Here is a 72,089-nt window from a genome sequence, read left to right on the forward strand (position 1 = left end):
CAATGTTGAAACATATAAGTCTCAAAAAGCAGATATTGTTACAGTCACGATTGGTTTATTTCAAGTAATACGATCTTTCACGATCTGGTTTCCCGTTCAAATAGCATTGCCCCGATTGAATCCACGATTGGTACTGATCTAATACGATAATTACGATCTGGATCCGGATCAGGTACAATCATTTGTCCCATATTGCAGGGCCGGCGCACTGTTTTCAAAAGTGTGGGGGCCCACTTCCGGGTTTCATGAGCTAACAAGCAAAAAAAAAAAAAAAAAAAAAAAAAAATCCGGGTTTCACGCAAAAAAAAAAAGGTCCTCAGCTCATTCTCTCCCCTCCCATTGTAGTGCCTCTTACGTACTTCCGGGTTGAAAAAAAGTGTGGGGGCCCAAAGTGATGACACCTTATATATTCCTTTGTATGGTGCACAAAAAGTGTGGGGGCCCGAGCCCCCACGGCCCCCACGGCTGCGCCGCCCCTGTATCGTACAAGCTCTGCTTCTTAGTAGGACCCTCCACTTCCATCCTCATCCTTAGTTGACTTGCATTATACGCTTTATGTATATATTAACAAAGATGTAATCGCATCTACTTCTCATTTTCATATTTATGTACCTTGTCAAATTATGTTCTGCAAGTATTACAAATATCCTGTACATATGCAATGTATATAATTTCTTTGTTTATTTCATGGAAGTGAAAATAAAGTTGAATAAAAAAAGTTGAATATTTATGTTCTCATAGGTTCCTATACGACTATTGCGAACAGACTGTATTATCATGTTATTAATATTTTTTAACCATTCACGCTGACTGTGTGTCTCCTCAACTCATGTCCTGTATGTTTATATCCACAGAGATTTGGCTTGAAGGGTCTTAAAAAGACGATTTGGTGATTCCGTAGTAGCGGATGCAGTTCGACGATTGAAGAACTCCCTTAATCCTTAAAGTGATGGGCTGAAAGTATACCTGACACAATTTCAGGTTGTTTGTCGAAAAAAAAAAATAAGCACAGCTAGACCAAAGATGGCTTCGTACTTTAAAAAACCTGATGCCAGAGTTGCATCATCGAAGAAGACGACACAATTTTCTAAAGAGAAGATAAAACACAATCCTCTCACTGTACTGGAATTGCGTAAGCTCCTCGGTTTATCAGAAAAGCTTCCCGCCGAACTGCGTGCCAGGAAAATTCCGCTGAAACAACTTCTTGACAAAGATGACATTCCGAAAGATACATTTAGGAGTCTCATACAAGTTTTGGCGATGGCATGTACCTTGGACAACGAAGACACTGAGAATGTCTTCATGTTCTTGGCGAAACACAAATTCCTCGAAGTCCATGTCCTTCAGTACATAATGAGTGTGAGAAGCCGGGACATTTTGACAGAGAGTCATACCGTCAGCGGGATCGTTATTCTCTTGAAGTCTTTTCTTAGGTACGATCCAAACACAAGGCTCACTGTGTTTTCAATTGCGAAGGTGTTACAGGATATTCCCGCGCGCAGCCCCAAGATCCAAGAACTACAACTTCAGCTGGAATCCCTAAAGAGCCATAAGACCGATCAGCCAACCAAATCAGCATCCAGTAACAGGTGTAGTGTCAAATGCTTCCCAACAACTGGAGAAGTTGTCGACTGCGACCCGTTGGTATCGATTTCTGTTGCAGCGCAAGGAAACTATCAGGCGCAAGATTTCATACAGATTCAGCAGCAGCTCATCAGACAGGAAATCGTTGAGCCACTGCGCCATCAAATATCTGAGTACCACCAATGGAAGAGGAATAACGGTGTTAATCGCGCTATGAGGGAGTGTTTCATGTTCTCCCATGTGAACGTCGTTAAAATCATCTCTACTCATACGGCACGGGGTGTGACAATCCGGGTCAAGTTTGGGTCAAGGCCTGATGATCTTTCAGGATTCCTTACCTTCGGAACTCTTTTGTGTCTCTCTTCCAGTGATTTTCATGACATGATTTTTGCTTCTGTGGCAAAACGAGACGAAACATGGGTCCAAAAGGGCTACTTTGAGCTACGACTTCTCCGCGAAGGTGACTCTGCTAAGATTTTGACGACGAGAGATTTAATCATGCTGGATGCCAAAATCTATGCTGCAGAGTATCACTCCATCTATGTGGCATTGGAGCAAATCTGTGGAAGCAAATCTTGCATGGCATTCCAAGACTACATGATCTCTGCCTCCGCTGCAAGAATTCAAAAGAAGCCTCCGAAGTTCCTGCAAGACAACCCGGAAGCAAGATTCGATCCTGGTCCCCTACTCAAGACTGATTCGTGTGCGCAGGGTTTACAGTCGGCGCGACGTGTCATGAAACTGGAGGACTGGCCGAGGTTGGAGCAGTGTGAACCTGACGAGTACCAAATGAGAGCTATTCAATCAGCGCTTACCAATGAGGTCACCGTCATCACTGGGCATCCCGGCACAGGCAAAACGTACGTTTGCAATAAGATCGTTCGCCTGATGATCCTTAAAGACCGCCTGTCACACTACGCACCTGACTCTGACACTCGCCATCATGACCTGAAACTCTTCATATGTTATTCCCGAGCAACTCTTGATGAGTTCATACGAGGGATACTACGCTTTCAAACAACAGCCATTGTCCGTTGTGGGGAGCACACTTCTGATGCTGAACTTGCAAAGTTTAGTCTGGATAAACAGCGGGAGAATCGTAAGTCAGAAATTTCAGCGTGTGACAGCCAATACAAGGCTGAGCTCGGTGAACTAGGTAAACGCCTAGATGCGTTGCACGAAAATTCCTGCTTACTTGACACAGCTATACTATCTCTAAACACTCTGCAAGCTGTCATGACAGAAGAACAGCTCCGGTGTTTCCCGAATGCTGAGCGTGGGGAAATACTAAAGTGGCTCCTTCTTGACCAAATTCCAGACCAGGATCTTCGCTGGCTGCAGAGTAGGGCACCTCCTCCCCAAGGACGACTTCCCGGAGATTTGTGGATAGAACAGATGATGTCACTTGATTTCAAGCCAGACAGGGAAAATCCTTCGTCACCTCTTGCCAAACACATTGCAAAACGCCACCGAGACGGCAAACTTTCTTCCAAAACACCAGAAAGACAAAGGTCGCTGTGGAACCTTGGGGTAAGTGATCGCTGGGTTGTCTACCGTACTTGGGTTGATATAGCACAGGCAAAAATCAGAGAAAGAATTGGACACATCTATGGGCAGATGGAAAGCATTCGGCGTATGTCACAGAGAGCACATGATGACGTAGATTTCAGCATATTGGAAACTGCGTCTGTGGTAGCTACGACTTGCTCCGCGGCAGTCAAAATACAGCGCGTTCTTATGCGCCTCTCTCCAAGGATCGTGATCATAGAGGAGGCTGGAGAGATGCTACAGGCTGTCACAACAACCATCATCCCTCCTCAATCCCAGCAACTCGTCTTGATCGGTGATAAGAACGCGAGAATCAACCAGTATACGCATGCGAAGAAACTTGCGGAGGGAAGCGGTGTCAAAACATCACTCCTTCAACATATCGTGGACAGTGGATACCCAGTACACACACTATCGATGCAACACCGCATGAGTCCGTCAGTTTCTAGGCTCAGCAGGAAAATGAAGGCGTGTGATGACCTCAAACACGCTGCCTCAGTCGTGAAGTACCTGCAGGTTCCTGGCATTACAGAGTGCGTAAACTTCATCTCGCATAACAACAGTAAAAATCCTGCCAACCACGAAGCCTCTTTCCTTTGGGGTCTATTCACTTATCTGTTGGGAAGCGGTTTCCAGAAGCAGCAAATCTCGATTCTCAGAACATATCCTGCTCAGTCCAACCTCTTCCATAAGGAGTTGGGCAGCCAATTGGAAACAGTCGACGGCTTTCGAGGAGAGAACGACATCATCCTCTTCCTTTCGAATGCTTGCGAGAGAAAGAGCATGCAAGGTCGTTTAAACAGCGATGAACGCCTCATGACAGTTTTGACAGCAGCTCGCAGAGCACTGTTCGTCATCGGTAACTTTGATCACTTGAGTAAAGAAAGTAAAGTATGGGCTCGCGTCATCTCGGAAGCACGTCGACTTGACCTTGTTCACAGTGGTCTTAGAATCGTATGCCCTCGGCATCCCAAAGCAACGTCCACGATTGCGTCAAATCTCGAAGACTTCACTCAGTATCAGAAGACAGGCTGCACGCTCCTTTGTAAATCGCGTCTGACATGTGGACACACGTGCAGGGAACCATGCCATGATCACCGTCATGATGCCCGGAACGTCTGCAGGCAACCATGTGACAAGGTGATATGCACTAATGGTCGCAAGTGCAAAGAGAGATGTGGCGATAGGTGCCAGACAACTTGTCAAGAGTTAGTAGAGAAAGAGCTCCTATGCGGACACTTACAACGTGTAAAGTGTCATTTGCCAGTAGGAAATGTTGTTTGTCAGGATCGGTGTGAACGGCTGCTTGCTTGTGGTCACCGGTGTTCCGGCGTATGTGGCCAGCCCTGCACTGATGTGTGTTTGGCTGAAACAACGAAATCTAACTGGCCGTGCCACCACACTGTAAAAGTGAAGTGTTGTGATGGCCCCAGCGTATGCCCTTGGCCGTGTGGGGCAGTGTTGGCTTGTGGTCACAAATGCTCCGGAACTTGTGGCCGATGCCGTCGCGGCAGGCTCCATATTCCGTGCGAGCAAACCTGTGGTCGAATTCTCGTTTGCGGGCATGCCTGCGGAGAGAGGTGCTCGCCAGAGTGTCCACCATGTTCGAAGCCCTGCGAGAACAAATGCCAACATAGCCACTGCATGTTCCCTTGTGGCGCCGGATGTGTACCTTGCCGAGAGACCTGCCTGTGGCGCTGCGCTCACATTTCATGTCCTAAGTTGTGCGGGCAGCCCTGTGATCGTAAACCATGCAACGAGCCGTGCAAGAAGATTCTGCCCTGTGGACATCCCTGCATTGGCCTATGTGGCGAGAAGTGTCCCAGCAAGTGTCGTGTCTGTGACGAGGAAGAGGTGACTGAAATCTTCTTAGGCAGTGAGGATGATGACAATGCTAGGTGAGTCCAGTGCTACGCAGTCATTACTTCTTTGCATCATTTCCCCTTTCTCCCTCCATTTCTCTTCTTTAATATAGTTCATCGCTATTGGTGACTTATACTTTTGATCTCGTGACTCTCCCTCCTCATCCTTGATGATCTAATTTCAGTATACAGTAATTCACTCTCCTGAGTTTTCCTAGGTAATCTCTTCTTGCCCGTATTATTTTGGGATCTTTCCAAACTCCGCTTTGAATCATAAAAAAATCATTTCAGTTAGGGTTGCATTTTCATATGCATGAATGTTCTGCGTTATTGGTGACTGAGCTCTTTGACTACTGACTACCAAAACATTTCTCTTTAGAAGAATAGGTATTGGTATATAGATAGAGTGGCGTATAGATAGAGTTGGGGGCTTAATCCCTTGCTCTGGGGGAAGTCGTAAAAAAAGATGAGGGTATGAATGGGGTGCGATATGAAAATATGATGGTAGTGAAAGGGGAAAAATATACGGGTAATGGAGTAACGTGTCAGGTGTATGAGAAAGAGTTGATGGTTGTGATTGTTGGCAAACTGTGAAATTATATCAGTATTTTATTGGTCAAGTTGAAGTTTGACATATTTGTTCACATCGTTTATAGCGTGTTGTGTGAAATGTGGGAGAGCAAGGAAATACGTGAAGAATGATGGTAGTTACGTTTAAAGATAGAATTGATTATGATGGAAGGGGGAAGCTGTGGTTGTAAAGTGTATGAATAACTTGGGTGATGTGGAGGGAGAAAACATCAGAACTACAGGTATAATGTATTGCATTTTTGAGACGACAATTTTGACAGTGATTATTTTTTATTAAGGAATTTTCAGTTGGTGATAGCAGACAGCGATAAAAAATATTTGCTGTCCATGGTGTGTGGGATCAGTGCTTTGGATGAGGAATAAGAGTATTTTCCAAAATTTAAGACAAATTACTACGAACAAGGATGATAGCATGGCAGCTTTGCCATATGAGAGCATGAGTGCGGACTCAAGGAAGCAGAACAAAAGAAAAAAAAGCATGCATACAATTTACAGAGGCGATGTAATGGAATTTACATTGGTACATTTCTGAAATATGTGAGCTTCTATATATGTCAGTATCCTTGTTGAGTGATATATATTTTTTTCAGAGTAGCGGTATTTCGGCTCAAGCACGACAATAGATTTACAAAATAATCTAGACATGAAGCTGTCGATTTATATACTACATGTTATGACATTATGAAAATTGTATGGGCTTCCTCTTTAAACACAGTCTAAGCTGGCCCAGAAGATCGTGAGCACGCGATATTTGAGAGAGTCATGAAGAGCACTTTGATTTGACTTTAAGAAATAAACGCTTTGATGTTTAGGTTTGTTTTTTGTGCATTGTGAATGGTCTGGTACGACAAAAGATATTGCTGAAGTGTAAATTTACATGCCGTTTATGCAAGCAAGACTGAAGAATGTCCATCGAACTGACGAAATGATTGCACAACAGTAACAGAAACGCACACAAACAACACGTCTGTGGCGAGTTTTTTTTGTTTGTTTTTGTTTGTTTGTTTGTTTGTTTTGTTTTGTTATTGTTGTTTTTTGTAGACGTAACAAATTCGACTGGCACGAATATCAATGTAAATATTGCTGAAGTGTAAATTTTCATGCCGTTTATATGCAAGACTGAAGAATGTCCATCGAACTGAAGAATGTCCATCGAACTGACGAAATGATTGCACAGCAGTAACAGAAACGCACACAACACGTCTGTGGCGATTTTTTTTTTGTTTATTTGTTTGTTTCTTGTTTCGTTTTGATTTTTGTTTTGTTTTGTTGTTGTTGTTTTTTGTAGACGTAACAAATTCGACTGGCACGATTATAAATGCTACATAAAAAAGTCTGATATGTTCGCAGTGTACGATAAATACGGTAAATTGCAAGACGCAGTTGGTCCGAGCAAGTTTATATTTTGACTTCGAGTGTACTCAAAGCACTGGCCAACAGGAACCAAATTATTGCATCGCACAAAAGTCATACAGCGAACGTTGCGACTGTGATTTGGAGAGGGAGTGTCAAATATTACGCGGTGATGAAAGAAAAAAATATATTTTCAGAAGACAACGCTGACGAGTTTTGCAAGGGGCTGTTTGGTGATGAATCGAAAGTCGATTTTAGTGCACAGTTTAAACGCTACGGCGGGTTATTTGTTTAAAAGTATATATGAGGAATCTGTATAGCGCCAAATCTTATTTCTATCGGTAAAAAGATCGTGCCAATGTTTGTGTGTGTTTTTTTTTTTTTATTAAATTTAATTAATTTTAATTCGTCGACTCTACAATATTTTTGCCTTTGCCTCTGGCTGATAAGAATACCAAACACATTTGTGCTGTTAGAGCTGAAACAAAAGATATTCTTGTATATGTGCATTGTTTTTGTTGTTTTTGTTGTTGTTGTTGTTTTGACACGAAAGGAAAAAGGGAATACAAAGATCCAATGTCTACCATAACAGATATATACAATTTAAAAGTTTTGAGTGTCAGAACCCAGGCATATTTGTCCATTTTTTTTTTTAAATCGGTATAGGCCCTAGCAGAGAGGTTGCTTTCGGCAAGCAAAGTTGTTATGGGAGGTGGATTTAGGTTATCAGTGACTTAGATATTTTGTGTCACTGCTGCTTGCGATTTAGATCTCTCGTTATTGACATTACTACGAGATTCCGACGATATTGCCATACATACCCTTACAAAATGCTTCACTATAGCTGCAGCGTGTTATTTGGTGTAAACACGCAATCCAAAAAAGAATATGGGTTTGCTCCTACCTGTGGGTAACGCCTTCGAGATATTCAGACGGGAAGCCAGTCATGGAGTGGTTTCAATACATCAAGAAAATGGAGAACATGCACACAGGGTATGCGAAAAACCAAGATGAGATGGAAAAAAGGTGAGGGTATGAGAAAACAGAGAGATAAAAGTGTGGTGGTAGTGAATGTGGGAAAGATATAGGTAAACGTCAGGTGTACGAGATAGATATGATGGTAGTGATTGTTGGTGAATGGTGAAAATGTGACGGTATTTCATAGGCAAAATTGAAATTTGACAATCTTGTTCACATCGTTTATAATGCGTCGGGTGAAGGGGAGAGCAGGGAGGTGTTACAGAGATGGAGTGGCAACTCTTCGTAATTCATGCAAACACATGTTTGGGTTCAAGGCGTTACAATGGGATGTCTAGCATTCCATTACGCTTTGAAGTCATGCTCGGCACCGCTCTAATTGCAAGACGAAGTTCGGAGACGAAGAACGCATTTCACCTTTCGTTGAATTACAAGCTTTATTTCACCGCAAAATTTCAAATGAAATACTCGAATTGATTTAGAATAGTTTAGGAAAGAATTCAATATTATCAACATGTATTTCTAGTTTCTTCGTAATTCGCAAATCGAAAGGAAATGAACATTAGGCCCTCTTAAAAACCTAATTTTTTCTATAATGCGCACATTTCCGCATGTTAATTTTCTATCTGTTAATAAGGGGATATTTTGATCTTTCAAATAAAGTACTCCGTTAAAGCGTGTTCCAGCGTGTTTCTAAACTATTTGCTGTTAAAATTGTGAGTTTTACACTGCATTCTGATTCGCTGCTCCTTTATTCAATGTACACAAATTCATTGTTGCCATCACATTGAAAGAGAGAGCGAATTGCAGTAGGAACAAATATTTCTAGATGTGAGAGCGCTAGTCCCGATTATTGATGCTCTCTTTTGTCAAAGCACATGGGTAACACCTGTAGTTGAACGCATAACTTCTCGGCGGTGCCGCGCATGACTTCAAAGGAGAGCTTTAGTTGCCTCTCCTTCTCTAGCACCTCCCTGGGGAGAGAGCATCGACTGGTGTGATTGTTGCTGAGTTAGGAAATACGTGAAGAATGATGATAGTCACGTTGAAAGATATCGTTGATTACGATGTTAGGGTAAAACATGTGTGTGGAAGGGTATAAAATAACTTGATAGTGAGTAGGAGAATTGTTCAGAACTACATGCAATTGCTGTAGAGGCTCCTACAATTCGACATTATCACTTCGTCACCGATGAACATGGCGGTTTCTTCAACTTCGTCATACACAGGTACTCATCGTGTAGCAGTTTTTTTTTAGAAAATCGTGCGTGTCAGTTGGCAGAAAATGTTTTTAAGGTAAGATGCTGAAAGCAATTTTGCTGTTTGTATTGTGGATATCATGTCGTAATGATCGAGTGTTGGCAATATTTTTGATGATGTCCGTATAACGTTAAATTTGATATTGAAAGCATAATCATGATGTTGAGTTGAGTAATGATGATTGTGACACATGATAATGCAGTTTAGGTAAAATACGTAGTATCTGAATATGTCCATACGGTGGCAATGTTTTGAAGTTCAGAAAAAAAAAATTGTCAATGCCTGAATTTATTTTTGTAGATATTGTTTTTAATGTATTTTAGTGGTAGCAAGTCGAAATAAGTTTGATTTTACAAAATGAATAAAAAAGCAGACACACAAGGAACAAGAACATTGACTTTAGAACTAGAATGTAAAGTCCAAAAATAGTGGATGAATTGTGGGAGAGGGGTAGATTTGAAGCGTTCTGAGAAAAACCCCAGAATAACTGAAGGTGGTGTGGAATTAGTGTACTTACGGTTGCTTTCTTCGCCATGCATTATCACGAACTGCTTTATAACAGGATTCTCACACAAAAGTGAAAGCGAAAAATCATCGTCAAGAAAGACCAACCTGGGCTATTGAGATGGGTAAGACGATGAAGGTACTTGTTTGACAGATATAGGCTGAGCAGAGGCAAGCACGACAGCAAAATCGCAAGTCATGTTTTCGATGTGGAATGGAGGAAGACTGGAAGAGGGAATGCCCAGTTAGACTGAGAAACAAGAACACGCAGGTACGAAATTTGATAAACAGTGTCTCTGTCAGACCAGTTAGGTTTCACAAAATCGTGTGCAACAAGAGAATCATAACGCGCGATTTCAAAACTGTACCGTATTGTCAAACCTGGAAATCAATCGAGTTTCTTGCATTACATTTTTTGGATTACATACTTTCGGTGAATTTCAATTTGCATATTGCGATGATGGAGACTTTAATGTAGATATCTTACAAGGGACAGAAGAGTATATCGTAGTGAAATCATTTTCTGTGAATATCGTTAGTTTTATTACAATAAGCCTGTCACATTAAGGCAGGCAGTGGCGTATCTTTGACAAGATTTTGCGATGATTGTTTTTTTGTCGGTTTTCGTAAACTTATTTTATGCAAACTAAGAGAAATATGCTAGTTACGTTACCTTCGTGTATTCTTTGCAACTGTACAGTTTAACTATGCCTGTCTCCATTTCAGTTTAAGAGTTACTGTAAGGCTCTTTTGTGCAACGCCCCCCTTTTTTAAACAAATGTGATGTAATGGAAACGAATTTGATGAATTGCACATTTATAAATGGCGTAGAGAATGCTTTCGTGTTGATATCGAATCTGTGATTGTTTTGAACACCAATTTTTTTGTCCAATATGACAACAATCAGTTGTAACTAATGGATGAGATGTCGGTACATTTTGTTGAAGTTTGGCAAAACTCTGCTTGATGTAGTCTTATTTTTTTGTTTGTTTGATTTTCAATCTGTCAGGATGGCTGGATAGCCTATATTTAGCTGTACTAGAACTAGCAATTCGCCTAATTTTTCTATGACAAGATTGATTAGGCTTATTATACGGGTATTTTGTAGAAAAAAAAACCCAAAACTAAATGTGTCCAAAGTTGACTTAAATCTCTCTAATGTTAGTATGATGAAAAGCCGAAATACAGGAGAAATAGTAATGTCCTATGATAACATTCTCGTCTATGGTGTGTGACGATTTTTTTTTTAACACTGTATTGGTTTACAGTTGTACGGTTGTTTGTCACGAGCATCACGTTCACTAACGTTTCTTAACGATAAAGATATTTAATAAGTCATCAGAATGCGTTGGTACTTGGAGAATCAATTTGATAGTTGATATGTGTGTCACAGCATACCTCTGTGTTGTGAATGTTTGAATATGCATTCATTAAAGCGTGCAATGTGTATAATTATGAAGTGACAACAGAAAATGAACCACTTTGAAAAAAAAAATAACATTCAAACGTGATTCATTCATCGTTCATTAAACATAATTATTGTATACATAAGAATTACGATCTGAAAAAAAAAAATGTCTTCTCCTTCTGACTGATATGATAACCTCATGGTGCATGTACAGTGTATGTGTGTGTGTGTGTGTGTGTGTTTGTGTGGTGCGTGACTTATCTTACACAAGGTGTTTGTGTGCGAGAGGTGTTTGCAGCATTCTATCATGATTGTTATACTGACGTAAATTACGATATAAACTGAACGTTTGCAGTAACGTTTAGACACGTTACAAATTTCTCGTCACATATTTTCTATGTACGTACATAAAAGATTTAGATGCAATCGATACAGGCTTAAAATAATTTACAATCATAAACAAACACAGATGCGCATAAATACATGTTGCGGTAATTTTGCAGTTAGAAGTGAGCTGTGAATGTTGCCTGAAAGAAATTGGAATTAATATATGAATGCGCTCTGTGCCTGACTCTGTGCGAATATTGTGTGTACGACTAGCATGGTTGGAAAAAAAAAAAAACAGTTATTACTCATCCTTTAGACTTAACTTTGTACCCGTCAATACTTTTCAAAAATTGCGAGTGAAAGAGACATGTATGTGGAGAAGAAGTGCGTTGTGTTTCCGATTAAACCAATCGTTGACTTTTTGTTGTTGTTTTGTCGATGAAATGAATCGTTGATCTTTTTTTTTTTTTTGGTCGTCACTCTTAAAACAAACCCGTTCAAAAAAAAAAAACAACAATTCATTCTTCGTGCTATTTCGTGAAGAAAGTTTGACAAGATTAAACGACATATCAAATAAAAACTTCAAATATCAAACACACTGTAACAACGTACGAAATATTTTGATCGTTAAAAAAAAATTGTTAGTGAACGCGATGGTCGCGACAAACAACCATACAGACTGTAAATTAAGCTAGGCCTATGAATATTCGTCCTTTGATGTTTTCTATGGACGTACATCAAAGATTGAGATGCAATCGATACAAGCATTAAATAATTTACAATAATAAACAAACACATGTGCGCATAAATACATGCTGCCGTAATTTTGCAGATAGAAGCGTGCTGTAAATTTTGCCTGAATGAAATCTGAGTAAGATAAACGAATGCGCTCTGTGCCTGACTCTGTACAAATATTGTTTGAACAACTAGCGTAGTTGCAAAAAAAAAAGAACAAAAACACAAAACAAAACAGTTATTACTGATCCCTTAGACTTACTTCGTATATACTCGTCAATACATTTCGAAAATTGTCTGAGAGTGAAAGAGACATGTGTATGTCGAGTAGAAATGCATTGTGTTTCCATTTCAACCAATCGTCGACTTTTCGTTGTTGTTTTGCCGATTAAATCAATGGTTGAATTTTTTTGTTGTCACTCTTGAAGCCCGTTCCAAACAAAACCAATTCATATTTCATGCTATTGCCTAAAGAACGTTTGACAAGATTAAACGTAATATCAAATAAAAACTTCAAATATCTAACAAATTGTAATAACTGACAATTTTTTTGATCGTTAAAAAAGTGTTAGTGAACGTGATGTTCGCGACAAACAACCATGCAAACTGTTATAAGAATATTCGTCTTTTCCATGGTTGACGATTATTCTTATAATATTTTGCATGGTTGTTTGTCGCGAACATCACGTTCACTAACACTTTTTTAACGATCAAAAAAAAATTGTCAGTTATTACAATTTGTTAGATATTTGAAGTTTTTATTTGATATTACGTTTAATCTTGTCAAACGTTCTTTAGGCAATAGCATGAAATATGAATTGGTTTTGTTTGGAACGGGCTTCAAGAGTGACAACAAAAAAATTCAACCATTGATTTAATCGGCAAAACAACAACGAAAAGTCGACGATTGGTTGAAATGGAAACACAATGCATTTCTACTCGACATACACATGTCTCTTTCACTCTCAGACAATTTTCGAAATGTATTGACGAGTATATACGAAGTAAGTCTAAGGGATCAGTAATAACTGTTTTGTTTTGTGTTTTTGTTCTTTTTTTTTTTGCAACTACGCTAGTTGTTCAAACAATATTTGTACAGAGTCAGGCACAGAGCGCATTCGTTTATCTTACTCAGATTTCATTCAGGCAAAATTTACAGCACGCTTCTATCTGCAAAATTACGGCAGCATGTATTTATGCGCACATGTGTTTGTTTATTATTGTAAATTATTTAATGCTTGTATCGATTGCATCTCAATCTTTGATGTACGTCCATAGAAAACATCAAAGGACGAATATTCATAGGCCTAGCTTAATTTACAGTCTGTATGGTTGTTTGTCGCGACCATCGCGTTCACTAACAATTTTTTTTTAACGATCAAAATATTTCGTACGTTGTTACAGTGTGTTTGATATTTGAAGTTTTTATTTGATATGTCGTTTAATCTTGTCAAACTTTCTTCACGAAATAGCACGAAGAATGAATTGTTGTTGTTTTTTTTTGAACGGGTTTGTTTTAAGAGTGACGACCAAAAAAAAAAAAAGATCAACGATTCATTTCATCGACAAAACAACAACAAAAAGTCAACGATTGGTTTAATCGGAAACACAACGCACTTCTTCTCCACATACATGTCTCTTTCACTCGCAATTTTTGAAAAGTATTGACGGGTACAAAGTTAAGTCTAAAGGATGAGTAATAACTGTTTTTTTTTTTTCCAACCATGCTAGTCGTACACACAATATTCGCACAGAGTCAGGCACAGAGCGCATTCATATATTAATTCCAATTTCTTTCAGGCAACATTCACAGCTCACTTCTAACTGCAAAATTACCGCAACATGTATTTATGCGCATCTGTGTTTGTTTATGATTGTAAATTATTTTAAGCCTGTATCGATTGCATCTAAATCTTTTATGTACGTACATAGAAAATATGTGACGAGAAATTTGTAACGTGTCTAAACGTTACTGCAAACGTTCAGTTTATATCGTAATTTACGTCAGTATAACAATCATGATAGAATGCTGCAAACACCTCTCGCACACAAACACCTTGTGTAAGATAAGTCACGCACCACACAAACACACACACACACACACACATACACTGTACATGCACCATGAGGTTATCATATCAGTCAGAAGGAGAAGACATTTTTTTTTTTCAGATCGTAATTCTTATGTATACAATAATTATGTTTAATGAACGATGAATGAATCACGTTTGAATGTTATTTTTTTTTTCAAAGTGGTTCATTTTCTGTTGTCACTTCATAATTATACACATTGCACGCTTTAATGAATGCATATTCAAACATTCACAACACAGAGGTATGCTGTGACACACATATCAACTATCAAATTGATTCTCCAAGTACCAACGCATTCTGATGACTTATTAAATATCTTTATCGTTAAGAAACGTTAGTGAACGTGATGCTCGTGACAAACAACCGTACAACTGTAAACCAATACAGTGTTAAAAAAAAAATCGTCACACACCATAGACGAGAATGTTATCATAGGACATTACTATTTCTCCTGTATTTCGGCTTTTCATCATACTAACATTAGAGAGATTTAAGTCAACTTTGGACACATTTAGTTTTGGGTTTTTTTTTCTACAAAATACCCGTATAATAAGCCTAATCAATCTTGTCATAGAAAAATTAGGCGAATTGCTAGTTCTAGTACAGCTAAATATAGGCTATCCAGCCATCCTGACAGATTGAAAATCAAACAAACAAAAAAATAAGACTACATCAAGCAGAGTTTTGCCAAACTTCAACAAAATGTACCGACATCTCATCCATTAGTTACAACTGATTGTTGTCATATTGGACAAAAAAATTGGTGTTCAAAACAATCACAGATTCGATATCAACACGAAAGCATTCTCTACGCCATTTATAAATGTGCAATTCATCAAATTCGTTTCCATTACATCACATTTGTTTAAAAAAGGGGGGCGTTGCACAAAAGAGCCTTACAGTAACTCTTAAACTGAAATGGAGACAGGCATAGTTAAACTGTACAGTTGCAAAGAATACACGAAGGTAACGTAACTAGCATATTTCTCTTAGTTTGCATAAAATAAGTTTACGAAAACCGACAAAAAAACAATCATCGCAAAATCTTGTCAAAGATACGCCACTGCCTGCCTTAATGTGACAGGCTTATTGTAATAAAACTAACGATATTCACAGAAAATGATTTCACTACGATATACTCTTCTGTCCCTTGTAAGATATCTACATTAAAGTCTCCATCATCGCAATATGCAAATTGAAATTCACCGAAAGTATGTAATCCAAAAAATGTAATGCAAGAAACTCGATTGATTTCCAGGTTTGACAATACGGTACAGTTTTGAAATCGCGCGTTATGATTCTCTTGTTGCACACGATTTTGTGAAACCTAACTGGTCTGACAGAGACACTGTTTATCAAATTTCGTACCTGCGTGTTCTTGTTTCTCAGTCTAACTGGGCATTCCCTCTTCCAGTCTTCCTCCATTCCACATCGAAAACATGACTTGCGATTTTGCTGTCGTGCTTGCCTCTGCTCAGCCTATATCTGTCAAACAAGTACCTTCATCGTCTTACCCATCTCAATAGCCCAGGTTGGTCTTTCTTGACGATGATTTTTCGCTTTCACTTTTGTGTGAGAATCCTGTTATAAAGCAGTTCGTGATAATGCATGGCGAAGAAAGCAACCGTAAGTACACTAATTCCACACCACCTTCAGTTATTCTGGGGTTTTTCTCAGAACGCTTCAAATCTACCCCTCTCCCACAATTCATCCACTATTTTTGGACTTTACATTCTAGTTCTAAAGTCAATGTTCTTGTTCCTTGTGTGTCTGCTTTTTTATTCATTTTGTAAAATCAAACTTATTTCGACTTGCTACCACTAAAATACATTAAAAACAATATCTACAAAAATAAATTCAGGCATTGACAATTTTTTTTTTCTGAACTTCAAAACATTGCCACCGTATGGACATATTCAGATACTACGTATTTTACCTAAACTGCATTATCATGTGTCACAATCATCATTACTCAACTCAACATCATGATTATGCTTTCAATATCAAATTTAACGTTATACGGACATCATCAAAAATATTGCCAACACTCGATCATTACGACATGATATCCACAATACAAACAGCAAAATTGCTTTCAGCATCTTACCTTAAAAACATTTTCTGCCAACTGACACGCACGATTTTCTAAAAAAAAAACTGCTACACGATGAGTACCTGTGTATGACGAAGTTGAAGAAACCGCCATGTTCATCGGTGACGAAGTGATAATGTCGAATTGTAGGAGCCTCTACAGCAATTGCATGTAGTTCTGAACAATTCTCCTACTCACTATCAAGTTATTTTATACCCTTCCACACACATGTTTTACCCTAACATCGTAATCAACGATATCTTTCAACGTGACTATCATCATTCTTCACGTATTTCCTAACTCAGCAACAATCACACCAGTCGATGCTCTCTCCCCAGGGAGGTGCTAGAGAAGGAGAGGCAACTAAAGCTCTCCTTTGAAGTCATGCGCGGCACCGCCGAGAAGTTATGCGTTCAACTACAGGTGTTACCCATGTGCTTTGACAAAAGAGAGCATCAATAATCGGGACTAGCGCTCTCACATCTAGAAATATTTGTTCCTACTGCAATTCGCTCTCTCTTTCAATGTGATGGCAACAATGAATTTGTGTACATTGAATAAAGGAGCAGCGAATCAGAATGCAGTGTAAAACTCACAATTTTAACAGCAAATAGTTTAGAAACACGCTGGAACACGCTTTAACGGAGTACTTTATTTGAAAGATCAAAATATCCCCTTATTAACAGATAGAAAATTAACATGCGGAAATGTGCGCATTATAGAAAAAATTAGGTTTTTAAGAGGGCCTAATGTTCATTTCCTTTCGATTTGCGAATTACGAAGAAACTAGAAATACATGTTAATAATATTGAATTCTTTCCTAAACTATTCTAAATCAATTCGAGTATTTCATTTGAAATTTTGCGGTGAAATAAAGCTTGTAATTCAACGAAAGGTGAAATGCGTTCTTCGTCTCCGAACTTCGTCTTGCAATTAGAGCGGTGCCGAGCATGACTTCAAAGCGTAATGGAATGCTAGACATCCCATTGTAACGCCTTGAACCCAAACATGTGTTTGCATGAATTACGAAGAGTTGCCACTCCATCTCTGTAACACCTCCCTGCTCTCCCCTTCACCCGACGCATTATAAACGATGTGAACAAGATTGTCAAATTTCAATTTTGCCTATGAAATACCGTCACATTTTCACCATTCACCAACAATCACTACCATCATATCTATCTCGTACACCTGACGTTTACCTATATCTTTCCCACATTCACTACCACCACACTTTTATCTCTCTGTTTTCTCATACCCTCACCTTTTTTCCATCTCATCTTGGTTTTTCGCATACCCTGTGTGCATGTTCTCCATTTTCTTGATGTATTGAAACCACTCCATGACTGGCTTCCCGTCTGAATATCTCGAAGGCGTTACCCACAGGTAGGAGCAAACCCATATTCTTTTTTGGATTGCGTGTTTACACCAAATAACACGCTGCAGCTATAGTGAAGCATTTTGTAAGGGTATGTATGGCAATATCGTCGGAATCTCGTAGTAATGTCAATAACGAGAGATCTAAATCGCAAGCAGCAGTGACACAAAATATCTAAGTCACTGATAACCTAAATCCACCTCCCATAACAACTTTGCTTGCCGAAAGCAACCTCTCTGCTAGGGCCTATACCGATTTAAAAAAAAAAATGGACAAATATGCCTGGGTTCTGACACTCAAAACTTTTAAATTGTATATATCTGTTATGGTAGACATTGGATCTTTGTATTCCCTTTTTCCTTTCGTGTCAAAACAACAACAACAACAAAAACAACAAAAACAATGCACATATACAAGAATATCTTTTGTTTCAGCTCTAACAGCACAAATGTGTTTGGTATTCTTATCAGCCAGAGGCAAAGGCAAAAATATTGTAGAGTCGACGAATTAAAATTAATTAAATTTAATAAAAAAAAAAAAACACACACAAACATTGGCACGATCTTTTTACCGATAGAAATAAGATTTGGCGCTATACAGATTCCTCATATATACTTTTAAACAAATAACCCGCCGTAGCGTTTAAACTGTGCACTAAAATCGACTTTCGATTCATCACCAAACAGCCCCTTGCAAAACTCGTCAGCGTTGTCTTCTGAAAATATATTTTTTTCTTTCATCACCGCGTAATATTTGACACTCCCTCTCCAAATCACAGTCGCAACGTTCGCTGTATGACTTTTGTGCGATGCAATAATTTGGTTCCTGTTGGCCAGTGCTTTGAGTACACTCGAAGTCAAAATATAAACTTGCTCGGACCAACTGCGTCTTGCAATTTACCGTATTTATCGTACACTGCGAACATATCAGACTTTTTTATGTAGCATTTATAATCGTGCCAGTCGAATTTGTTACGTCTACAAAAAACAACAACAACAAAACAAAACAAAAATCAAAACGAAACAAGAAACAAACAAATAAACAAAAAAAAAATCGCCACAGACGTGTTGTGTGCGTTTCTGTTACTGCTGTGCAATCATTTCGTCAGTTCGATGGACATTCTTCAGTTCGATGGACATTCTTCAGTCTTGCATATAAACGGCATGAAAATTTACACTTCAGCAATATTTACATTGATATTCGTGCCAGTCGAATTTGTTACGTCTACAAAAAACAACAATAACAAAACAAAACAAACAAACAAACAAACAAAAACAAACAAAAAAAACTCGCCACAGACGTGTTGTTTGTGTGCGTTTCTGTTACTGTTGTGCAATCATTTCGTCAGTTCGATGGACATTCTTCAGTCTTGCTTGCATAAACGGCATGTAAATTTACACTTCAGCAATATCTTTTGTCGTACCAGACCATTCACAATGCACAAAAAACAAACCTAAACATCAAAGCGTTTATTTCTTAAAGTCAAATCAAAGTGCTCTTCATGACTCTCTCAAATATCGCGTGCTCACGATCTTCTGGGCCAGCTTAGACTGTGTTTAAAGAGGAAGCCCATACAATTTTCATAATGTCATAACATGTAGTATATAAATCGACAGCTTCATGTCTAGATTATTTTGTAAATCTATTGTCGTGCTTGAGCCGAAATACCGCTACTCTGAAAAAAATATATATCACTCAACAAGGATACTGACATATATAGAAGCTCACATATTTCAGAAATGTACCAATGTAAATTCCATTACATCGCCTCTGTAAATTGTATGCATGCTTTTTTTTCTTTTGTTCTGCTTCCTTGAGTCCGCACTCATGCTCTCATATGGCAAAGCTGCCATGCTATCATCCTTGTTCGTAGTAATTTGTCTTAAATTTTGGAAAATACTCTTATTCCTCATCCAAAGCACTGATCCCACACACCATGGACAGCAAATATTTTTTATCGCTGTCTGCTATCACCAACTGAAAATTCCTTAATAAAAAATAATCACTGTCAAAATTGTCGTCTCAAAAATGCAATACATTATACCTGTAGTTCTGATGTTTTCTCCCTCCACATCACCCAAGTTATTCATACACTTTACAACCACAGCTTCCCCCTTCCATCATAATCAATTCTATCTTTAAACGTAACTACCATCATTCTTCACGTATTTCCTTGCTCTCCCACATTTCACACAACACGCTATAAACGATGTGAACAAATATGTCAAACTTCAACTTGACCAATAAAATACTGATATAATTTCACAGTTTGCCAACAATCACAACCATCAACTCTTTCTCATACACCTGACACGTTACTCCATTACCCGTATATTTTTCCCCTTTCACTACCATCATATTTTCATATCGCACCCCATTCATACCCTCATCTTTTTTTACGACTTCCCCCAGAGCAAGGGATTAAGCCCCCAACTCTATCTATACGCCACTCTATCTATATACCAATACCTATTCTTCTCTCTTTATTCTTGAATTAACGTAAGGTCACGTAAGGCTCAACAAATTTCACCGTCATATATAATGACCTTATTTCTTGAAGTTACACTTAATGTTCCGATCAGGTGAATGATAAACGTTAATTATCCAACGAGAAATGTTATCTTGTTTCTCACAGGAAATTGCGAGAAGGATATTGCACACAAGTAAAACGTGCGGCATTCAATTTTTATGACTGATTACACTCAAAACAAATCCTATTGATTTATTGAATGGGAGGAAATGCATTCTTTCACCCACACGCACATCCATGCAAACTCGCACTCATAGGTTTGTCCAGCTGGAAGACTGTGGACACCTGTTTGAGGTGAACGACCTGGATTATTGGATGCGCACGGCTGAGTCTGAGTCTGTTCAGGTTCGTACATTAACAATCTCACAGCTTTCAATTTAGACGCTTGAAAAAAAAGGAAGGTTCAAACGCAGAAAATGTTTGTCTCTCTGTCGAGGTGACACACGATGTACAGACAGGACATAATATGGAGGAAGACTACTCATCTCTACTCTGGTGGTAAAGGATAGATATCAGTGGTACGAGCACTTTTCTTTCGACCAATATTCCTTCTTTCATATACCGTAGATAATCGGGACAGAAAAATTAGAGAAGAACTGTCGATATTGGTGTAAAAGTAAATTATATTTGCAGCCTAAGTTATTATACATAGTAACAACTCCATGTAAGCACAATGTTGTGCAATGATACCCAAATTTATTACTCCCCCTTCCATATTCCACTGTGACGACCACATTCACCTCCCTACGTCTCGCCAGTCATTGTCCTCCACAGACACCTATCACCTCCAGTGAGTCACCGGCCACTTTCATTCCTTGATCATCCCTTCAGTATACCACTAGTTGGTATCAGACAACATGTAAGCCCATCTTAATGTAGGTCCAAGGATAACCATACCACGATTTACGACCAGCTTGAGCCAACCCAAACATCCTGTCATACCCCCATTGAATACTGGTACTTAAAAATGATGTTGAGTCTAACCACTAGTTAGTCCCGCCTTTGTTTCCATCACAACCAAAGTTTTACCCAATTGAAAACCCTTTTTAGCATCAAGACTCCACCCCATTCACCCATTCATTCGTATGTTGATCAGTTGTGTATAATTGCTGTATATTGAAAATTGTAAGAATGACGAAGACTTGGGGATTCGACACTCGGAGCGAGAGGACAAGCTAAAATCACCTCTCCAATAAATGCCTTACTTCGAAATAATATTCACTGTGTCACATGTTACTCCTTCAACGTACCTCTTTAGATATATGCGCTCCCAATACGCAACAATAAGTCAATGTTTCCACATATAACCACATAAAGAAATCATAATTCAAGACAATTATACATAGTTATGATATCCCTTAGAGGCGAGGTTCCTTTCTTTCTCATCAGTAACAAAGGATGCCACACAACAATGCGTGGATTCAGGCAAGAGGGATCGAAATAGCTCGTCACATTCACACGTCCATACGTAGATTACAAAGCAGAGATGATTGACACATCACCAACTATCAGTTACTGAAGATTACTTATCAATACTTACATATTGATAACTGCCTAGTATAGAAGGTCATGTCATCCTACCGGGGGCAGTGAATTCAGGGGGTGATCAACACCAAGTCCTCTCGTGGTGCCGTGAAGTTACCAAAACCTTAATCTTTCCATAACAAAGTGTCAGAGGGTCTGTTTTCATCGGGATTGATCAAACTTTAACAAAGGTCTATGCGTGGAAAATGTAATAAAGGGATGAATAGTCATATTTCCAAGAGAGCCTCTTCATGTGTCTGAACGGAGTCTCTGCAATTCGACTCTATTATATTATTTCTGCATCTTTTTCTCTATATTTCCTTGTCCTTTTCTCGTTTCTATTGCCGTTCTGGGGGTCATCCCACGAGATCCACACCCACGAGTCATACGGTCCACGAGACCGTCATCAAAATTATGTCCATGAGTCACACAGCCCATGAGCTATGCTGCTCACGAGTCATACAGCCCATGAGTTCGACACTACGCACAAAAGGTTCACGAGACCGACAGTACGCAAAAGAGGCTCACGAGACCGACACTTGATATAGGCAAAGAAAGCCCACGAGACCGACACTAGGCAAAGAAGGCTCACGAGACCGACAGGATGAACAACGCCATATACATGTCAATTACAAATATGTACCTGTACTGGGTGTTCCATGAAGGGGAAAATTACATACTGGCGGGTGCAATTTCGTCACGCTATCAAGCGAGAGATTGTAACTAATTGAACAGCAGCATCTACATATCAACGACATCAAGTATGTATTTCTACACGTGTGGCTTTTAGAGGGCAGTTCTGTCACGCTACAGGGAGAGACATTGTTTCCAATTTTTATTTTTTTAGATAGAATTGTCCCTTTCATGAGACCCCCCCCCCCCCAAAAAAAACACAAACAAACAAAAACAACAACAACAACAACAAAACAAAACAACAAAACAAAACAAAACAAAACAAAACGGTGGACAGGATGTAAGTGTTTTTTCCCCTTTTCTTTCTCGCTTTCTCTGATGGGGATATCGTATACGCCTGCTTATACCCGCCTACTTAGAGTTCAATTTGTAATTTTCTCTGTAACTATAACGTATGACGTTCAACGGATGAAAATATTATATCGCAGCGACTCACCTCGATTTATGGCTTGTGTTTGTAAAATTATTCTCCTCAAAACGGTACATTTTTCATGAAATAGAATAGCTGTTTCCATGGATGCATCTTTTTCCGAATCCTTAACGCTACCTGAATAGACGATTACATTATTTTCTGTGAATTTATACGAAATCAACACCTTTGCAGATTATTACTCCCCCTCCATCATGTAAGGCAGGTGTGCACTGCAACATTAACCATTTTGTAAAATATTTTCTTGTAAACTTCATTTCACACCTGGTCATTTTTTCTAGTTGGTTGATCTGAATGTCCCCATCATTTTATTTCATTACTTTTTTCTAAGTAGGTGCTGTATACCGGTATATATATGTTTTGCGGAAAGGGAAACGAGGGTGTTTTGGCATTTTCGAAATTAATGTTGAAACATCTCATGCACTTTTACTGATTTTTTTTTTTTTTTATTTTTTCACACAAACACTCACACACTATGCACACACCAAGATCTTGAACAGTTCAGGATGATTCTTCCTTAAGCCATTATCTGGACACCCTATACAATTGATTGGTCTATAGGTGGTGCTGTTCATCCTGTCGGTCTCGTGGGCCTTCTTTGCCTAGTGTCGGTCTCGTGAGCTTCTTTTGCCTATTGTCGATCTCGTGAGCTTTGCTTGCGTAGTGTCGGTCTCGTGAGCCTTTTATGCGTGGTGTCGGTCTCGTGGGCTTTGTTTGCGTAGTGTCGGTCTCGTGAGCCGTTTGTGCGTAGTGTCGAACTCATGGGCTGTATAACTCGTGGGCTTGTTTTACTTGATGTCGAACTCGTGGGCTTTATTAAATCAGTGTCGAACTCGTGGGCTATATAACTAGTGGGCTATATGACTTGTGAGCTGTATGACTTGTGGGCTGTATGACTTGTGGGCTGTATGACTCGTGACGTGCACCCCCGTTCTGTACCTGAGGGGGCCCACATTCTACAAGCTTCGTCTTTTTAGTCGATTCCTCCATATTTCGAAGTTTGCGTATTGTTATTTCATTATAATCACTTCAGTTTTCATAACAACGTATGATTACTATAAGGTTCCACAATAATTGTATACTCTTCTCAGTTTACTCTGTTTTACTTATGAAGCCTTATTCTCTGTTACCAAAGAAAGTGCAATGTCGATGTGATAAACGTCCTACTTAGGGAAGTGTACTGCTATGCGGCAGTAATAGTGGGGAAATGCCTAACTCTATAATGATGGCCAGTTGTTGACCCCTTCCAAAACCCCAACAACATTGAAATAGATTTTGCAAATTTTCTTTGTTATGGATACTGGCATGCTGTCATTTGTATAATAGTAACCATTACATCTAACCCCAGTTTTTTGTTTTTTGTTCTTTAATTTCCTCTACCTATGCCCTCTACCTATGGCAGTTTGATTTGATTTTCATTTTCATTTTACTGTTCCACATCTCAAACACAAACATCATGATACAATCGATAGTACATAAGAGAAGACTTAGCGTCGTAATTAAAAGAGAAGATAAGACAATTTTAGAAGCATGAAATGTGGGGGACCTACTTAAAAGCAAAGCTTGTATTGGTCCCTAGATGAAAATGTTAAAGTCTTGCTAAACAAAGAACCTAAAAGCGAAAACTATGAAAGAAAGGAGTAGGACGTAAATGAAAAGAGAGCAAAAAGAGCAGGAGACACAAAACAAACGAGAAAACATAGAACATACCGAGATAGCCACCTGTAATATGTTTACAAGATACCTCGTCACCATACCAACATAGTTACGTAACTGTAACAATGTGCATCTTTGACATGAACGAATCTGTTAGAGGACCGAAAAGCAAATCCGGAATGCCTAATAAACAACGAATCTGATAAAGAAAAGGAAATTTGATTTTGATATGATAATAAGACAGTTCAGACTCGGCAGGCAAATGCAGTCAGGCCTTGATTGAATGTCATATTCCATGATGAGGGATCTGATTTTAAAATAAACAAGCATTCAGTTCCTTCTTCAAAGCCAGCGTTTAAAAATTTATATCAACGCACATGACGTCAATCCTCAAGACAAGTGCAAAATATCTCTGGAAGAATTTTTGCGATCCTTGCCTACATTCTATCTGCATCATTTCATTGTAGTTGTTAAACGTGTAACTTACGAATGTCGTATTTATGTGCTTTCTATCCGCTTTTGAGATCAAGAATGATGTTTTGTTTTGATTCTTTTTTTCTGAATTTTTATCGAGCATGCTCAATAAGTGCGACTTTCAAATTGTAAAACCGAAATAGGATTTTCCATTCAAATTATGTTCTGCGTTTTCCATCAGTATTTTTTCTACCTTGTGCAGAAGTTAGCAGCCCTTCAATAATATGTATGTGGGTAGTATTCCATCATCGCGTCTACAGACGTTCGGATTAGTTAAAGGGACATTCCGGACGATTTTCATAATTTCACATCATGTAGTACATAAATCAACAACTCCATGTATAGATTCGTGGAATTTGTTGTGGTCCTTGAGCAGAGAAGCCAATAAATTGAAAATTTTAAACAAATTACACTGAACAGTGTTGATGACATCAGAGCCTCATATATTTCAGAAATGTAGCAGTGCAATTCCATTACAAGACCATTTGCTCAAGAAGTTCACCTGTGAAGAATCTATGCATGCCTTCTTCTTTTGTTCTGCTTCCGTGAGCCCCGACTCATGCATTCTTATGGTGAGGCTGCCATGTCATCATCCTTGTTCATTGCACTTTGTCATAACTTTTCATTCCTCATCCCAATCACTATAATTTCTGAAATTCTGTACTCAGTTTAGTTGATTTATAATTTTTCAAATGTAAAAGTCTGAAAATCACCCGGAGGTCCCCTTTAATACCTCTATCCCCTTTCCACATTTGTTGTAGTTGAAGGGGTGTCCCCGCTGCAAGGCACCGATCCGGAACAACGTGAGGTACAGCAATCAGATCAAGAGGGCGCTGGCAGATATCGAAAGGGTGAAGGCAAAGATGCGAGGCAACCAGAGGGAGATCGACGACACGCTCCGGAAGCTTAAAGGGGATGCAGAGGATCTCCGCCGTCAACTAGTTCCGGGGACATCCATCCTTACCGAACGTGATATCGATGGTTTGCTCGAAGGCGATCTGCTACAGACACAGTTGGGCCGAGCCGTCGCCAGGAGGAATCGCTACAACTTCCTGGTGGCCCTTCATAAGTTATTTAAGTCGGCGTCTCAGCTGCGCTGCAGTCACGAGTTTCTGAAGCGAGAGTCCACCCGCGTAAACCAGGAACTTGTGTTTCTGAAGGGAGTCGTCTGCGTCGGCGACTTGGACCGATTCACTGAGCAGCAGATGCATGATATACAACAGGAGATGACTCGCCTGGAGCTGCAAATTGAAGCATGCCAGACTCTGGGTTCCAACATCCCCTGGCTGGACGTCAATCTCCAACCAGGAAGAAACGTAGCAAACTTTCAGTCGATCGTTGCCAAGGCGACGCCGTTCACAGAAGAAGACGCAGAGATTGCGGAGAGCTTGCTCCAGCGTATCAAAAAGTCAATCGGCAGTGCCGTTCTTGGCATAAGCAACAGTGAGAGGGTGGAGATCATCAAGGCCGTCGGGCTCAGCAAAGGTCACTGGTACAAGTGTCCCAATGGTCATATCTACGCCATCGGAGAGTGCGGCGGTGCCATGCAGCGCACCATGTGTCCCGAATGTGGAGCAAGCATCGGCGGAGAGCGGCATCGCTTGGACGAAGGGAACCAGGTGGCCACCGAGATGGACGAGGCTCGCCACGCCGCTTGGCCGACTCACGCTCACGATTTCGAAGATCCAGGTCAGGAATTCGATTATCTCCAAATGGACGCTGCGGAAGTGCAGCTGCAGCGCGCGCTGGAAATACAAATGCAATTGAATCGAAATTGAACCTGCAGAGAACAAAACTCTTTCTGCCAATCTGTTTCAAGTTCAGGTCTTCATGCATTCGACGTATATCAATACTTTCTTGCAGTGTGATAGTGAAAAGTCGCTCCTATTCAACAAAGTCTACGCCCGGATAGGCTTGAAATTTCTCATTCAGTTGCAGAGACGATGAGGATTGTGAAAAGGTGTACTATGTACGTACGCTAATTATAGTTTTGTAGTGTTACTGACGATTGTATGGGATAAGTATTAACCTGTCAATCCATACACAGAGTATTTGGAGCCCTTCCAAATCCGTGTTTGTTTCGGATTGAGGGTTTTTAGGAAGTCCAGAAAATTATGTATGATTCATCAGGCCACTTTAAATTTTACTTGCAATTCTCAAATGATGATATTGATGTTGAGGATATGCATTAGTAGCAGACACTGTTAGCGATCTTTTGTAGAGCATTGTAATGTACTGTAGATAGCCTTATTTTGGGGGAGGGACTGGATAGTGTTTCTGCAAGATTAGGTGGTCATATCACGTGTTTGATTCCTTCTTTGCAATAATGTGTTGATCGTTAGAGCAAACAACAACAACAACGATACCTGCCATAAAACAACAAAGTATACGTCCTGTCTGTGTAAATTTCACTCAAGCTTTAATGCAACCATAAGCAACACTATGCATGTCATTAATGTGTAGAGTAGATGTCTTTATCACGTGAAATTTCATTCGCCAGGACACGCAGGATAAGAAGAAAAGCAGTCAGTTGTTATATCTCTATGTGGTATTCATTCATTCATTTACTGCCAGGGAACCAGGGAGTTCCCGCTGTCGGAAAGAATAATGTTAGTGAGTTGCAAATGTCATGATGTCAATCCAAACTCACTGTTTAGCCAAGGCTGTATAGTATATAGTGGGCAAGGAGTAGTGTATTTTCATATGCATGTAAAGTATGCGCTGTAAAACGAGAGATTTTCGCGTGCATATGAAGCGTTCGCGAATTTCGCGAGGAGCCAGGATTCGCGAAAAGTGTTTGTCGATAGAATATACTTTGAATGCCAGTGGCAATTCGCGAAAGTTTCATGCCGCGAATGTTTCTGGTTTTACAGTAATGTGTGTTTGGAAAGAGAGAGAGAGCGGGGGGGGGGGGCGGATACGCTTCAAACGGCAGTATAGCATGCACTCAGAAGGGATATCTACCCTGGTTTCTTGGCGATCAAACCCAAGGCATGTTGTTCTTTTCTATACTTCAGCGTGGCGTCTTGCTTCTCAACAAGAAATCATTAAATCCTTAATGAGTACCTCGAGAGAAATGTACCAGTATTTCTCAAAATGTGACTGGTTCAGTTATGTATACATGGAAGATTAATAGTCATTTATATGTCTTTAGGTCTTTTGTAGATGTAGTGTCTGATGTTTGTAGATGTATGATGATATTATAAGGCGTCACGTTTTGTGGGGCCAACAATTTCTTCAGAGGTCTTGTGCTTTTATAAAGATGCTACTCTTTGTTATTATCATCACCAAATTATTTTCCAAGGACTATGCAGGGCCATTAAACAAATTTGTGTCGGGCCACCAGTTTTTCTTTTGGTGGCTGGATCGAGTAGCTGAAATCTATAATGAATTTTTATATTTCCCATTATTTCGGGCCTCTAGATTTCTTTTTCGGGCCACCAAAATGTTAAATTCATAGGTTTTAGTGGCCCGAATGGGCCACCAGAGAAACAAAGTTAGTGTCAAGCCCTGACTATATCATGCCAACACACCGAGTGAACTTTTGGAACGTCACCAGATGGTCACAGATAAGACAGTGATTATCTAAAATATCATTCCTTCGTTTCTGTTTCATGGCTCGTTTACCTATTGCAAAGAGGTGTGACGACTGACGAACGTATTTTTTTTTATGTCACATTTTGACGAATGCGTAAGATACGACGCGATACCAGTAGTACATTCCGTGTATACAGAGCCCATTATCGATGAATGCTATAATGGTCAGGGTCAAAGGTTGAGTTTGATCATACAATTTGGTCAATGTGTTTGGCATATCTTCGTCAAATTTCGGATTTCGGATGGAGTAATCTATGGAGAATTTATTGCAGATTCATGTGAAATTCCAAAAATAGTAAATCAAGATTACGACTGATTATTATGTTTTGCTTGTTGCAGTGTAAGAATGTCATGCAGGACTTGCCTTCTGGGAAGAAGGGCTGCATCAAAGTATGACTGTGTGCTTTTCCAATGACACATAATGCAGGGTCAGCGCTGTTTCAAGTTTGCACCAATATTTTGAAAAGGAATTCAATAACGTGGAAGTCGCTGTTATCATCAGTGGCAAATCAGTCATGTTAAGACGCGTAGACCGCATGGATGAAGTATGCATTGCGGGGACTTAAAGATGTTACAATACAGGCGACTCCCGTTTAACATAACGAAATTTATTGAAATTCTATACGTGTGTAGCCGAACAGTTAAGTATATAAAGATGTCGGTTATAAGTTTGGGCGCTTAATTTTTACTTCGTTGTGACAAGAATTTTGCTATAACCGTGTTGGTTGTAACGGGAGTGCACTGTGTATCGCGATGTTTCGGGGTGTTTTTTTTTTTTTTTTTTTTCAGGTCTTTCAGTTCAGTTCAGTTTTGTTTTTGTTTTTTCTGTTCAGTTTCCAGTCAAACAAAGCCACAAGAAGAGAGGTGGTTTGACGTGATTACGAGAAGGCCGCTAAGGTTAGAACGCTTAGAAAGCGGCTGGTTTGTAAATATTGGTATATTTCATTCATTCCACAGTAAAGGGATGGTACAGTATTGGTGGAGATGAGAATTGGGCTTTAAACTTTTTGCGAGATACCAAGAAAACACTTATGAAATAGTACACAGCACACCATTTTAAGAGGAATTCAAAGTTTATCTGATGAAAATCGGGTTTGGAATGACTGAAACATCCAAAAACAAAGTAAAACAAAGCGATCGTAATAAAATGTGGGTCCCACACTATTAGAATCGCTTTGTTTTGGATCTCAGCCATTTCAAAACCAATTTTCATTATGTAAACGTTGAATTCCTCATGGAATTACATGCTCTTTCATTTTCACTGGTAAGATGTGAGGTTTCTCATTATCTCACCAAAAAAATGTTAGAAACCTAAAATTAGGTTTAAACCAAAACTATACGATCCCTTTAATTCCGCTTTATGTCATTGAAAGAGTTGATAGCGCATTTCTTCTGGCAGGTGGATGTGATTAGAGGCAACGACAAAAAAAAAAAAAAACAACAACAACAACCAAGGACGTATATATATATATATGATTATATTTGAAACTTAAGATCAAAATGTTTATTCTTCGAGCTATTATGTGTCACTTACTTTCTCAATCTCTATTTTTCTTTAATTTTTCGAGTATTTCTGTAAAAAGCCTAACCTTCAACCTGCGGACTATATTAACCTGATGTGCCCTGTGCAAAGTCTAGTGAGATTCACTTTAGCAGTAAACATGTCAATTAGTATTTATATGTTCGTTTTGGTTTATCATTTTCTGTACTCAACATCTGTATCTTTTCTGTTGCAGTTCATGTAAAGTTAATCATGCGGAGGTGGTTCTACGTATAATGATACGAACTCATATTTGTTACTTCATTTTGTGATTGCGATGAGAGATAAGAGTATACGTATCTTTTGCTCTCAGATTTAAGATTTCTTCAAATCATTTTAAGAAAATGAAAAGTGTACTTCATAAAGTTCATGCTGAATGATATTTTTTGCCTTATAAAAAAGAACAAAGAAAAAAATGTTAACAACAAAAACAAAAATGTGAACAACAAAAAGAAAAAATATGAACAACAAAAACAGAAATCTAGGCATCCATGCTGCTTAGTGAACGTGAAAGTCTCTCATACACAGAGATTTCCGTTGTGAAAATGAAAAGAAGAAGAAACATAAACTGAGTCATTTGTTGCAGTGGTTATGACCAAGTGATATATGTTATTCTGTATGTCATAGAATTATGAATGTCAATATGTATGCAGCTCTTTATCTTTATTGTGTGTGTGTTTTTTCTCTTTTTTTGTAAATGCAGAAATTTTGATGTTTGATTGCACGCTATGTAATAATAGGCCCCAAGCAATTCAGATATCGCACGCAACTCGAAAATTGTTTTATCAGCACTGCGGTGTTATGCTTGGTGTAACGTGGCAGGAGCTCTTCACAGTCACCTTTGGCATAGGTGCAGCTGTGGAGCTGCGCAGTGCCGTAGAGAAGGGCGTCACCTATGCAAGACACGGGATAGTGTAAGAAATTGGTGCATTCCGAAGACGTTATCATAATGATTACATTGCCGATACACCTCTATAAAACAATGGTGAATTCTAATTCATCTGTTGTAAGAAGAAGAAGTCGTATGGGTCATTTGGCCATTCCAGCACTCCTTTGATCTGTTTGGGCTCATATTTCAATATCATGATAGCATCGTATAGATATCAAGTATAGTATATAGAGTTTATATGACATAATTGTGTATGACATTGTATAATTGCATGATAATGAGTAACGTATAATGTGTCGATGGAGCAATGTCTGATTCAAAACTCAAGAAACCGATATGATTTGTTAGTTGGTTTGTTTGCTTGCTTGCTGTTTCTTGGAGGAAAGCATGTTAGTAGTCGGCCCTACTGCTTAGAAGATAGTTACGTGTCATTTAATTGTTAATGCTTCAATCTCTTTATGGAAAATGATTCTCCAAAGCGGTATGTATTTCGGCTTTGACGGTGTATTATCCTCATGTAGCTCTATACGTGTCAACTTATATTTGTTACTTTCTTCCGCGACCGCGAAGAGAGATACGAGTATGAGTGTATCGTTTGCTCTGAGATCTGAGGTTTCTTCAACTCATTTTAAGGAAATTAAAAAGTGTACTTTCATAAAGTTCATATTGAATGAACTCTATGTATCAAAAAAAAAAGAAAAACAAAAATAAAGCAGAAACAAAACCTAAGCATCCACATTGCTTAGTAAACGTGAAAGTAACTGTTTTAAAGAAATTTCCGTCGTTAAAAAACAAAAACAAAACATAAATGAATAGAATTAGTTATTCATTGCAGTTACTGTGACGACGTGATATCTTTCATTCTGTATATGTAATAGAATTACGAATGCCATTATGTATGGAACTCTTCATCTTTATCGTACTTTTTGTGTAAATGCAGTGAATGCAGTGTTTCGTTCCATGCTTTGTGCTTAAATGGGTCCTCAGCGAATCTTATATCGCGCGCATCTGAAAAAAGAGAGAAATATATAATTTCATCAGTAATGCGTTGTTATGCTCGGACCAGGTGGAACATGACAGAAGCTGCGCAGTCATCAAGATAGAACTAGAGCTATACCACAGATCTCTGTTTAACCATTATCATACCACTGCTCTATGTACATGTAGTTACAAATTAGAGTAGAGAGCTAGATATATTTTATACTCGAGTACATAAGAAGGGCGCCATCTATGGCTAGACACGGGATAGTGTGAGAAATTTGTGCATTCCCATCAAGAGGTTACAATGCTAATTCGCCTTGGGTCCGTTTCATGAAGCCATCACATAAAAGTCTTTACTTCAATCTCAGAATGGCCAAAGTCTGTCAAAGAGAAGTAAAATCCATTATTTTCATGAAGTCTCTCGTAAGTGTGTCTTATGAGCGAAAAGTCTTTCATGTACAATGTAAAACTGTCATGAAACGAATCCCTGAATAGTGAATTCCCACTTGTCTGTTTGTAAGAAGAAAAAAAAAGCGGGGAGGGTTGCCATTCCAGCTCTCCTTTGATCTATTTGTGCGTTTCACATGATAGTATGATATTGATACTATGGTACGAGCATGGAGTTGTAGCTCCATGGTATACGAATATCATAGTCACTTACACGCACTTATTGTTCGATGGTGAGGAATGTATGCTTCAAAATCAGAATAGCAGTAAGATGAAGTAGTCTTGGGGATTGTGGCATGTCGTTCAATATTGTTAGTGTTTTAATCTCTGTATCAAAATAATTCTACAAAGTGATATAATATTCACTGGGACAGTGCACTATCCCAATGTAGTTCTACGTGTCAACTTGATACATTTTTATTACTTTCTTCCACGATAGCGAAGAGAGATAAGAGTATACGTAAATTATCATTACCGTTCTTATATAGCGCATAATGCCTTTTTGCTCTGAGATTAGAAATTTCTTCAACTCATTTCAAGAAAAAGAAAGATGATTTTCTAAAAATTCATGTTGAATCAAATCTTTTGTGTTAAAAGAAGACAAACTAAAAGAAAAACAAACAACGACATTGCTCATATAAGAATGGAAAAGCCACTTTTGTGAAGATATTTCGTGAGTATGAAAAGATAACAAGTTTAAACCCTAAAACATAGCGGTCGCTGTTGCCAAGTGACACTCATCATTCTGTATGTCATAGAACTATGCATGCCAATACATATGCAACTTTTTATCGTGTTTTCTGTGTAAATACATTGCATGTTATGTTTGTTTGCATGCTTTGTGCTAAAATAGACCCGCAGTGGTTTGGATATCATTTATAGGTAGAAAATAATACTTTATCAGCAACGTGCGTGATACATGTACATAGGAGGTACTCGGTAACATAGAATCTAGAATAATCTATATTAGAGTTCGAAATGGACTCAAGGGACTCTAAGGCTATAAACGTAAGGGCGCCATCTGTGGGTGGACACTTGGTAGTGTTAGAAATTGGAATAGTCAAAAGAAGTTCAAGTGCAAATACACCTCTGTAGTGACTCTTCATTTATCAGATATGTTTATTACAAAAAAAAAAAGCTGCATGGCCTGTAAATGCTGTTGATGAGCTGTCTCTCTGACAATGCCTGTTCTTGAACAAGAAGCATTTCTTTTGATCGTAGGCAGTATAGTAATCTAAGCTTTTACCATTATTGATATGAACAACCATTTTTGTATGAACGTCTTCCAGGGTCTTGGCTTTCAAATGATAGTTCGTGACCTAAAGTAATAAGCCAGGAGATAGAATAGGCGTATACTAGTACTTTGCACGTCACGAGACCGATACTCACTAATCATACAGAAATAGCCCACGAGTCCACAGCCCATGAGTCATACAGCCCAAGAGTCATACAGCCCACGAGTCAGACAGCCCATGAGTTCGACACTATCAAGAAAACAAGGCCCATGATACCGTGTTGTAATGTCGAACTCGTGGGCTGTTTTTTACCTATGGACTGTATCGAACTCGTGTAGGCCTTATTCTCCTACACAGGCCCTATAGTGTCGAACTCATGAGCCGTATGTCTCATGGGCTGTATGACTCATGGACCTTTTAATGGACCATTAATGGACCTTTTTTTTTTTCAATGTCGAAGAGTGGGCTGTTTGACTAATGGGTGTCGGTCTCGCGGGATGCACATGTATGCGTGTGAACGCGCGTTCTTTGTTAATAGTCGAAACAAGACGGAAAGTACGTTGGTTTTGGCAGTGTTACACACATTATGCGGCTGAAGTTTTCATAATCGATTGGCTAGATTTTACCTGTCTTTGGGTACATCAGTCGACGGTCGACAGGCTTGTGAAAGACTACCAATTTGATGTCATAGAAATTTCACCAAAAAAAAAAAAAAAAAAGTCGCAGTTCGACGAATGGGAAAACGACAAGTTTTCTGGTATAGTGTAGTCAGTTATAGAGATTTTTTAAAACAGTTGCATGTCCTTTGACCTATTTGTGTTCTTCTTTCGATATCATGGTATCATAGTTACATATATGGTATTTTATAGATTACATGATATGGTGTTTTGGGTTTATTTCACATATTGTTTGATGATGAGTATTGTATTCTTCAAACCAAGATATTATGATGAAGTTTTCTGTAGTATCAACGTTCAGAGAGTATAGATACATGTTAACGGCCATTGTTTCAATCTCTATCTAACTTATTCTATACAAGGGAAATTATTTTCATCTGATGTACATTTTCTCTGCAGTATATTCCTATCGTGAAATGCTAGTTAGATGTCATTATTTTGATTGATCATGCTTAGTTCAGCATTACAATATCGAGCTTTAAAAAGCCAGCCTTATTGTGTAATTCGTGACAGCGAAAGATTAGACGCGTATACCAAGATTTCATTCAGTTTGCTGCAGTGTGTTTCGGCACATTTTGGTAATTGCACATGTTGGTAAATTACCAAAATGTGCAGTTACCAAAATGTGCCGTAACATGCTGCAGTGCGTTTCGGCACATTTTGGTAAATTTCCCAAAATGTGCAGGACATTGACGGCACATTTTGGTAACTCTCTGGTCCTCCACAATCATCACAAAAACAAATTGTAAGTGCCGATGGTTTTCGTCCCCCACCGAATGAGTTCGGTTAGCCTATAAAGACCGTGCCACACCTTTCCGGGCAAGCTACGCGGGCTTGATGCGAGTAATTTTTTTCCACCACGCAGTAAAATTATCTCACCCGTAGTTGCCCGGAGGTGCGCACGCAAGTCCGATTTTCCCGCAGCCAAGTTTTGAGCAGCACCTCGAAGGCAAATCCCACGCAGGTAATTCGCAGTCCCCGTATGCGGCCAGCGCGGCCAAGACAATGACATTCTGTCATTTCAGTTGGACTTCTGCCATTCCTTCAGATGAATTTCTAACTGAGTAGTCAGCCCCCACGCGCCTGGCACGCAGGTCACACAGAATACTCGCAAGAAGAACATAAGTAGAACACGTCCAGCAAGTAATACTCATGCATAACTCGCCTAAATCCTTGTCTGCCCTCCGAAATTGTCCGATATTGTCCGGAAAAATCCCCATACGCAACAAGCCCGCGTAGCTTGCTTGGAAAGGTGTGACAAGGCCTAAACACGGTTGCGGGTAAAACGGATTTGTGTGCGCAACTCCGGGCGACTGAGATATTATGTGCTAGGCACTGTTATGTGCGGGTCATCTACGGGGACCGGGTAGTAAAAATTGTTCTTCGCAAGTCGCACGCAAGACTTGCCCGGAAAGATGTGAGGCCGTGTCATACCTTTCCGGGCAAGCTATGTGGGCTTGTTGCGAGTTGGGATTGTACAGCACGCAGGAAAATTTTCTGCGGTCGGACAAGAATATTTGCGAGTTTTGCGCTTGTGTCTTACCTGCTAGACGCGAGCTACTCACCTTCTACTTGCATGTGTTCCGTGTGACCTGCGTGGGAGCTATAAAACCGATCCGTTTTTTTGTTACGAGCGGCTTACGGGTACTGCGAAGTACCTGCGTTGGATTTGCCTGCAAGGTGCTGCCGGTAAGGGTCTCCTACTGGTGTTCTGCATGTACCCCCGCGACTCACTCGGAACATATTTTGAGCATGCTCAAGGCCTTGTCATAGTCATACCGTATCCTGGGAAGTTTTGCGGGTTGACTTGCGGGGAAGCAAATTTGTCTAGCCTGTCTTTACTGCAGGACCATAAGATCATCTTATTTCCTTGACCGTATAATAACTCTCAAGCCCATCCATGGGTTTTTAGTTCAGTTACCAAAATGTGCAGATTGTCCAAAATGTGCAGGCAAATCCACTTTCAACTGCACATTATGGTAACAGTTGATCCCGTCAGATATACAATAGGTGCACTATCGGCACATTTTGGTAACAATTTTTTTTTTTTTTAACCAAAATGTGCAGTTATCAAAATGTGCCGTAACACAGTGTATCCAGCCTCTTGAAGGGAAGTTACATGACATTTAACCGTTCATGCTTCAGTTATTTCTTCATTACATCATCGAGCTCTAAAAGAGTTTTTGAAGGTACTAGAACAGTTTTATCACAGAAAAATTGCGTTACAATTTGGACATGCATACATAGTACAATGTAGTTTAAAAAATACAATCCTTTTGAAAACAGCGATGTGTATCTCGAAGCGAATTTACTGTATAGGGTGGCCTAATCAACTGCAGCAGATTGTACTTTTTTACCATGCTGATTTGGCTCATTTTCTAATGATTTATTTTCGTCGATTTATTTTAGAGTCTTTTTAGAGTCAAAGTGATGGGGCTATTTGCAGGTGTAAGATCTGATGGCGAGGCCTCCCCAGATATCATAATGAAGATATTATCACTATCATTATTATTGATCTTACTGTATTGTTCTTATTGTATTCATGACTTTTTTGTTATAATTTTCATCATTACAAACATGATGTAAATTATTTGTAATTGTTATTGATATTATCATTATTGTTATTATTATTATTATTATTATTATTATTATTATTATTATTATTATTATTATTATTATTATTATTATTATTATCATCATCATCATCATCATCATCATTATCATTATTATCATCATAGTTTTGATAGTATTAGGCCAGTTGGGGGTTCCAATTTGCGCATGAGCAGAAAATGGTCATTTTTGTACCAACAGGGCATGTAGGTTATTAAATTCGCTACGATAAGCATCTGTGATGTAATGATTATTCAAGTAATCCTTATAAATGGTACTTGTGAGCACATCCACCTGACAGTAAAAGTGGTACATGTATTTGGCAACAACAACAGAAAAAGTATTTTGTATTCAATGCAAAATAATGAAATGCATGCTTTCCCCAGTCGTAACTTATGGACCATTCTGGTCACCTGACTCGTTATATACGTAAGTTGATCTTTGGTTGAACACGATTTATGAATTCCGTAAAGTGCTACGTCAGGCAAGCATAATTCATCATGTCGCTTGTAAACAAGTGAAGTGCCTATCCATAACCAACTGAGAAAAAAAAAAAGAAAGGTCATTTTGTACCCATGCATGTGCACATGAGCTAACTCCAAACGGGCATATAGCCATCATCATCATCGGTAACAATTTACGAAAATCTATATATCAAGCCATTGCAAACCCAGTTGTGTGTCGCTTATCAAAAGTTCAATTTGGGGTTTGATTTCAGAGAAATATGAACTTGTTTATCATTGTGCTCTTTTGGGTGAAGGGACTGTACAGTACTGGTTGAGGTGTGATTCATGTTTTGAACATTCCTAAGTGAGATAATGAGAAACTTCTTCAAATATGAAAGAACATGTAGGATTCAATGTTTATTTGATGAAAATTGTTTTTCAAATGGCTGAGATATCAAAAAAGTGATAATAATAAAAGGCGACAGGCCACGCTTTGTTTCACCTTGTTTTTGGATATCTCAGCCATTTCAAAACCGATTTTCATCAAATAAACTTTTGATACCCCTTAGAATTGCATGCTCTTTGACATCTCAGAGTGGTTTCTGAATATCTCGCAAAACGTTAAAAGCGAAATCCTAACCTCAACCGGAACTGTACACACCCTTTAATGTACGCATGGTTTTCAAATTAAATGTCCTATTTCTTCATGTTGTTAAATCTTTGAATAAATTTCGGATGAAAAAGAATACCCTCTCTCCAACTTCTGCAGTTGTTATGGCGCTATTGTGTATACATGGGCGTAGAATTATTATAATGTATGTAGGAGGTATTTAGTTAGTTTTGGATGAACAACGTGGAAAGAGTGGTATCAAAAATGATATTAACATCGTGGTGGATCAATTAAGACAATTATCAAACTTTACCGACTGAGTTCGGTAATGATTTCGAATGCATTAAAAAAAGAACAAGACTCCAGCGTACAATCATTTTGGGAATTTTCGTCACTATCAGGAGATCATATAGTCACCGTGCTCGTGAAGTGTTTCCAAAATATGGTTTATTCTGTCACTGATATACTGTATATATATATATATATATATATATATATATATATATATATATATATATATATATATATATATATATATACATTGTGGTAATTTCCATATCTCGCAAATTTTCACTCTTGTCTTAACCATGTTACGTCTATTATCATTTAAACCTTTTATTAAAAAAAAAACGTATTATGAAACTTTTTCTATAAAGCTTCATGTACTCAATATCAGAGATTCAGTTCAGATTTGTCAAAACTATGTGATAGAAATGTTGTTACAAAACGACTTTCGAAGAAAGAGAATAAAGCTGGCAATGAAGAGCCAGAAATGGCGCAGAGTTTATGTAAAGCCAATGCCAGAAAATGAGAAGAATTAGGAAGAAGATTAAAAATAAATGGTGAACGGTGAATGGAAAGTGGTAATCGGGAGAATGTATGTGTGAGAGCAGAGCAGAGAAGAACGTGGATGGATCGAAAGCGAACGAGAAAGAGATAGAAAGAGAGAGGAAATGAGAAAGAGGAGGCGAGAGAGACGTGGGATAGAGGCGTAGAAACGGAAATGGATCGTTTATAGGATAGTGGAAGGTAACACGGGAGAATAAGGAAGCTAAGGCCCGGTCCCACTGGCCGATGGACACAAAACGTATGCAGAAAAGACACAGCGGACGAGCAAAATTTCGGGGATGGCTCCATCCGCTTTCATCCGCTCCAGAAATTGACAGAATTGGCGAAAATTGGCGAAAACAGAACGGAAAAAGAACGGACGTGGGTAGTATGTAGCGGGGATGTTAAACGGATGTTCATCGGAAGCCTATAGCGGATGAAAGCGGATGAAAGGGGATGACAGCTCCGAAGGGGTAACCGAAGATAATTGCGAAACGGACGCATAGCGGAAAGAGCGGATGCAGAGCGGATGAAGCGGATGCATCACGTACGCGTAACAGAAACAAACGCTTTGTCCATTCTAAATACTTTATATACGAGATGCATACGCTTACATCCTTTCTATTTCCGTGCTATTAATAATAATAATAATAATAATAAGGTCTTATTTATCCAGGGTAGCCTCTTCAGTGTTGCCACTGCTCTACCAGAGGGCCCTGCCATTGTTATTACCCCAGCGTTGCCAGGTACCCATTTATACACCTGGGTCGAGAGGGACATGGTGGGTAAAAACATCTTGTCCAAGGACGTAAGTACTGGGCGGGAATCGAACTCGGGTCGTCCGATCGGGAGTCGAGAGTCTTATCCACTATGCCACAGCTGCCCCCACAACTATGCCACAGCTGCCCCCACACTATATGCCACAGCTGATGATAACGGACATACAACGTTTGTTGCTCGTATGTCGCGGATTTACATCGTACATGGCGGAAAGTTCATCCGTTCTAAAAGTTTTAAGCAGCTTAAAACTTTTTGCGCGGATGAAATCGCAGTGGACGGATGCTCGATGGATAGAGCGTATGAAACACGCATGCGATGAGTACACAGCGGATGCGTAGCGTTTTCCAACGGATGGCAAGATTTTTTTTTTTACGTTTTACATCCTCTTTGCATCCGTAAGTGCAGTGGGACCGGGCCTTAAGGCCCGGTCCCACTGCACTTACGGATGCAAAGAGGATGTAAAGCGTACAAAAAATCTTGCCATCCGTTGGAAAACGCTACGAATCCGCTGTGTACCCATCGCATACGTGTTTCATCCGCTCTATCCATCGAGCATCCGTCCACTGTGATTTCATCCGCGCAAAAAGTTTTAAGCTGCTTAAAACTTTTAGAACGGATGAACTTTCCGCTGTGTACGATGTAAATCCGCGACATACGAGCAACAAACGTTGTATGTCCGTGCGGCATCCCTTAAACGTCCGCTGCATCCTTTCTGCATCCTCTGGGCATCCTCGCAACTCACATCCGCTGCAGCTAAAAACGGAAAGAGGGAGGAAAGATATGGTACGTGGAACGTCTTTACATCGTTAATAGCACGTTAATAGAAAGGATGTAAGCGTATGCATCTCGTATCTAAAGCATTTCGAAAGCATCCCCTGTGCATCCGCTCTGCATCCGCTCTGCATCCACTCTGCATCCGCTTTTTCTGCTATGCGTCCGTTTCGCAATTATCTTCGGTAACCAATTCGGAGCTGTCATCCCCTTCCATCCGCTTTCATCCGCTAGGCTTCCGATGAACATCCGTTTGACATCCCCACTACATACTACCCACGTCCGTTCTATTTCCGTTCTGTTACCGCCAATTTTCGCCAATTTTGCCAATTTCTGGAGCGGATGAAAGCGGATGAAGCCATCCCCGAAATTTTGCTCGTCCGCTGTGTCCTTTCTGCATACGCTTTGTGTCCGTCGGCCAGTGGGACCGGGCCTTAAAAGACGGGGGGGGGGGGGGGGGGGGGAGTCGGAAAATCGTAAGATAGGAAAGCATCATTAAAAAAAACCAACTCATATATGGATTATTTGCCGATATCGCCTCCCCTGTACAGAAAAGCTGTGATAAACGTGGTAAAAAAATAAAGAAGTTCCTATATCTTTTGAGTAGTCATTTTTATCGCAATCGCAGTGACCCTTTGCCGGTGATGAAAAAGGATGTTTGTCTTCTTGGCACCGTCTCATGAAAGTTGTCAGCCATGACAAGTTGTCAGTCTCTGACAGTTACCATGGTAAAAGTTAGTGACCAGAGCTTCTCAACCAATCAAAAAACCAAAGACTTTCCTGAAATTGTCAACTTTCTTGAAAAGGTGTCCATGTCATCAAACGCAATCGCTGATATCATTCTTATGTAACTCAATTATGTAAATTTAGTTGCATAGAGATCAACATTGACTCATTGACCCACATAAAGCCAAGTGTATGAGCGCCCTCTCTCGGCATGTAATACAGCTTGTACAAGCATTTCGTAAGATTCTGACAGCGTTTAGAATGTTATTGTTTGTTGGTTGGTTTGTTAGGTTATTGTTTTCGTTAAGTTTGTGTGTTTTGGTGTACGTGGTTGTCATTTTTTTTTAACTATTGTTATACAATTTGCTATCTTCGTCTATCTCTGTTCGACGGGTATGATGAACCCAATATTATCAAAATCTTTCTCGTATGTTGTTTATAGCAACCCATTCGCCTAAATTGATTTACAAGTTAGTATCGATGAAGATTGCAAAATCATTAACAAAAATTGCTCTGCTTTCATTGTGTATATTTGATGATATGTCAAGACGACTGAGTTTGATAAAGCAAACGAGACGAAAAATATAATATGTCATTATTAAATTGCTGCATGACACTGCGTTCGTCCTCGCATGTTTTCCGCTTTTATCAAAGGTGCGAGTGTAAAAAGTCCATTGCTATCATTCATATAAATTTTGAAGGCTCGGCAGTATAACCTTATTCGTTGGTGACCCATTCGTTCCTCGTTATACAAGGATATAAAGGAAACTTTTTAGTTCAAGAAACATAATATAAGCATTGAAAGAGAAAATTGTAATATAAGTTCTTACATTGTGTCATACACTAATATAAGCAGCTTTTTAAAGATCAAAACCAATGCAATCAGAAAGAAGATTCAGAATATGTACATTTTTTTTTCTGAACTGCCAAAGAATCAACCAACTTTAGCAGACTGTAATTTTACTCTTTCCTTTGGAAGAAATTAAGGAATTAAATCGGAGTGTTATACTAAAGTATATCACTTAAGTATAACAGTAGTATACACACACATACACACACACACATATCATAGGCCTACATCATAGATGAAAGCATACCATTCTGGACAGAATTGCACTTTTGGTATGAGTTATAGGAGTTGAAGGCTTTTCCTAGTTCCGACGTATCATCTGTTTGGCCAATGAGCTTGTGGCCTGGAGGAAATAGCACCCTGGTGTAATTTGAGGCTTGATTTTGCCTGACTTCCGGCTATCGCTTCGTCTGTATACAAGAAGCACGCAATACTGTGTAATGATTTTAAAACGGCAATCTATAATTTAAAGGGGAAGTTTGCTCCAAATATACATGTGGATTTAATGCAGAAACAGTAGAACCGATCGATTAGAAGTTCAACTCTTATAATCCTATATAAACATGAGAAAAGAACACTTTCCTTACCTCATTTACAAGGCGGGGATGTGGGGTTAAATCATTTTTACACTTTTCTTAGAGAATTACATTTTGCGGAATTCTCCATTCATACTGACTATATCGTTCCACAACATATAACCATAATAGCCTTCTTATTCAGTGTTGACGGGGCATGGATTAGACGAAAATTTTAAAGATTTCAAATTTATCTTTTCTATGTGAAATGAGTGGTGTTTTGTTTGTTTATTTGCGAGTTCATTCAAAGCAAAGCTGAGGAAAAGATATACACTTTCCTTTCAGTAGGTGTTCTGCCATCAAACAATGTCTTAAAATTTCAGTCATAATGGGATTCTTATTTTTTACTACCTGCTTTCACGATGATTGTGTACGAAATCCCACTAAATGTTTAAGTAATTTAAGTTAACCTAAATCGATAACGTGGCCTAACTTTAACAGTTTTAAAGTTTGCTAAATGATGTCCACCAAAGTGCATATAAATGGTATCTTGTTTTGAGGGGAAGAAAGAAGGGATAGTTGGACAGTAAGAGATGTTATCACAAAGTTTCAAGCGTCGAATCTAGATGTCTGTTGATATTGCAGGGAAATTCTCGCCTATATTATTTAAACATGTATTGAGTGAATGTAGACATATGAGTCGACACACAATGAAAGTTTTGGAGTCATCCGACGATCTTTTGCGAGAGATGACAATTTTAGATACGCGTATCTAGTAGGTGAACTCAGTACCGTATCAGAGCCTTATCTGTACCGTATATAGTTATGTCGCCCTCTCTAGACTGCTCTACAACGATTCGTGAAATCACCGTGAGAAGTAGAACCATAATAATAATAATAATAATAATAATAATAAAATAGATAAAGGGGAATGAAACCTAAAACATTCATGTGAATTAGTGAATGCAACAACACTAGTAGAACATGTGAGAGAAAGTTTGAGGAAAATCAGACAATCCGTTCAAAAGTTATAGATTCTAAATGTTGGTGCCATTACAACATAGAGAAGTGAAAGGTACAGTCATTCAGATATTGTGACAGACATGGCAATATCATTTCCCCTGCTGTCTAAAGAGGTAAGTCCTCTTCCATTATGCTATAGCAAAGTGAAAACAAGTTGAATTTCCTTCATATTTTGTTTACCGTGGTATACTAGTATCGTTCTTCATCATCCAGTGATGGCTGCACCAAACTTTAGAAATTCATAACTTTTGTATGGATTGTTCGATTTTCTTCAAACTCTCACTGATGTGCTCTACTGATATTGCTGCATTCACTCGATCCACATCCAGCCCCTACAGATTGGATTTGGTGCAATATAAGTCATATTATTATTGTTGTTATTATTACTATTATTATTATTATTATTATTATTATTATTATTATTATTATTATTATTATTATTATCATTATTATTGTTATTATTATCAATGTTATTATTATTGTTAATTCACTCGGGTTCATTCCCTTTCAAAAGAATCTAACAATTAGAATATCAAAAAGGAACGAGGGTTTGGAGAATAAGTAGGCATACTGTAATTTGCCTTGCAATATTGTATGCCTACTTTTCATCAAAGATTTTTTATATGTGTGAATATCTTCTTTTTTTTTCTCGTCTTCTCTGCATCGTTTTACAACTGGAAAAAAAAAAGAAGCAAACAAAAAGTTTGGAGTTTTCGCATTCCATTCCAGGCAGTTTCTTTCATGTTTCTTAATTTATTATTTTGATTTAGCGCATTACCCCTTAGTCCCGTTCCTACATGTAAGTATGGTACCAGAAAGTCGTCTTGTACATGTAAATTACTAGTATGCTACTACTTGTGATAAACAGGAATACACTAAAAATATGCAAAGTTTTAGTTGCATGCACTATGTACAGTGACATAGCAATGTACCAAAGAGATTTTGGTATTAGCCTTTATCTCTTTGGAATGTACCCAGTGTGAACGCGATGTACGCGCTATAGTCAAGTCAAGTGAATCATAAAGCAAATCCAGTTTACCACGAGCACTATTTTCACACGGTGCACGTACGTACACATGGACAGGCTCTGCAGTCACACAATCACATACACACAACACACACACCATACACACAATCGCAACGCAACTTCTGCGCATCGCAAAGCGAGTGTGTACTCCTACTTGACTGCCTGCACGACGGACGTACCGATTCAACTAGACCAACATACTAGCAAGCCAACTCGCCAGCGTCGCGTGCGTGTGCATTTGTGTGCGTGTAGTTATTCTTGGAAGTTAGTGCTGATATCTACAGGCAAACTGGAATAGTTTCTGCGAATGTTTTGTGATTAAAGTGATTGTAATGTTGCAAATGCAATTTACCCCTCCGCCTCCCGTCGCAGTACCGCCGAAGATGAACGATCACCCGGAGAAACCACCTATGCAGTACACGCCTGAATATCTGGCGCAATTAATGAAGGACAAAACTTCTTTCGCTATGGTGTCAAGTATGTTTATGCACGTCGACAGACTTTTGGACGACGGTAAGTTTGGCCTGACTTGGGCCAGCGTGTAACGCCTATGGGTCCCGCACTCGTGGTGGGTGACAGTCTAGTGTGCTGCGATGTGAAAGAGTGCATGCACTGTGTGTGTGTGTGTGCGAGTATGAATGGCTTGCTGGCGTTGAAGCCAGACGGTCGACTCCGGCTGCAGAGAGAATTGGTGTTACGACCAATGTGGAAGCCAACCGCATTGTATTCGCCTGTGCGACATGTGCTGGAATTTGCCAGGCGCTTGTAACTTTTTTGACACGTTACTCATCGCCCACAGAGTATACTGCAGTAAAAGTAAAGGTCCTTGCTACAGTGTAGTGTGGTGTACTATGATCTGTACTTAGTAGTTGTACTTGTAGTTGTGTCGTAAGGCACTTTTGCGAAGACTTCTTTGGGTTTTAACCGCGGTGATGCACATACTAGAATGGAATGCAAGCGTGAGAAATGCAATGTAGACCCTACATTTTGTACCTAGACAACATCAGAGCATGCCCTTGTCTTATGGAATGGTCTGTAACAGTGCTTTCACTGCCTGGAAATATTCAAATTCAGGACCAAAGAAGATCTAATGTGCTAGTCTAGACCTCGAGACATCTAGAGTTTAACACAAGTACAGAAGAACTGGAGAGGTGGTCTAGACTATGTACAAAATATAGGCCCTACTGTTGTGGTTTTACTTGCTTTTGGTTTGGTCCATGTCAATTTCATTTTCAGACTTCCAAGAACCGGGCAGTGAAGAAACAATGTCAGTGGTGTGGTGTTTAAGAAGGTGAAATGGCTCACATTCCAAAGTGCTTAGTCTACACTGTAGTTAGCCTCGAGTTTCCATGCACCTGTTCACATTTAAACAAAAATACTTTGTTTCTAGAAACATCGCCTGTCTATTTCTCCTGAAGTTCGAAAAGCTAAATTTCGTAAAGATGCAGTGAAAAGTGCCACTTTTTTTCAGTGAATGAGATGAACATGGCACGTTCCATAAAAACTTTATCACTCTAAAATTATTCCTTCCTCCACTACAGTGTGATGACTGGTATGTCATGTTGTCCCAGGGAATGTAAAATCAGCAACCAGACATTTTTACTTCATCAGCTGGCCAAAACTTCCTATCTTGGGTACTTTTTGATATCCATCATGAAGTGAAATCTACAAAGCCTGTCTGTGTCCTGATGGACTCTGATGAATTTGTAGAATGTTATAATCTGATAAACAGAATATCTGAAAATTCATTAAATTTGGACACATACTAAACGAACTACAAAATGTAAGTAAGTTGTGGAAGATTAAAGTCTTGAACTCCTAAATGTAAAGCAGAATCTCTAGATCTTTGTGCAAATTAAATTAGATATGTTTTGCAATTTGAGTAGGGTTACAATACTGTACCAGGGCCTTGGCCTCATAATTCTCTGACTGTGCACTCAGATCAGTCTTCCTCTTATTTTTTTTTTTTCACTGAATGAAAACGAACACCCAAATTTTAATCATTGCATGTAGCACAGTCATTTTACAGTTTAGATAAAATTAACCTTAAAAGCCAAGGCGTGGCACTAACTACATGTATTTCTTTGGTGGCCCGAAGAAATTAAGAAAAATAATGAAAATGATATAAAATAAAATGCTTTTACAACAAGTAAACATGTAGCACACCTTCACAAAATTATAATATCAAGCTTAACATTAAGGGGGTAGGAAAAAAAATAATATATGAGAGGAAGAAAAAAGAATTAATGAAGTAAATCATCAGAAATGAATTGTAAAGCAATGATAATACAAACTGTCATAGGGGCCTGTATAAAATGGCAGGTATGAACAAGTGCATCAAATACCATGTAGTGTGACTAAGAAGTCTTAAGAGAGAAAAGCATTAGAAAATGAATAAATTTAACAAAACAGTAGAACAATTTACATATTTTTTTATATGTTATATAATACATGTTCACCTTGGTAATGTGAAAATTGGCAGGTACAGGTACAGTTTACATACATGTACATTACAGGCTCAAGGCAATTGGCTTCAAATGCCACATGCTGTACAAAATGTAATTGTTCACTTTACGGCATGAACATGACTTCCTTGACTTTTCTTTGAATTCCAAGACTCATTTCATTTCTTGTCAAATTGTTATGAAACTTCCATCCTTCCATTCATTGAAGTTGAAGGAGTGTGCTTTCACTTTTTATACTGAATTCATGAGATGCAGTCTCTGTTCAGAGCATCATGATAGAGTATGATTTATGTTGTAAATCTTACCGCAGTGCACTACAAAATAGGTGCATCAAGTGTCGTTAAAAAACACAACAAAAACAATGAAGATTGTTACCTGGTATCCATGTAGCACCTACACACTTGCAAAGTCATTGAGAAATAAATATGGAGTTAAGCTTTCAAATTTATTTTTTTTTTTCCCGAACTTTGTAACTACTGCTTTATTTTTTCTCTCTAGTAATGTTACATGTAGCAGTCTTTGCACACTGTGGGCAGGGCCTGTATGAATTAAGTTTGTATCATGCAAAAGTGCCCAGTAAGACAGGAAAAAGCTTTGAAGAAATTGTTATTGAAACTTTATGTAAATGGGTCGATGTACATGTACAAAACCATTTTTTAGTCACAGCATGTGGCATCATGTACATATAGGGCTGCTGTTTACCAGTTGATGCATTTTTAATGTTTCTTTTTTTTTCATGGTGATGGTGGTGGTGATGGTAATCGGGTAAATAGATTAAGGATCAACGCTTCATGAAAGATTTAACAGGCTAGTTTCCAAGGTTATTGTCTGTTGTTTCACTTGATACAGAGATAGAATTTATTCAGCATTTGATTACATTGTATGGTCTTTGAATGAAAAAAAAAAAGAAAAGAAAATGGTGTCTGTTACTAAATTGCCTGCAGCAAAACATTTTGACTGGCTGAAAATTTTTTGTGAATGAATACCCTTTGTAAATAATGGTGCCAGCATAGTTCTCCAGGTTGTCATATTATTGACTGTAGTGTGACTGATTGAGATATTAAATTGATAAGCACCATCAAGTGTGTGCTCAAGAGCTTGTTCAAACATGGGGCTTGAAAACGGAGTGACACACTTGTTTAGCAGCTTGCACACCCAGATTGCGTCTGATAACATGGGCCGTGAGTGAATTTGTCACCAAGCATTATTTGTAGGCAATGAATAAATGATGTCCTTTAATGAAAATCCAGTGATAATGTCCAATTTGATGCAAAAACTGTCCACGACACTGGCTTGTCATTCAGATTTTCTTCCACATTTTATCTTGCTATCCTCAAACTCTTCAGTTATCATCAGTAAGAGGGAAAACAATTATTTCTGTGCCATACTGTGTATAATAAATGGCTTGAAAGTGATCCGGACTGCCTGGTATTCATTTGTATTTAGGCCCACTTCTTGAAATTATGGTACATGTAGATAAACCTCGTTTTATCACACTTTGCAGTGATAAGCATGCATTGAACTGTTGTGGAGAAAGGAAGAAAAATGGGTAGGGCAGAGTTATTGTGAGAGAGGAGTAGTTCTTTCACACATGGTATTTACACCCAATTCATCATCGTTGATCTGATGATTTAAAGGAGGGATTTGAATTTCAGCCAAAGATGCATATGAAATGCATTCAGTTGTATTGAAAAGGCGGCTAAAACCATGAGAAAGGAAAGGGCCAGGATCATCCCTGCCCAAAGCTTTTTCCACCTAAGTAGCAAACCTGACTGGCCATGGAAAGTGAATGGGCAGAGAATGCTGTGGCCGGGGAGTTTAACAATGTATCTCAATTTAGCGAGCCCCCTGGTTTAGCCCTATTCATGGCCCAGCATAAAAGGACTTTTCCCTTTGAAATGGGCTTTCAAGTGAGTGCTCGCTGGAGCATGGAGCCTGGGGCCCCTGTGGCTTTGCTGCCAAGAGAGACTTTACTATGGCTTTGCTTGTAAATCAATACCACATTTAGGTTTTATGTGTACCCAGGAGTGAGTGTGAGGGTACCTAGGGTTTGGGTTGAAAAGGGTCGCTCCTTTGGCACCCTAATGGAAGGATTATTAGGCTGGGTTTTGATGACCCCTCTGCTTACCGAGTATACTTGAGAAGAAAATGGCCGTGTGAGTGTGGGGTCGTAGTGGTATAGCTGGTATACCGGTAATGCCCCCAATCCTCCTACTTATTGCCAAGCTGATTCAGAAATGGTTGGGGGGGGGGGGTGTGGTAATGATTTGAATATTTATGAGGATTGATATTATATGTAGTGTCCTGAAATGAATACACATTGAAATCATGTTTAGGCAGTGGATCATGGAAATTCTTACTGTATGGCTGGCTGCTCTTTGGATAAATACTGTATGAATTTGACCCATCTTGGATTAATTCTTGCTACTCCTGTGATGAGAGCTGTAAAGTTTCGTGTCATCCACAAAATTATTTTCCATTCGATCTGGACATCTATCACAGATAGCCATTACTGTATTGCTATTATTTACACTGTGGGTATTTGGTAGTCTACACTTGAATGGTCACCTTGACCATCTTCAATGTGGAAGGCTATTCATCAGCTAATAAAGTGAAAAGATATAAAGAAAGACTTGTGCAGTAATGACTTGATTACGAATTGTTTCAGGACCGTTTTGTCTGCCATTCTTAAAATGGAGTATTGAAAACAAAAGCAATTATGAGCTCTTTAACCTCTGATGAAACTTGTGACCAGCTGTTATCTGCCAAAGGTAGCTTGATAACGTCAAAAAACAACACAACCATGAAGCTTCCTGATTTTGAGCAGCTAGGGAAATGTACTGTATTCCATCCTCATATTACAGTTGTAAAAAAAGTACTTCAGTGTTGTAGACTAGATCCGTGAAGAGAGCCCTCAAAGTTCATTTGCTGCAACACAATTTGCACTAATTGTTGCATGCTCAAGGAGCAGTGATTTACAGGTGAGCATTTAGGATTCAAAATGCGCGAAAACTCCAGTCTGAAGCAGATTTCTTTGCTGTGAGCAAATTGATAAGCAACTGACTAATGTTTACAAGGAACAAACATACCAGAGATGTTTGATGGTAGATTGTGAATGAAGGTTACATAATCTGTCTTGTTAGGATTCGATAAACTGTCATCAAGTAATTTGTGTATAATAACAATATACTTCTGTACAGACCTTGACATACTGGTAATTATTACACCTGGGCTCACAACTTTCCAAGTTGAGACCATTCCAGGTCCATAAAAGAAATATGGTCCCAAATTTATTGTCTGTGTGTGTTTGCGTGTGTGTGTGTGTGTGCATAAGTACAAACTTGTATAGTATGTAATTTGCATTCCCCTACATATTGTAGTATTGTAAGCAGCAGGAACAATACCCTCATCCTGCAGTATGTAGCCAGACCTCCCCAAAAGGTAAATCGTGTATTGTATTATGGGCAGTATTGATTTGAACTTTTGCTACCTACCTGTGTGCACTCTCCAAACTGTACTGCACGCTTGAATCTACAGAATGTGTGTGTGTGTGTGTGTATGTGTGTGTATGTCGTGTGTGTCTTTGTGGATATCTCTGGTACTGTATGTATTGAACATCCAAATTCTCAGAAACTGTGTCAACACAAAGCCAGAGGAAGTGAGACTATGAGGCCGAGAATTTTAGCCCCAACCAGGAAAAGATGTGCAACACATAAGGAAGTGACCAAGCCGCTTCTAGTTTTCTGCTCCTTTGATTTGCAATGCTGGCCCTATTTTTTGTAGCTTTATCTGGAGAGTCCAGTGTGCTCTGTGGTGCCTTTTTGTTGTTGTATTTTTTTTTTCCAGGGGGGGGGGGGGCGGAGATTTCTGTTATTATACTCGCTATGTGTGTTTGTTTCTGTTCTCCGTCATTTCCTTCCAATCTGCAAGTTTGAAATTCCTTTGTCATACTTTTTTTTTTTTTTTTTTACTGAAAAATGGGAAAAGCGAAAGTTTTGAGGTAGTACTTTCTCAGCGAGACAACTGATACGAATGTTTGCTGTGGGTAAATACAATATGTAGATGTGAAAGAGAAACTTAGGATCAAATTTCTTGCAGTAGAATTTGAGTTGATAGATGCTACTTCTTTCTGAAACATACTCAGTCTTGTGTCTCTATGGCGAGCTTACATGTATGATCCATTTGTTGGCCAAAATATTTTGTGCGTTGTCACAAGATTGGCTGTTCTTGTTTTGTACACACAAAAACAAAAACAAAAAAAAAATCAACCAACAAACAAACCATAAAGCGCTAATTGTCTTGTTTCTTCAAAAGTTTTATCATCAAAAGACCAGTGGCCAGGGCAATGATCATTATATCCAGTTTGAAAGGCTACACATTCAGGATCATACAGAACACAGTTGGAATCTGTGTTAACTAACTACAAGTTATAACTTTTGATACAGTTTACTAGTTTGTCTTGACTTCAAAAAAAAAAAAAAAAAAAGAGAAGAAAAAATGACATAACCAAAGTAATAACAAGGGTTTAAACATAGAAAAGATCATGTGTGAAGTACATGTAGTATTTTATTAGGTTATTGAAATCATTCCTATTTTACAGTGATAACCATTTCCTCAATGTTGATAGGGACTATTACATTGTATACTCAATGACATTTATTGATTGATAGCTATTTGCATACAGTTACAAAATGTTCTTTATTAATTTCTTGTGGTCACTTCTGCGTATACCAGGGGTGTTTGCAATGCCGTCCTTAAATTTCAAATTCAAGATGCCAGAAATCCAAATACTGAAGCATGTGTCATCATATGAGAATGTTTGTGTGTGTGTGTGTGTGTGTGCGTGGTTACATGTTACATGTATGGGTATGAAACCTGCTCATTCATTCGCACGTCAGAAATCAATTTTATGTCGACGCTGCCTCTGGTGCAGTCATCAATTTTTAGTGCAGTGCGGAGACTCCCGAGCGGAATTGATTTGCCTGCCTTTAGTGGGCCTAAATTATTGATTTTCATGGTGATTGGCAATCTGTCAGGGGAACTGGCTGTGGAGCAGTAACAGCAGCAGCAGGGCCTAGACCCTTTGCTGCTCCGGTTTCCCCTGATGTTGGGACCCACAATACCCCAGCTTGAATGGTGTTGGTCTCTTCACCTTCTATTTGATATATCATCCAAAATGGAACTAGTCACGGGTACACAAAAGCCTCTCAAAAGAAAGAAAAAGAAAAGAAAAGAAAAGATGGCAGGCAATATCTTACCGTATGCACGCAGATATACAGTATGCCCATTGCCTCTGCCTCGTGGGTATTCCATTCCAATATTATAGGCCTACATCAATTATATCTTTCATTGACCTTAAATATGGCTAGTACCGGTACATAAAGTTGAATTACAGTGAGCTGGAGGTAACATTCTAAAAATTGTATTATCCTTTCACAGTTATGTAAAAGAATGTAGTAATATAAAAGAATGCGAGAAAAGATGTTTGCAATGACATGACACAATGACATTTAGACTCTAATGCTTATAAATATCATTTGAATCACAAACTTACATCAGCAAAGAATATTTAGTGCTGCAAACATACATGTACACCATGTTTCCCTGTGAAAATCATTTTGTCATCTAATTTTGGCTGTTTTCATGCTTTAGTGCCTTATTATCATAGCCATATTGTACACTGTAGCTGCTGCATTTTTTTTTTTTTTAATTTGTTTGGTATTATGTTCATCTACTATAGTATTCAGCAGAGACTGAAGTACACATGTAGCTGCTGTTTGACATTCTTCATGCTTGAACTGGGTTTATTTACAGTAGTTTGTATACATGCATTTCTTATCCTGGTCTTAATTTTCTTGTTGGATTATATATACCATTATGTTCTGTGCTTCCTTAATTGTGTAGGTCTCTTCCCTGCCTCTGATGTGGATGCTTTCAGACTGTAAGAAAGAATATAACTTGTTCTTACAAACACGCCAGAGCAAAGTGCATCTAATGAGTCACCTATGATAGCGAGCAGTTCAGCATAATTCAGGACCCCATTTTACTGGCTGGCTTTGGGGCATAGCTTTTTTCCTGGATAGTATTTTCTATGGAAATAGTGCTGAATCTGTTGCTATCGTTTCCTGGGCTGCTGCTGTTGTACTTTTTGTTATCCAAGAGATAGATAGTGCAATAAGCCTTTATCCCTCTCAGGTAGGGGGTCCAAGGGGATGATTTACAAACATGTGAATACAGTCGTTTCTGTTAAAAAGTGATTGACAACAATAGGTACCAAACTACACAATTTTAAAGTCTTGTACAGTTGTAAGTATTTGACACTTTTTGTTTAGTGCCAAGTTGATCATTGGTAGCTAATTCACGTTATGAAAAAGTATACATTTGTGCGCACAAGATGTAGGAATGCAGAACTTCATGTTTAAAGAAAAGAAACAATTAGCAGTTAAGTGTGACAGGTCATCTCTCTTTTGACCACTCGGCCATTTACAACCAATATGTCAGTTAACATTTTCAGTACACATTTCAGTATAGAGTACTTGGGAATGTAACTAATGTAAATACTTGTATGGCATTCCAGTCTGTATTTGCTACATCTTTCTTTAATTTCTAAGTTTAGAAAATTATGCTGTGTATTATTTTTTTTTTGATTTTTTTTTTAAAGTAAAGTACAGTGAGACCTCAATTATCCTGCCATCAGTTATCCAGATTCTCTGTTGTCTGGACGTTGACTACACCTAGCTGACATTGTTGTTTTATGTTTTCATGTATTTCCAGTGCTAAATCTCACTCAAGACAAATACATGGTTAAACCACTATTGTGCAAATACACAAAGGGACATATATTCCAATCATCCCAGCGGATTGAAACTTTTCAGTCAGTTCCTGAGACATTGTCAATAACAGCTCTTGTGCTTGTCACTGGCACTGAGTGCACAGCAGTGGTTACAGTTGATGCAGCGACAGTATTCAGTGAGTTTTTGTATCGATCTCATTGTCAGTCAATATCAATCAAACAATACATAAAGGGATATTTTACTTTTATTTCACTTTATTTCCGTATCATATGAAGTATGATACCTGACAGTGCCATGCCGATAATCGTAACACGAGTAAATTGGTATACCCCAGGCATGATATTGCTTATCGATTATCGACTATCCAGATGCCCGCCAGTCCTGATGTGGCCATACAAGCGAGGTCCGACTGTACAAGTAATGTGCCAGACTAGTTTCATTTATTTCATTTCAAATGTGTGTGTGTGTCCTACACACAGAGCTGAGTTGAATGCAGACATCTCAAATGGCCTTGCAATGTCTTTTCATTCTCCATTGTTGTCATAATTCCATGAGGTTATTTCACAAGCGGAAGAGTATCTACCATATGCCGTCCTTTTGATTGCATGCGTCAACTCGTGCTGGTCTTGGTTCTCTGGAGACGGTGGTAGATAGGGATCCCTGTGCGACTTGAGAGCATCGTGCTGTCCATTCATTCAGCCATGAATGGAGCATTTCCGCCCGTGCACTCCTCGCTAAATATTGACTCGGCACCTCTGCCAGTGCGCCTTCACCCTAATTACAACGGAATCTTGTCCTCGGGGCAAATCGAACACGCACACCAAATTTGCAGATAACGCAGCCCAGTCACCAGTCTGCAAACTCCGGGTGAATCTTCCTCAGAATTGGTACCAATTGGGGAAACCATGCGTGAATTCCAGTGATGATACTAAAGATTTGATCAAATTCAGTAACAGTTCTTCAGTTCTTTTGTGGCAGATATGAATTCTTTCCCCCTCCCCCTTCCAATAATGATTAATGTAGACACACATTTTGGTCCAGCCTTAATCTGTGTTGTGCTTTAATAATGTTGTCAAGAGAGGAAGTAATTGTTGTGTATTGGCAACAAGCAAAACATCCCAGATATCTGAAAGGACTTCATTAGAGACTTTATCCCAGAAAAAAGGGGTGTGTGTGTGTGTGTGTGTGTGTACATTGTATTGTGTCTGTGTGTGTGAGAGAAAGCTCAAGCGAGGAAGATGTATGATGGTAGTCAAAGCTTTTAGCATGTTGTGATGTGCCTGTAGTTTCAGTGGTCCACGTGACATTTCAGAATTAGCCACTAGGGTCTCTGGACAATTACACCTCTCGCTTATGATGAGGTACCTATTGATGTCTCAAAACTTAATCAAACTTGCTTGTGTTGCACAATATGTTGAAGTGTAACAAAGAAGGAAAGAACAGTGAATTCGTGTCAGCATAAAAACCCTTCATGCAATGGAAATGAATTCCATTCTGTGCTATGACATGCTGTCATGGTTAATAGAACCACCGTGGAAGTGATGCAAGAAGGAAAGTGACTGTCTTTGCTTATAAGGGGGTGGGGGGGGGGGAGAAGAAACATCAGCAAGAATCTAAAGGTTTGAGCATCTGTCCCATAATGACTTTTGTCTTTGCTTTCAGTTCCAATAAAAGTCATATTCATTCAATTTGCAGTGCAACTCCTTTTGATGTATATTCATATTTGCGTGGGGTTTGTCATGACCAATACTGTACATTGGTTTGGGCCTCATAAATGACAGATACAGCTCTCTCCCCCCCCCCCCCCCCCCTTTCCTCCATAAGCACTGGGTGATTGTTTATGACAATTGATATCAGAAAAGTTATATCTTTCATTTTTTTCTTTTAAAGTTAAGTCTGCCCATTCGGATGAGGGTGCTGTGTTATCATTTCCTGGGATATTCAGTGAGTTATAATATGATGAGCACACTTATTGCAATGTGTACATGTATGTGCAACCGGTATATAATTGTATTGTTGTCATTGTTGTTGTTGTTGGGAAACAGGGCAGGTTTTGAGATTTGTGTTGTGTTTCAACCTGCCGAAATTCCCTAATCCAATTGCCTGGTGATGATACATGTACACGTGTATGACGCTCTTTAAAATCGGCTTCTGTGGACTGAATCACTAAACCTGTGACTGTTTATTCCTGGGTCTTGAGATGCCCAAGTTGTATTTAGGTCAAGCAACCCAGTGCACGTAGCACAAAGAGTTGTTTCTGTGTTAAACTTTCCTTTAGGCCAGAGCCTTTTGAAGATTGTACATACATATAGGTTTATAAATGTACAATAGTATGCACATGCCTTGCATTTTAAGATACAGTTGATAGCAAGTATGGTACAATAAGAGAATCAAGACGTTTTTCTTATATTATTATTTGTTGATCAAATTATGGTGGTGAAACACTGTATGCACTTAAGTCTGCTTGTACAATGTAATTCATACCTACAGCTTGAAAAGCACAGTAAAGACAACCATATCTGAATCAAAATTATAGGGCTGGCATGTTGACAACTTTATAGCTCTTGTTTTTCATGTTTTTCCTCCAAATAGGTTTGTAAGACCAGGTGTGAAACAGTTAATTATTTTTTTAAGCATATGAATGGTAATTCTAAATACTTTTGCATTGTCTATCAAATCAGAGTGCATGTTATCAAGCGGTCAGGTCATGTCCCTCCTTTGCAACGCTGCAGCAGTGGAGGTTTTGCTGTCATAGTAGGCAAGTGTGGGTGTCACAGAAATGTTGTGCGATACTTACTGTATTATCATATCGCTAGTGCAAACATTTTCTGTCGTACATCCCTTTGCTGAAATGATGTCCCCTTGTCTAGTCATCACTGCCTTCCTGTACGAATTGGCCCCTGACATTTTGGCCCTCGTCTGGACTCTGTTCAGCCCCCATTATTTAATTACCCGCCTAATTGACTTGATGACTCACATTATGCAAATGAGCACCAAGTCTGTAGCTGGTGATGGTTGTAGGGGGAAAAAGGCAAACTCCTAATGGTTCGCAGGGCTCTATTATCACTCCATTACCACTTAATCACTGCTGTCTTGTTGGCGAGAAAGGCTTGTTAGAGGGCACATTATACCGTCAGTCCATCAAACACAATACATTGGTTGTACCGAGTCGAGAAAAAAAACCAAGGTATACTGTACTGTTTGCTAATCAAATGTTCTTCCTGTATACTAGAGGGTGCTAGACCATTCCTAGTGTACCTTGTACTATTTTCATTTCATTACGATGCTCTCATACCATTTGGGTATGCCCTGCTACGGCAGTGAATGTACTTTCCAAGTTTCAACATGCATGTTTATACTGTCAGGGAATAATTTTCCTGGTATCGCATAGCAAATTGCTACGCGATACCAGGAAAATTATTCCCCGAGTATGACTGCTGTACGTAATGTCATTTGCATAGCAATATCATTACATACAGACTTGTACTGTACACCATTTTGTTTAAAATGTATATCCATCGACTAAATTTGCTGTTCAATTTTGAGAAGGAAAATTATTCCCTGACCCTCTAGTGAGGTTCAAGAGTTTAACTGAGTTTAACTGAATTTCCTGGTAAGCTCGAAATACGTAAACATTGTGCCTTTGACAGTACGCATGCCCTCTGGTAATGGTGTTTAAATGTGTTTTTAGAGCACAATCTGATGTGTTTGCTATACTGCCATCACTGCTCCCATGTCAGACCCACCTTTTTTTCAAGGGCCTTATCTCCCCCTGTTTGATAAAACCGGATCAAGCAAATATACTTTGGCAATTATGGAGTGTGGCTGAGGCCCTCTTTGTGTTGTCTGGACACATGGCGGCGTGGCGTGAGGCATACGCGAAGGAATGTCCCATCAGTGATTAGTGAGCGGGCAAAGTTCAGGACTGGTGGATAGAGCAAGGCATCGGCTGTTGTGATTTTGCCCCAAGGCTGACATGCTCCTTTCTACCTGTCGTCGTTATGTTGTCGCACATGATAGAAATTAATTGCAACGAGACTGCTAGCTTTGTTTCTGTCAATTTTTTTTTTTCTTTGAGCTTGTGACGGTCAATCTTAATGATACAGTGTAGCTTAGAGAAACAAGGATGAATAATTTTTCATAATTTGATCAACACCACTCGTTTGCCCTATCTTGCCCATTTTGATGCAGTATTACAATGTAAGTTGCTTTCCCGTAGTATGGCTCTTTGGAGAAATTATCTTTACCAGTCTTCATATTTGTATGTGCGGCACATATTGTGTCATCAAGTGTAAAAGACTTCACTGAAGTACGGTAAGACTCTTTTCTTTCACACCTGGAGATTTGGTCAATGTGATTGGCTGTTGATTACGGCAGCTCAAGACAACTGAAGAAAAATTTGCGATGTGTGTAGTACATAGAGAGATTACATATCTTTTTATGGGGGGGGGGGCAAAGGTAAGACGTCTTAGATGCAGAGAATATCGAAGTACGCACTTTGCAGCACTTGTTTAGTCTCATGTCCACTGGAGAACAATTAATGAACACACACACAAGTGATCAGATGTCGGCTCATGGTACATGTGCGCCACCTCAGTTTCGTACATCGTGATCAGAAATCTCTGGCCGCAGCTACCCGAGTGATGACGTGCTGTGAGCTCAAACCAGGTTAGCCTGAGTCTACAGTGAGTTTTTTTCAATTTTTCAATTTTTCATGGAATAGTGAATAGGGCTATTGATCCCTGGGCTCTGTGAAAAAGAACTTGAAGGTCTGTTATCTTCCCGTCTCTGTAGTAGCATTCTGGACAAAACAGTGGAATAATAATCGGGATCCAAGCACTGAGATATTTTGTGCCCATTCAGACCCGTGGATCGAAATATCTCGCTAAATGCCTATTGCACTAATTTGTCATAATTTGTGTTGTGAACGACTGGACAAAATAAAAATCTTGAGATTTTCTGCGCCAGTGTTCATACACGTGCCGCAGTGTGAATCATTGCTCTGTTTCCCAAATTATCGGTATGATTCAGAAATGGTTTATATTGGATCATCATACTGATTGCTCTAGTTTGTGGGATTTTTATATCCAAACGGGCAATAATCTGGAGATTTGTATCGCGATGCAAGTCTCAAGATTTGTATCCCATAAATTTGCATCAGTTTGAATCCCACTTTTGTTTGGGTCTGTTTTTTGTAGAACGTCAAGGCATTTAACTCTTTCCAAACCTTTTTCTCTCTCGCGTGTGACTTTCTGTATGCTGAATGTGCCGTGTAGTTGTAGGCCAGAGTGTCAAGACTTAGGATATGGAGGCAGCATCCATTTGCCAGTTCTGGTATAAATTCAACCAACTAAAATTTTACATCCTGCGACTCTAAAATCCAGGGACAGCCAACCCCTAAGAAATCACAGGGGCATGTTGTGATTTCCCTGGGAGGTAATAAGGCAGCTCTCTTGCAAAAATCAATGTTTCGGGAGACTGAGCCGGCATCGTCTCCGTCCGAGCGCCAAATATCGCATGACATCAGCGTCGGATCGATGCGCCTTGGGCTGGTCATTCCATCCCGATTGTCCCCCGCTTTGTTTGGATAAGCTTCTCCGTCCTCAAACTTGTGTGACCGTCAGACAAGCGCAGCCATTCCAGAAAGCTCCCAGTCCCTCTCCACAATTGGCGATTAGTCCCCGAATGTGACTCCTGAGCGACATTTTTGGTGCAGGCAAGTACGTAGGATATTTGTGATTTGATACATCTTTCGGAGTTACATGTACCAGATCAGGCTTTGGTCTGAAGGGCCACCACTCACTTCAAAATAACTGCTCTGTCTGATGTGTAACTTCATTACTTTTTAAATCATGTTATAAGTCATACACATTATACAACATAACATGCACAATCTTTTCAAAATAAACAGAATAAAACTTTACTACAAAAGGAGTGTTTAAAAGTATGGTTTTGACTTGTCTGATAAATTATTGAGGCAGTAAAGGGTTTCGTGCGTTTTTTTGGCTAGTTTCCATTTATTTTATCTATCCCATTTCCCACTCCTGAATTACGGTTGCTTCTCAAAAGATGGTATGTGAGTTGTTTCGCCCTCGAGGATTATCATCAGAGATATGCACATATTTGAGGCACTTTGCCTCAGTCAGTCTTCAAACTGTCAATCCCTAAACTGGGAATAATATAAAGGAATTTAGCGGACAGGTACAAGTCTATAATTATACATGAAATTTAGCATTTAGCGACTTTTGGCTTTTGCACATTGGTTGAGCAAATAATAAGCCAGCCATAAATACCAACAGAAGTAGAGAAGATTACTACCAAACCAACTAACGAAAGAAGTATCAACAATCATCGGATAGTGATTATCAAGTATAGGTTACTCTTTTTATGTCTGTGAAGTCGACCAACACTGTGAGTGGAGGCTGTGATCAAGTTTGTGAGAGTGGGAAAGTGCAGTGGGCAAGTTTGTGCTGGCTTGCTTTTGGGACGATTGCAACTACCAAGACCGGTTTTTGTTTTTTTTTTTCCCCTACCATATTTGGGCATATGGGTTGGGGTTGCTCAGGGGTCACTACTGTGCCTGTCACTGGCTTACAGCACCATGCACTGGGGGGGGGGGGGGGGGGGGGAGGGGGGAGATCAAGTAAAAACCAGGAGTAAATTATCCCCCTTAATGCACTGTAGCGTGTGCTCGCTCTCAGCATGTGAATCGAGAGCAGGTACAGTCGCAGGGGTTTTATGATTCATGCAACACCCAGTGTGTGATGTCATCATTTTCTATTTTGAAAAAACACATACATATAAATTTCAAGTATTTACCTTTATCATGTACTGGTACATTCCCTCAGTAGGTTGATATATTGTACCACACTTTACAGTAACTTTAGAAGCAATTGATTTTCCACAACCGTGCAGATGTAGAAAGTGAAAGGTGAAATAAAGTAGCAAGTTCTCTTTATTGTGAATAGAATGTTTTTTCTTTTTAGTGGAGAGTGGTTAGTTGCTGTACTAGATATTTCTAAGGAAGTATAAACGTGAAGACACAATTTATTTTCAGTTTTACATTGTCAGTATTTTCAAGGCCATAGATAGGACATTCTACAGCTCTGCGCTAGTTTCACAGAAATTACTTCTGAAATGCAATAAACGATGCAAGTGTACAAAGGGGCAAAGCTATCAATAGAGATTGTGGGGTTCGGTTGCAGAGTGCTTTTTTTATGGGTGTTTGTTGAGACTGCATGCCACAAATCTGATTTTCCCCGTGTGCATTGTAGAAACACTCCAGTAGGCTAGTACATTAATGTCATTCACACAGAAAAAATAGGATGTCAGTCGCGATCCAGATAACCGAGATTTTTTGCTCCCATTCAGATGTACAGAAATATCATACAAATTTGCCGATTTGCGATAATTTGTCAACGATACTTCGCATGCCTGAAATCTACTAAAATGGTGACCCTTGCCCATGGGATACAAATCTCGAGATTGTTTACTTTAAGCACACAGACACTTATTGCAGTCCAAATTCCCAAACTTTTTTCTCAAACAATCACGATGATTCCAAAATAATTGCAAGATTTCTTTGGATTTGGATTGCGATGCATGCTGATCGTGCTATTTAGGGAGATTTTCATGTCCACACTACCAAAGATCTTAGGTCACGGATTGCGATGCAAATCTTGAGATTTGTATCCTGCTTATTCGCATCATTGTGAATGCTGCCATTGAAACCAAGCTGGACCCAAATGTACAGTGCACTTGCTCACCTCTGGTCTGGGTTACCCGTGTAGAAAGATCATAAAAGAAGAACCCAAAACATCAACAATATGTAGTGCTGTACTTTCCAGCTAGCAGACATTTGACATTCTCAACCCAAGTACCTCCGCCGAGGGTCTGTGGAGGCCGTAATGGCTGCGGGGACTAATTACGCCCGTAAAGGCGAAATTAATGAGCCAGAACAAAGAGCGCACACGCAGAGGTGAAAAGCCTGCGCTGACCGAGCCCGTGCAGAATCGCGGGAGAATTCATTATAAACAAAAGATGCCGTAAGGTCTGCACCGTAATTGGCCTAATTCAGCGCAGGTCTATGAGTCGACCTACATTAAAACGTACACTGCTGGACGGTGCCAGCTGGATTTTTCATGAAGAGAATTGCAATTTTCTTAAAGAGAGAGTAACATCAGGCTGTCGAATGTAGAACAAATTTTACAGCAATTTAACGACAAAGTAAGCTTGACAGGAGTACAAAAGCGATGTAGACAGCAACCACAAACAATGCAGTTACTAGACATGACTAAAGTAATTTCATGGTAGCCATAATCTTACATTCAATACATCGGAGACTTGGAATGAAGCAGAAGAAGAAAGAAAGGAGAAGAAGAAGTCAGCAAGAGGAGAGACAAGAGAGGGAGAGATGGGGCAAACAGTCTCCCTAGAGTTCTGTGTGAGGACTTGAAAGCCTTGAATTTGGATTAACGGTTTAGGCAGAGGTTGCATTTCCCCTATTCCCCACCCCACTCCCAACAAACCCCAACCTACCCCCAACCCACCCCAACCCAATCCAACACACCCAGAACACAACCCAGCAAAGTCCTCCTTCTAGTGTGTAAAACATCACATGTGATATGTTACTGTTTTGGTAATCATCAATGCAAGCAGTCGATAATGCATCGTGTATAAGAGCAGACGATGCGTATTGGTCTCACATTACTCAAAGCTAGTAATGAGAAACAAACCAACAAACAAGAGACCCCCTTCAAGAACAACAAAACCTGGGGGTACAAGGAGATACACCCCTCCATAAGTAGCAACCCAGTTTCAGATTTATGTAGGGCCTATATAATGTATGTCATCTACTGGGTATTTATTACGTTGTTCACTAAAGTGACATATCCAGTATTAAAAAAAAAAAAGTGTGTCGTTGTTTACATGCAGTATATGACTACTCTGTTACTCAGTATTTTTCGGAAGTGGGGTATAAACGAGAGGAGTGTAATGGTAGGAGGATTGATGGGGGGGGGGGGGAGGGGGTTGCCTGAGAGGGAGAGATGGATGAAAATTGGGCAAAGAAAGCTGCTGATGGGCACAAAATGGGGGAAATGAATTTTTTTGAGCTCGCTGAAGAACTAGCAATGAAATCGATTCCTAGGGGATATTTTTGCAATTATGTCTGTGGCAGTAATTGAAGCCTACAGTGAAGTAGACCCTAGAACATGTGGTAGGTTTTGTATCTATGGACGACCAAAATTCCACCAAAATACTTTACCGTGCATGTAAAGTCTATTTCTCTTTAGCTGTGATATTCTATCTCATTGTATGTGCTTATGTGCGTGTAGTTGTGTTTCCTTTCATATGCTCATTCTTGAGAATGTGTTGGGTTTCAGCGTACATTTCCGTTTGTCCCTATATGGGGCTTTTCTGTGTTTTCATTTTCATTTCCTGCCCACTGATCATTCGTCGCGATCTCGCCCACAGTGTGATATTGATGATATTGATCTTTACAGTGATGACATCTCTCACAAAATTCATATCCTCCATCTCTCTCACTTTCACACTCTCTCCCTCTCTTTCCTCTCTCTGTCTGTCTCTCTCTGTCTGTTTCTCTTTATCCCCTTTCCATCTCTCTCTCCTCCAGGTCCTTCCTTTCTGTCCTCTACTTAGTGCTAATTTGCTTCTTGATATAGTACATACACAGGCCATATATACAGATAGTGCATGCTCTATGATGCACTATACTGGATTAGAGAACGACAAATACTAAATTATCCCCGAGTGCTGTTTTGTTTCACCGAGGCCGCAGGCCGAGGTGAATAGAACTGCACGAGGGATAATTTAGTATTTGGAGTTCTATAGTCCAGTACTGGTGCATTGATAGAACATGCACTAAGTGTTATAGTAAATAGGTTCCTCGATCTACATGCATTTCCGTAGGTCTAGGCCCTAATTTAGATCTAACAAGACTCACTGTACCTCCGGCACTGCACTTGTTGTACGCAGAGTTAACCGCAACCTACCGTAGTTTTACGTACACAGCGTGCGATACGCTAGTACAGCCGTGTATGCGTATTGCACATCACACAGCAGACTCGCTTATAAAACTCCTACATTCAGAGCTCAACACGCGCATACGTTGAAATGCTTGGCCTTGTCTTACTACGTATGTCCCTATGGCCCTCGGCGGCCCTCCCTAGGCCTTGCGCGAATCTCTTCGTACATAAAGCGTAGGCACGCACTGTCACAAGCGTTATAGTGGCACGGTCCTGCCACTATAACAAAATTTTCACACAATCACGTGATGCTATCCAACCAATCACAACGCAAATTTCACTCTACCTATTTACTATATATATATATTTTTTTCTTGGTTCATGCAGTCATCTCCATATCTGTAGTCTCCTTACCAGTGCTTTTGCTTGTTACCATTCTGCAGGCTCTTTTGCCCCTCCACCACCTCCTCCCTAACTCCCCCCCCCCCCCCCCCCCCAACCATCCATCTCAGTTCTGCTCTTGGTACAAATTCTTCCCTTCTTTTCCCATCACATTCACAGTAGTGAATCAGAGTCTGAGCAATTTCAGTGTGCTGCCGAGCGTAACTCGTTTATGACTCGTGGATGGAAGGAAAGGTGCTCATAAAAATATGCAGAAAATACACATCTCTCCCCCCTCCATCAATCCTGACAGGGGTTGCTGATTAACGTCACACTTAAGAATTTCTTGGCTCTGCCAATTCTCTCCAGAGTGGCTTTTCTGCATGTCTTTCCTCCCAAATATGTGTGGCTGTCCCTCCTGTGCTCTAGCTTCCAAGTGATGCAGTCTTAGCCATCAACTTTTTGTGTATACATTTTGTGTTTGTGTGTTCACCATGACAAGATATTACCAAAATTTTACCAGTTATGTAAGTAGGAGGCTGCACATCATATTTGGGAGTGTAACATATCATCAAGACATAAAACAGGGGGAGGGGGAGATAGTCATTGGATTAGATGAACAAAGTATTAAGTAATATGACCAGTATTCCACCTGTAATATTCTTTTCACAGAACATGAAATAAGATATTGACAGTGGATAGCTTTTGTATATGAGCAGTGCAATGCATTGGAAACCTTTCATTATTCACAGAGAAGCTCCATTTTAGATTCTGTTATTTGATATTCACATCATGGCTCAGCAGTATGATGATGATGATTTTTTTTTCTCTCCGAGTATGTGTGTGATTCTTTTCCTCAATATCGAGTGACAAAATCTCTGTTGCTCTATGTCTACTTGGCAGTTTGTGTTACGGTTGTTGAAATCCAAGCTTGGTTACGGCACTGCAGAGGAGTACTACTCCTTCATGTTCTTTAATGAATGGGAGTTGCATCAAATTTGCCGCACTGGTTGGTTTCTCACCAGATACAACACCTGATTCCTCAAATGTCCAGTTTACATAAGACTACTATTGTATGGTAACCATCCAGCCACCAACAGCCTGGTAACATCCCCCTTGTCCCCCCCCCCCCCCCATGAGATCATACCGCTCCTCATACAAATTGACATCAAAAGCTTTCAAGGCATTATTTACCATTTGCAAATGGAAAAAAAAAAAACAGCTTTAGTTCTTCAAAATAGTTCTAGAATCTGAGTTAGGGATAGAAACAACCAAAATATAAAAATTTTAATCATTATAGTCAGTGCTAAGTATTATTAAATATATACAAAATGTGAGCAATGGTTATAATGAGATTGTTTCTAGACTAAACCGTCTACAGGTATAGTTTATTGAGAGAAATAGTGATATCTCGGTATATTTTAGGCTTTATTGCAAAATGTTTATATGGTAGGATGTTTTGTGATACAAGTAACCTACACACATCGATTAAATGTGATAACTCAACCATTTAAAAAAAAAAAATCACTGCTCCTAATGGTAAACAGTACCTTTAGATCCAATGAAACAAAGTGGTAGTGGTTTTGTTGAAATCGGACACGTAACCATATATAGTTAAAGATTTAAAAAAAGAAAATGTTGCATTATATGATTTCTTGTTTATAGATAGATAACATTCTTTCTAATGTCATCTTCAACAGAAAAAATTTGTAAATACTTGCATTTTGTATATCCTAATGTCAGCAGAGGACGCTATGACATCATGATGACATCATTGACTCTTGGATACGCAGATATATGTGATTGTGACCAATCTCACGATTTCATGACAACGTGAAATTACAGATTCCACAACTTGTTCTCACTGGCTGTGATTTTCATGAAACACTCGCCATTTTGTTGTTTGTTTCCTTTTTTTTTTTGTCTTTCTTTTTTTCTAAAATTCAATATGGCTGCTGTAGAGTGAAGTTTTACTTTGAGATGGTTATATTGCAGTCTCTCTTGACATGCTCATCAGCAACTCATGTGGACCGGGTTGAATTGGCTGGAAACTTTGCTCATTTGCGGCGCTTAATGGAGAGCTCAGCTGCACCGTGTGATGGAACCTGTAATATCAAAGGTGATGCGCACAGCAGGGAAAGCACTTGTTCGCTAATGTTGCGAAAGACTATTTTAAATAGCCGTGCCTGCACTACGAGGCTGCATAAAGGCAACCTGCCATATTCGAGTAACCCCTGACTTAGCAACCAACCATTGACATGACAAGCAGGTCTCCCCCCCCCCCCCCCCACCCAATTGAAACCGTTATCAACAGGCTCTGATTTTTATACCAGTAGAAAAAACAACAATCATAGAAGATGTCAATGTAACCAAAGAAGGTGCAACATGACTCTATAGAAGCTTTGTTATTTTTGGCTATAAAATATAGTGACTCCATAAAGTGTACAGTTGACTGTAGAGATAGAATGAATGGGACATTTTTATCTCCCAAAAGCAAGGTGAGGCTGTAAGATTGTGAAGAAGATGTGTCTTTGCAATAGCTGATTAATAGGTCAAAGAAAAAAAAAGAAGAGAGAAAGAGTGTTAACAATGATTGAAAGGCTGCGAGACTCGCATAGATTGATAACCCTACAAGATATCAGAAATCAGTCATGACTGCTGTTTGAGATGGCAGAGATGCCACCGAATCTAATTACAAAGGAAACTAGGCACTAGGGCAGTATCAAAGTAGCCCAGTCCTTGGCTTGCATATATATGTATCTGTTTTGCAGAGAAGGGAAAAGTGCTGACGTCTAACAATTGTGATGTATTGTTATATCCCTTCTGCAAAGAACGCAAGTCGTATTACCATTATCAAATCACATGCTGAGAACCATGCCCTCTATGGCCTATTGGCCTTACGTCATTTTGCAAAGATTTCAGCACTGACTGATGATGCCATGTTATGCAGCTCCCATTTTCATGATGAAATTGGTGCTCTACAGTTCAAATCTGTGATGCAGATGTGTCAATTTGTTTGTGGGGTAAGCAGCCACTCGCTTCTTGTATGGCTTGCACCCCGGTTTGCTAATTTCCATTTGTACAGAAAATGGAAGAAGGGAGGAAAGAGTTTACATCCTGTTTTGCATTGCATTTCTCAAACTTTGTCAATATTTGTTTTGTTTTGTAGATATTTACATCTTTCTTAAAATTATTTTTGTTTTGATGCCATTTCATAGCTTTTATTTAGTGCAAGTATTCAGTCTGCTTGCTTTGATTGATAAATGAACATCATATCACCAATTTTTGTTTTCTTATTTGGAATATGCGACTCCGCCTCTCGGGGTCTCTACCTACCCCAAAGAGTGCTGGAAGCATCAGCTTGACCTTTGACCTGAATAGACTGGTGGCTGTTACTATGAAATGGCTCACTCCAACTGAACAGAACTTTCTCGTTCTCTCCACTCTTTCCTTGCCTCCGCACAAATTTGTTCGGATGGAATCTTTCTGCGGCGGCGACAGTGTGCAACCTTGTTTGCCGGTTTTGCCTCTGTCGAGTCATTCGCGCATTTGTCAGTTTTATCCTTGAATGGTGTGATTATTGTTTTGCACTGCTTAAATCGCCATCTGCCGATGAGGATCCAGTCTGCGCGAGATGCGGCGGCACGCCAAGGAGATGATTGGTTCGTGAATATTGCATCAACGTACGATGTTGTTCGTATCTTGTGGATGAGACCCTATGCTGTTGCTTCAATTAAAGAAAAAAAAAGAACCAACAAAAAAGCAAAACTTGTGCAAATGCCATTCGCCCTTCTTTCAGTTGCTCTCCTAATTAACCCACAGAGCAATGTCAGATTGCAAAAGAATGCCGTCCCAGTTTGTCGTGTCTCGTTTGTCACATTGGAATTTGCTTCTGCCTGAACCGTCCTTCACGTTAAAGACTCTAATTAGTGGCGTGAGAGTGCGGCAAGGTCAGTGTAAATGATGAGCTCACCAATGGTCAGCCCCATGCATCTCAATGCTACGTGGAGTGGGTGCCCGCGGTGGAGTTTTGCCGGAGCTGACGCAAGTTCCTTTTCTGGTCATCCGCAGAAATTATGCTGCCAGTTTGAACTGGCATTCATGTAGAAACGGGATTGATTATCCTTCAATTAAAGCAAAGGATGAGCATGCTCTCGAGGGAAAAAAGAGGGAGGGTAAGCTAGAGAGTCAAGGTCACTTCCACAGATTAAAAAATAAATGACTGTGAAATTCCAGTCCCTTCTTGATGACCAATACTGCTGCATTTTGTCTCTGCTCGTGGCTCTTGCATTTTGTTTGTGCTTGTGGGTCTTTTTGTTACACTGTGTTCGTAATTGTGTTGACTGACTGTGGATATCTTGTGCTGTGTGCTTTGAATGATAGTGGAAAATGCAATTACATGTTCACTTCTCTTACTGCAATTGATGTTTTTTTTTTTTTGCTCATGTTGAGGTGAGAGGAGGAAAAAATAAGGGGGAAGAATAGGGAGATGGTTATGGTGGAAGAAGTAGGCTGCCATTGCCAAGGCAACGAGGGGAAAGTAATGGCCCAATGGGTCAGTTGGGACTGGAAGATCTTTGGGAAGCACCATGAAAAATTAATTCCGTGTCGGACTGCAGCCGAAGGAAGTAAAGAAAGCTTGGTACTCAGGGGGTGCATTCCACTGTTTTCTCTCTTCTCCAGGTTGTGGGATTTCCTCATGATTTATTTCAGATTTGGATAGGAAATCTGAGATTACTAGGGGCAAGAAGGGGGGGGGTGCAAGAAATATAGAAGTAATGGGACGGAAGCAAAGAGGTAGGAAGAACCAAATGTTAAACTTGTCAAGAAGTTCTTTGTAAGAAATATGAGATATTGGCAAAGTCCACATCAAATCAGAAAGGGGAGAAGAGTGCAACCAAAAGAAACCAATTAAGAATATATTTTTATCAATGAATATGGATAATATTTCATCTTTTTAGAGACTGGTTGTAGTGTGCATTGTATAACACAAAAGTCCTCTGAGCGTTTCGGGGTCGGTATTTAATCACATCTTGAAAAAAAAAAAAAAAATCTCTAGAAAAAATAATCGATGTCTACCCTTTGCAATCAGCCTGCAGCAACTGACACAGAGGACTTGTGATAGACTGAATCACAAGCTCAAGAAATGTACTTAGAAATCTGTCAGTCTGTGTAAATGAGCCATGCTGCAGAGGTTGACAGTGTTACATCTTTCAAATGCTGTCATGCCAAAACTTGTAAACTCATTCTCTGTCGGAGAAAATGACACCTGGGTTGCATGCAGGCTTTATGTAACATGCTACGCCATCTGCTTTTTACCTGGCAAGCGTGCCGGATGAATCAAATATGAATTTCCCTTACAGTTTAAAGAAGCGAGAAAAAGACTTCAGATACCACAATTGAGTTTGACTTTCATGATAACATTGAAGTGATTTTTTTTTTATTTTTGCTCTGTGGCTGATCAAAACATTCATCGGAAGTTGATGAGGGTGGGGGATGTAAGATTAATGTTTTCAGTATGAAAGAAATTTTATTTAACCATTAATTTTGAAAGGATTAGTGTTGATATTAGCATTTAATAGAATGAATAGATCTGTTGTAGAGACTGAAATTGGACAACTTTCATTTCATGTACCTTGGTATCAAAAACTTTGTTAGGCTATGAGCACAGGTGTGGAAAGAAAATATTCTGACTAAATATGGTTATTTGTGTGCGTATGTGGGAATTCACACAAACACAAAAAGTTGATTAAAAAATTATGCAAGCAATGTCAGCGTTAACCAACCAAGATACCTCTTTCATCTTTCTCAGTTGGTGGTATGTGCATGTCCCATGTACTTCAGTGGTTCTAATGTCTTCAAGAATTTTCTGTTCTGGGCCAAACTGTTTTTGTGCTCTTTTCTCTTTGTTTCAAGGAATGAATTTTATCCTTGGATTCATATTTTTGCTTTGTGTACATAAGGAGAGAGCAAACTGCACTTTTTTGTTAAAGTGCCCAAGGCAATTTATGCCAGTGCAAGGTAATGTGAGTGGGCGGATGGGATGGGATGGGTGGAATTCTGCGTAACATAGCTGCTATTCTGTTCCAGTCTCGTGCCTGCACATTTCTTGTTTTCTCAACATATTTTTTTTTCCTTTTTTTTGTTTGCCCAACTTCAGTTTTTTGGGTAGGGCCTCAAGTACCTCACTACCCACCCAGACCTTGGCAGCTTTGTACATAAGGCTTGATGCAAATGACATGTATCTGAGGTACACACTTGTCAGTGCTTGGGACTGAAGGCTTGTGCACGGTGCTGTGAGTAAACTTGTCGAGTGTTTGCTCAGCTCTCACGACCAGCACCGATTCTCTCACCGGGCTTGCACGGCTTCTTCAAATACTCGAGAGTCAACGTCCCCCATCCAATTTTGGGCCCCGCCATACAAAAAGAGTAGTGTGCATCCATCTGCCTCGAATGGGTCTGTTCCACATCTTCTCTCCTTCATTAGGCATTTCTTTCTTCAAATTGGGTGCTAATTTGTGTATCTGTGCTGCATTCATATGCTCGAACCGTGTAGTTTATCCTGCTAGCGGCTGATTCACAATACTGAGTGCGTGCGATAGTAGATGCAAACCAGTCAGGTCGTGTCGCAGCAGTGTGGCATCTTTTGCGTCAGTGGAATGCGCGTGTCCACTTTTAGCAGTCTTATCGCATTTATGCAAGGCTAGACTAACATTGTAATCCTCCACAGCACATTCCTTCAGTGTACATGAAGGACAGATGCTTTTTTTTTTTTTTTTTTTTATAAGGGTGTATACATTAATATCTTGTCATATATACTATTCATTATTTTGTTTATTTCCACCATATTTTGTTGTTCTGGCTATCATATGACCCTGTATGCACTGTTCCATTTTGTTTGGCATGATTTGATAAATAACAAATTCAGTGGACCCATATTCCGATTGCAAATATACTGTAAGATATCTGAACCCCCTCCCCCCCCCCAAAAAAAAATTTAATACAAAAAACAAACAAACACATAAAAATAAAAGAGCTACTAGAGAAGCACTCTGAGAGCGCAAACCGCCCGATTTCCCAATATAGAAGCCTTTGTTACGTCATAAACCCTCAGCTGCACAGCGTGCCTCGCCCTAGCAGAAACTAGAGCACGCGCTTTAGTGCGCGAATGCAAATCTAAAATATGCGCAGCCTGAACTCCCGAGTTCATTGACCCTACCTGCCAAAATATCAAAAATCCTTCATAAATTCCCAAAAAATTCTCGGATCACTACCAAAAGTTAATTGTTTGTAACTTGTGTCATTCTCAAGCTTTCCTGCAAGTTTCATCCCAATCCGTTAACTACTTTTTGAATTATTTTGCACACAGACAAACAAACGAACTAACTAACAAACAAACCAGCGGTAACGAAAACATAACCTCCCCCCTTGGCGGAGGTAAAGATGCAATCTCTTAGCTTTAACTCACCATTGAGCCTATCACACACCATGGATAGTGAACTTGGAAGGAATGTTGGCCCCAGAAAAATGGAATGTGTACCCCTTCTTCCCCCCCCCCCCATCTATCATTTTCATGGTCACTGCCTAGTTAGCTGGGCTAGTTATTTACATTCCTATCTCAAGGCCAGATTTCTGCTGTTCAGATTAATCTTGGTCCAAACCATGGTAGCTTCCCCTTAGCAGAGCAAAGAATTGAATAGAGTAGCCCTACAATGTACTTGTACAGTAGCTAGATAATTTTGTGCAGTGTTTGTAGATTGCAGATTATCTTGCCAGTTTCCTGTTCCGTGCATGGCATGACATGGTTTCCTGATCACCAGGTCAAAATTCTTGAGGGAAAATTAATCCGAGTCATAAAGTAGCATTTGAAAGGTTTGGTAATCTGATTAA

At 39.4% G+C, this 72,089-nt stretch overlaps 1 protein-coding gene across 1 annotated transcript; it reads left to right on the top strand.

Moving 5' to 3' along the window:
* The first annotated feature begins 1,023 nt into the window (after window positions 1–1,023).
* LOC140242301 (NFX1-type zinc finger-containing protein 1-like) lies at window positions 1,024–26,799 on the top strand. Its single transcript, XM_072322043.1, has 3 exons — window positions 1,024–5,030; window positions 20,502–20,589; window positions 25,783–26,799. Exons 1-3 carry the CDS (start codon window positions 1,024–1,026, stop codon window positions 26,797–26,799), a joined length of 5,112 nt encoding a protein of 1,703 aa, XP_072178144.1.
* The last annotated feature ends 45,290 nt before the right edge of the window (window positions 26,800–72,089 follow it).

This window comes from Diadema setosum, chromosome 19 (genome assembly GCF_964275005.1).
Source record: "Diadema setosum chromosome 19, eeDiaSeto1, whole genome shotgun sequence".
Taxonomy (NCBI): Eukaryota; Metazoa; Echinodermata; class Echinoidea; order Diadematoida; family Diadematidae; genus Diadema; species Diadema setosum.

Bases quoted from the DNA above. Each gene is read 5' to 3' on its own strand.
- LOC140242301 (XM_072322043.1), top strand. From the start codon at position 1,024: ATGGCTTCGTACTTTAAAAAACCTGATGCCAGAGTTGCATCATCGAAG. The intron at 5,031-20,501 runs GTGAGTCCAGTG...TCGCACTCATAG, and splicing joins GAGGATGATGACAATGCTAG to GTTTGTCCAGCTGGAAGACT. The intron at 20,590-25,782 runs GTTCGTACATTA...CATTTGTTGTAG, and splicing joins CTGAGTCTGAGTCTGTTCAG to TTGAAGGGGTGTCCCCGCTG.